Source organism: Sceloporus occidentalis, unplaced genomic scaffold (genome assembly GCF_023333645.1).
Source record: "Sceloporus occidentalis isolate IW3139 unplaced genomic scaffold, rSceOcc1.0.p SCAF_45, whole genome shotgun sequence".
Classification (NCBI taxonomy): Eukaryota; Metazoa; Chordata; class Lepidosauria; order Squamata; family Phrynosomatidae; genus Sceloporus; species Sceloporus occidentalis.
In genome coordinates this window covers 7,666,624-7,738,712 of record NW_028317025.1, presented here as the reverse complement: position 1 = coordinate 7,738,712, position 72,089 = coordinate 7,666,624, and the positions used below count along the sequence as shown (strand labels likewise).

Below are 72,089 nucleotides of genomic sequence, written 5' to 3'. Positions count from 1 at the left end.
CTCAACATGTTCCCTTTCCTAATCTTTTCCTTTGCTTAAGTTTTTGTTTTTAGGCCCTTTAAAAAAATTAAATTAAATTAAAAAAATACTCTGGAAGACTACCTAACAATGCTTCCTTATCACCATCCCCTTCCACTTCACCCTCGTAGCAGTAACAGATTACCTCAAAACCTCCACCTCACCCCTAAGCAGCTCGGGCCTTCCCAACAGCAGTATGCCGGAACGCACTCCCTGCTGTAAAGTGGACATGCTTAGGCATCTCCTCCTCACGGTCCATATAGGCTGCAGCATCCGACCTTCCTACCGACTCCTCTTTCTGGTACCACTCCCAAGTGAGTCCTTATCAGGGGTACTTGCAGGAGCTCATCTACTTGCAGGAGCTCTGTTAGGCACATCCACCTCCCTGCCACATTCCCTGGCACGTCTCTGTTAGGGTCACAGCACCTCCATGCTCCTGCTCTGCACAGTGATGCCACTCCTTGGCAGGCCACTGGAATCAGAGAGTGGGTGCTCCCAGTACCACAACCCTCGCAAGGTCATTCACTGCCCAGGGCAACGCAGAGGCAAGTACACGACACCCAGGCATAAGGGAGAGGAGGAGAGAGAGGGGCGGCAAGTGACTGCTGATGAAAAAGTTTTCAGCAAACGCTCAGCTCCCCTCTGTCTCCTCTGCTCCTTGCGGTCATCCGCCTCGACTTTGCCCTGACTGCTGTGGTTGGAGCGTGAGGCCTCAGTCTCTGTGGTGATGGAGCAGCGAGACAGAGACCTTGTGCTCCCACCACTAGACTTCAGTAGCGTAAGTGAATTTGAAAAGTGTAGGGGTGAGTAGATAGTGAGAAAGGGTGGGGGGGGTAGAGGAAGTCCTGTGGGTGCAGTCTAGGTGCTTAGTCTGGCCTATGGGGTGTGCGACCTGTGATCTATGCCTGCTATGTGGGTCAATGAATAATGTTAGGGATACTAATGAGATAAAATAGGCAAACCCAATATTGTATCACATACACAAAATGCTGACACTATTAATTATTGTAGGACCACATCCACAATTGTAATATAAAGAGATACCCTATATTTTATCTTTGATCCTAAATCCTTTCAGATCACGCCAAAAATTATAATTCAAAATGAGATACTATACCATCACGATAGTAAGTCAAAATAGTATTTATTAGACTTGGGCACCAGGGGGCTCTTCGTGTTCGTCTTCGTGCTCGTCTTCGGGGGGGAAAAAACCTTCGTATTCCGCGAATATTCGCCCGTTCCTGTCTTCTCTTCGGGCGAATATTCGCGGACACTGTTCGTGCTCGTTTAATCTTCGTTTCCTTCCCGGTTGCCTAGCAGGGGTTAATACGGGGTTAACAACACATCGGAGCAGCAGCAGCTGCCGTGAAGGAACGTGTGTGCAACTCTATTGGTCGTTTCGGCAGGGGGCTGTTCTGGCATCAACGAGTGAATTGCAGAACGCACTTCATTCGTTGATGGCAGGCCAGCCCCCTGCTGAAACGACCAATAGAGTTGCACACACGTACTGAAGTGTACTGTACACAAAATGACCTAGAGACGAATGCTCCAAGGAACTTGGCCTCCGTTTATCATACACAATCACACATCCATAGATGTTTAATAAAAGAATAGGGATTATTTTACATTTTTAAATTGATTTTGGACCACTTGTAATACATGCCTAACATTTGCTACCTATTCACAATGGCATACTTTGCAACAACCCAACTTTTACTGGACAGGACTGGAAAAAAGCAGGACTGTCCACCAAAATCCACCAAAAAATGTTGGACAAGAACTAAAAAATAGCTTAGGGTTAACGTACGGTTATGTTTAAGGTTAGTAGCAGTGCACTGGTTTGGTTAAAGATGTATTATGTCTAAATAATAATTTAATTTTAATTTTAATGGGTTTAAAAAAAAAAATTGGGGGTTTATTTAAATGTATTTTAAAGTTAGATTTATTATTTAGTACTTTATTATATTTATTTAATGTTTATACTAGTGCTACCTACCGAGCTATAACTACCAACGTGTATTTGCATACCTAGATAGCTAAATTAGATGGGACAGGACTGGAAAAAAGCAGGACTGTCCCTGAAAAAGTTGGGTCTGTTGGCAGGTATGTGGATGGAAAAATGTTATAGTATGAAGTGTGAGTTATAGCGTTAATGGTAGTGAGTGTAGAAGTGAAGGCCAGGTCAAATAACAAGAGGAAAGGTCCTTGTGATTTGTGCATTGTACGTGTATGTGTTATGTGTGTTATGTGTGTTGTCACTGTGTGTTATATGTGTTGTGTGTTATGTCACTGTGTTATTTGTTTCATTGCGTGTGTTATGTTTGGTTGGTTGGTTGTGTATCAGAAGGAAAATAATGAAATGGAAAAGGAAATGGAAAAGGCGAATGAATGGGCAATTGGCGACCCACTCACCTGTTTCACCCCAGAGCAAAGCATCCAAACACTGTCAGTCCTAGACGTTTGGCAGCGGACTTCCAGAGCTCAGACACAAGGGCCCTAGCGTAAACTGGCCACTCCGGCGGAGGTAGCAGGCGTTGCCACACCGCAAACAGACGCAGCCAGGGGGGGAGAAACTGCCCTTACCATTAGGGACATTTTGGGCATGACTCTAGCCAGGAAGCGAACTGGCACAGAAGAGATGCTGGCACCACCACCACCACCACCACCACCAGCAGCAGCATTGAAAAATGGGAAAGGCGAATGAGTGGGCAATTGGCGACCCACTCACCTGTTTCACCCCAGGGCAAAGCACCCAAACACTGTCAGTCTTAGACGTTTGGCAGCAGACTTCCAGAGCTCAGACACTAGGCCCTAGCGTAAGCTGGCCACTCCGGCGGAGGTAGCAGGCGTTGCCACACCGCAGACAGAGGCAGCCAGGGGGGAGAAACTACACTTACCATTAGGGACATTTGAGGCATGACACTAGCCAGGAAGCGAACTGGCATTGAAGAGACGCTGGCACCAACAGCAGCAGCAGCAGCAGAATTGGGAAAGGCGAATGAGTGGGCAAATGGTGACCCACTCACCTGTTTCACCCCAGGGCAAAGCACCCAAACACTGTCAGTCTTAGACGTTTGGCAGCAGACTTCCAGAGCTCAGACACAAGGCCCTAGCGTAAGCTGGCTACACCGGCGGAGGTAGCAGGCGTTGCCACACCGCAGCAAGTGCAACCAGGGGGGAGAAACTGCCCTTACCATTAGGGACATTTGAGGCATGACACTAGCCAGGAAGCAAACTGGCATTGAAGAGACGCAGGCACCACCAGCAGCAGCAGCATTGGAAAAGGTGAATGAGTGGGCAATTGACGACCCGCTCACCTGTTTCACCCCAGGGCAAAGCATCCAAAGACTGTCAGTCCTTGGTGTTTGGGAGCGGACTTCCAGAACTCAGACACAAGGCCCTAGCGTAAGCTGGCTACATTGGCGGAGGTAGCAGGCATTGCCACACCGCAGCAATTGCAACCAGGGGGGGAGAAACTACCCTCTCCATTAGGGACATTTGAGGCATGACACTAGCCAGGAAGGGAACTGGCAGAGAAGAGACGCTGGCACCACCAGCAGCAGCATTGGAAAAGGCGAATGAGTGGGGCAATTAACGACCCGCTCACCTGTTTCACCTCAGGGCAAAGCATCCAAACACTGTCAGTCCTTGGCGTTTGGGAGCAGACTTCCAGAACTCAGACACAAGGCCCTAGCGTAAGCTGGCTACATTAGCGGAGGTAGCAGGCATTGCCACACCGCAGCAGGTGCAACCAGGGGGGAGAAACTACCCTCTCCATTAGGGACATTTAAGGCATGACACAAGCCAGGAAGCGAACTGGCAGAGAAGAGACGCTGGCACCACCACCAGCAGCAGCAGCATTGGAACAGGAGAATGAGTGGGCAATTGACGACCCGCTCACCTGTTTCACCCCTGGGCAAAGCATCAGTCCTTGGCGTTTGGGAGCGGACTTCCAGAACTCAGACACTAGGCCCTAGCGTAAATTGGCTACACCGGCGGAGGTAGCAGGCATTGCCACACCGCAGCAAGTGCAACCAGGGGGAGAAACTACCCTCTCCATCAGGGACATTTGAGGCATGACACTAGCCAGGAAGCGAACTGGCAGAGAAGAGACGCTGGCACCACCACCACCAGCAGCAGCAGCAGCAGCATTGGAAAAGGCGAATGAGTGGGCAATTGGCGACCCGCTCACCTGTTTCACCCCAGGGCAAAGCATCCAAAGACTGTCAGTCCTTGGCGTTTGGGAGCAGACTTCCAGAACTCAGACACTAGGCCCTAGCGTAAATTGGCTACACCGGCGGAGGTAGCAGGCATTGCCACACCGCAGCAAGTGCAACCAGGGGGAGAAACTACCCTCTCCATTAGGGACATTTGAGGCATGATTTCAGCCAGGAAGCGAACTGGCAAAAGATGCTGGCACCACCACCAGCAGCAGCGTTGGAAAAGGAAAAAGGTGAATGAGTGGGCAATTGACGACCCGCTCACCTGTTTCACCCCAGGGCAAAGCATGAAAGTCTGTCAGTCCATGGCGTTTGGGAGCGGACTTCCAGAACTCAGACACTAGGCCCTAGCGTAAATTGGCTACACCGGCGGAGGTAGCAGACGTTGCCACACCACATACTGAGGTGGACTCAGTATGTTTCCAGTCATAGAAAACACGCGCTCACTTTGAACAGTGGTTGGCGGACATGATAGTAGCTGCTGCGCAACCCATGAGAGTGCAGGCCACACACTCTTCTTTTCATCCCAGTAGCTAAGAGGATCAACATTAGGCGCAGAAGGAACTTCACAGAGGTAAAGTTTGACCATTTCAGCAGCACTATTCTCCTTTCTGCTGCTAGCTCTGTCAGATGGTCCAACTATACTCCCAAGTGCCTCTTCCCAAAACGCAGCTGCTCCACTCAGCTTTGTTGTGCTGCTTGTGGCACTGCTGCTGATGCTGCTGCTAGGAGTAGCAGACCACATCATCTCTTCCTCCTCCTGCACCTCTCCCTCCTCGGACAGCATTCCCATTTTACGCTGCCAGTCACGCACCTTGTTGACCAATAGCTCCCGGTCGCTACTGAGAACATTACATTTCAAAGCTAGCTTTCCCTTAATTCTTGGATCGCAAAGGCACGCTAGCATCATTTCGGGACTCTCTTCCATTCGTTTGCGAAGGTGTACTTTTAGCAGATCCTTCAGCTTCCTGACTATGGCTGCTACGTCAGGATGTAGAGTGCCACCTTGAACAGCCTCACGGTTTCCAAGGAACACATCCATCTTGCTGCCTAGATGGGAGAACACTGGGATTACCTGGGCCAGACTGGCAGTGTTTGAGCATCCCTGAATGGTTTAAGGACTGCCACTAGCTGGGCGATCACTGTCCAATCCTCCCTATTCAATGGAGAGGTAATCCCAATATTGTGGTCTGAGGCAAGATTATGGATTGCCCTCTGCTTCTCCAAAATCCTCTCCAGCATGTCTAACGTGGAGTTCCACCGTGTACTGACATCCTGACGTAGGCAGTGTACGGGAAGACCTGACCTCTCTTGCTCTTCCCTCAAAAGTTGGCTAGCCTTAACACTATGGTGAAAGTGCCCAGCGATCTTTCTGCAGCGGGACAGAACTACTGCTGCCACATTAGTTCCTTCTGACATTGCTGCCTTCACTACAAGATGGATGATGTGGGCTGCACAGCGCACACCAACAATATGACCATCTCGCAGCCAGTGGCGTCTCCAGCTTTCATATTTAGGGGGGGCACATGGGGGGCCAGGGACCAAAGTAGGGGGGCCAATTATAAAACGGTACATATACACTATATATATATATATATACACACACACGTTAGACGTGCATTTTTAACTACATAATATGCACTTATTTCTTTGAAGTAAAGACTGTGATTAAAATATGATTTCAAAATAACAGCTAAAGTGACAGTTATTTTTCATTCTTTAATATTAGCCCCTGCTGACAATATATATAAATATTAGACCCTGCTGCAGATATATAGAAATATTACACCCTGCTTCCGATATATATTAATATTAACCCCTGCTGCGGATATATATTAATATTAGCCCCTGCTGCGGATACATACTTATATTATACCCTGCTGCCGATATACATAGAAATTATACCTTGCTGCCAACATATATTAATATTAGCCCCTACTGCCGATATATATTATTAGTCCCTGCAGCCAATATATATAAATCTTAGCCCCTGCAGCCAATATTTATTGATAATAGGCCCTGCAGCCAATATATATTAATATTAGCCCCTGCTGCCGATATATATAAATATTAGTCCCAGCTTCCGATATATATTAATATTAGCCCCTGCAGCCAATATATATTAATATTAGACCCTGCTGCCAATATATTTGCCACACTGACTGCAGATCACGGGAAGACAGTGAGAGTCAGTGCAGTGTTCCCTCCTTCTGACTGCACCGTGACATTGAGAGGTCATCTCCCCTGTAATCATCCCCAGGGTCCCTTTGTCCCCTCATTCACTAAACCATACCGCTCTTTTACTTACACCCTGTAGTTCAGGTATAGATCAAATAAACAACACATGGAAACAGCACACGCAACTGAATGAGATAAAAAAAAAAACCTGTATTTGCAGGTATACATAAATAATGTATGGAAACATAGCAGATACAGATCAACAGAATTTGACACACTATTTGACATCCAAACAACTATAAATCATTCTTTTTTATCACATTATTAAAATCCCAGAAATCAAAAAAGTTAAAAGGCCCAAATAAATTAAGGAGATTAGACATAATGGAAACTTCAACAAAACTTTTAGCCATTAATGCATCACAACCATCTTAGCGCTGCGTCACCAAATGAACACCTCATCACAGATAACACAATGCATACAGCTGCATATAACTAAGCTGAGTACCACTTGGTCTGTGAAGGCCTGTGAAACCAAAGGGGAATAGCGTCCTGTATACTGTAATCAAGAATTGAGTTTCACAAACTCTGAACCAACATCTAACTTTTAATAATATATTCAGATTGAAATAACACAAAACATTTACTTTTCCTCTGATTTCTAGGCCTAGAAAGTTTTGTCCTCTGAAGTGACCACAAAATCTGGATAAATAAAAATTACAAAGTTCTATTTAACCCTCTACAGCAAGTAAAGTGCCAGGAAACTGACACCCAAACACATACACCAGGACAGGCTCTGCTGCCACATGGACCCCCACATCAGGATGGGATAACCATATAAAATGCCTTCCACATTGCTTTGCTGTTTGTGTGTATTGACCCTTGTGTATTTGTGCCCCCCCCAGCCACCCCCCTTTGTGCATTTTTGCAATACACCCTTGTGTGTTGATTTATTTGATGCCCCCAGCCAGCCCCCCCTCCCTTGTGTTTTGATTTATTTGATGCCCCCAGCCAGCCCCCCCTGCCTTGTGTATTGATTTATTTGATGCCCCCAGTCAGCCCCCTCCCTTGTGTATTGATTTATTTGATGCCCCCAGCCAGCCCCCCTCCCTTGTGTATTGATGCACCAACCCCTTGTACTGGTTAATATAATGGCCCCCATACCCATGTGTATTAACCCCCCCCCCATTTGTGTATTGATATATGTGACATCCTTCTAACCACCCTGATGTGTAATTATGTCCCCAGCCACCATCTTTTTGTATTATTTAATTTTTCCAATGCAGCCCCCCCTTGTTAATGTCCCTCCTTCTGTCACCTCCACTATTTATTTAAAATAAAATACTTTTTTTGCTGGCCTTCATTCTTCCACTGTAACACAGCAGACTGCTCTTCTCCCTCATGCTCTTCTCCCTGTCAGGCAGTGACAAGCAACTGTTCCGTAAGAGCCCGCCCCCTTCAAAGGGGCGGGACGAAGAGCCTCAGTCAGTGATTGGCATGCCGGCAATCCATTAAGCAGCCAGCGGAGGCGGTTTTACAGCCGCTTTGAAACTGCCAGCCGCATCGGCTGCAATTGGAGCTTACTGTTCCGGCACACCGGATTCAGTATATGATTTATTCAATCAGATTCAGTATATGATTTATTAATTAATATTAAGTTATATAATATTAATAGATTAGAAATAATTTACTTATATATTATGTATTATAGATAGAAGAATATAGATTATGAATTAGAATTAGAATTACTTATATTATAGATTATGAATTAGAATTTATATTGTTGTATATTATTTATAATATATTATAGATTAAGATTAAAGATTAGAATTATTTTAGTACTACAGCTAGTAGTTTGAAGCTTTGCTTAGTACAGCTCGTCACAGTCAATTTTTCTTGAAAAGAATTAGAAATAAAATAAAATGTCACAGCAAAACAGTTAGCTTCACTGCTTGCTGAACAAAAACACACAGCACTTATGCGGCTGCACTCACTAGCCCAACAAGTTCACTTCACTGATGGACTGAGGTGAGCAAAACAAATGAAATAAAATGAAAGATTATTAATTAAGAAAAATTGACTTGGTCTCTTGCTGTTGCTAAAACAAAGCACAAACTATAGAGCTGCAGCACCAGTACTAATAAGATTAGCTGAACTATACGCTAGTAGTAATTAATTAATATTATTACTTTTATTTATAGCTAATTTAATTAACTATTAAGATAAGAAAGAATTATAGAATTATTGATATTACTGATTTTAGATTAGACACTAGTAGATGTCTTGAATGTCTACAGTACACTCTACACTAGTATACTATTACTAACTATAACTGACAAATATATATATAATTTTATAATGAATTCAATTATTAATTATATTAATTAATATTACTGATTTTAAATTAGACACTAGTAGATGAATGTCTACAGTACACTCTACACTAGTATACTATAGTATATATATATATGACTGACAAATATATATATATATAATATTATAATGAACTATTAAATTATAGATTCTATTAAATTATTATTTATAAATTCTATTTAATTTATTTAAGCAGGACAGGCAGTAGGCTCTAGTGCCAGCCCAGGGCAAGGGCACCCCAGTGCCACTGAGACACTGGGTGCACTGTCAACTCAACAGCACTTACACTACAGTTGATGACAAATTAAATAAAAAAATAAATAAATTAATCAAATTATTATTATTAATTATATTAAGTAGCACTGAAGTGAGGATGAAGTACACTGTGAGAAATGGCAGGCTTAGGCTTTCCAGTCTCACACAGAACAGAACAATCTCTCTGTAACGCTCGGATGCAGCACAGCAGTGTTGCCAAAGCAGTCACAGCGAAAAATGAATGGATCTCTCAGGCAAGCTCTGGTCTTATAAAGGCGCCTTCAGAATTCAAAAAACAGCAGCACAGGCATTGGACGAGACCCTTAGCGTGACGTCACAAGAGTGAGCTGATTGGACAGACGAGATCAGCTCACTCCTGTTTGAAATTTTGGCGGCTGCGCGGCAAAAACAAAGACGATCACGAAGAATCTTCGATTCTTCGTGGTTGGGAGTCTTCGTCTTCTCCTACGTTTTGCCGGCACTGTATTCTCTTCGGCGTGTCTTCGGAACGAACAAAAAAACGGCCTCTTCGTCCTCGTTTTCATGTTCGCCCGAAGACGAATGCGCAAGTCTAGTATTTATTGTAAAAACACAACCTACAAATCTCTATATTACCCGTGCAGTGATGAAGAAAAAAAAGCACAAAATGTATCTAAACCATGTCAAAATGAGTCAAGTCAAAAATACAGTGTATTATTGATTAGTTATCAAATATGAATCATTCCCTCTAGACTGTAAGCTCGTTTGAGCAGGGCCCTCTGTTAGTCAATTTGTTATGTTACATACTATTTTTTATGTCCTGTCTACCCATTGTACAGCGCTAAGGAATTTGACGGTGCTATATAAAACAATAAATAATAATAATAATTGTCTTATGAGTCCAACACATACTAAAATGCAACAGGTGAACAAGCACATTGCATAAACATTTCAGCTTGATCAATTGATATCACCTTATATAAACGGCATTTGTTAACATCCAATTAATTTCCAATCCACTCAGCAACCAAAAATAAAACCCAAAAATAATAATAATCAGGGTGGTAACAAAAAGATCGCTTTTTCTCTGTATTAGTCTGTATAAGTGTTACTAATATGACAATTAAAAATAAATTAAGAATTAAGAGTATTAGTAAAATATTTAATATATGCAAATAATTTCAAACTTCAGTTACAGGTAAAAATACCTTTTTCATCATTGTCATTATTACGGGTTATAAACTGCAGTCTCACAAGCCGTCATATACAATAATGTCGTATACTATTTCCCCGAAGAAGGGAATAAATTCTTCTATGTTGAAGTAGACAAAATGTACCTCTATTCAGGATAATAAAACCATAATAATAAAAGCTCGTTGCTGTGGTCCAACTGGTCCTTGTAGATATCAATCCAGGTTCAGTGGGAAAAAAAATAAGTGGAAAGAAAAATAACTTTCTCAAATTGTCCTCCTCTTTTGTCTAAAACATTAACTTTTAAAGACAAGGTTAATTACCATACTCTCCACATATTGATTGAAATTCTCCAATCATAATTGTGGATTTTACTCATTATAATGAGGACTTCTTAGCATATTTGCACCATTGTATTTACATCATTTACTTCTAAGAGACGCTCTGGTCTAATAAATAACTTTAAGACAAATAGGTTACCTCCTAGGTAGTAAATCAGTTTTGGTGGTCTTGCAATGTATCCCCCATTCCAATTTACAGTCCTAGAGATAAGTAGCTTCTAAGGTGCATATGCCCCACCATGTACCCTTTCATGGTTCTCAGCTTTCAACAAGAAACACTATCAGACGAGAGTTGTGGCGCAAGAAGACTCTTTATTTATTATACACATAAAACAAGGAGTCCCCGTATAATGCGACATTCCCTCTCCCAGAGGAAAGCTGCTGAGTCACTGTGCACTCAGCCTCCAGTCAGCGTCCAGATCAACCTGCATCTGACGTGACACGTGGGTCCGAGGGACAAGCTAGGAGCTCCACCAGCCGTACACTCCTCCCACTCCACCCAGCTGCTATCACGGAGGAACCACGGGACATTGTCAGAATGGCCCTCCCCATCCGCACCCTGGCGTGCCTCTGGCAAAAGCCCCGTTTAGCCCTGAGATATAAGCCTGACCACAAAGTCAGTGCTTGCCCTTGACCGCCTGACCACAAAGTCAGTGCTTGTCATTGACCGATACCGTCAGCGGAGGGGTATGCCTGCACCCAGCCATATGCCATTGCCAGGCCCGACCACAAAGTCAGTTCCCGGTGCTGGCCCGAATCGCAACCATAGAGGGTGTTTGCTGGCGACCTTGGGAGGAGGGAAGGCCGCATTACTGCCACCAAAAGAGGGGACTCTAACCGTTAACCCCTCTTGCTGCCATTAATGTTGACTTCAGCCACAACTCCATAAAGTTCTGTAAATCGTTATTAAAGAAGACTATGTCAGATAAATGCACCCTATCCTGCCTGTAAAGGGCACTGCAATTAGGATGTAGGTAGGGCGAGGCAAATGGAAACCACCACGGGAGCACACAAACAATCTCATAGCTCTGTTAACCCTCTTTCGCACTCTTTCTATAGCCTTTATGGGGTAGGATCCTCGCCACACCTTTCTGGGGATAATGTCTGACCAGACCAGAGTAACCTTAGGCCACCTCACCAGTAGTTTCTTGGCCTCGCTTTGTAAATTTAAGAGCAAATCGTCTGACTTGGTTGATGTCAAATCATTACCCCCGGTGTGTATTATAATGAGGACCTTCTTACCCCAGTTCCTTTCCGCTCTAACATGCTCCTTTAACGCCATTCCTTTCTTCGTGAGCCAGTAAATATTAATGTGCTCCCGCGGCATCCCCAGTTGGCACCCGTAAGGTCTGACCGCTGCCCTCACATTGGCCCAGTGGATAAATGAGTGTCCGATGATCAGGACTTCTTTCTTTGGAAAGACTTGAAAAAGCCAAAAAGTTAGCACAATTATCTTGACACCAGAGTAACAACAACATATCGAGATAGCCCATTATTACCTGATTGGTCTTATGTCTCTCAAGTAAGCGGTGGAGCGCCATTTGCCCAATTCTTGTATGAATTCTGCAGACCTACCTTCCACGGCTGCTGATGTCACTGCGCCTATTCCAAACGAATGGACTGACTTTAATTGGAAGGGGGAGGACCATTGCTATGTACTAGAAGCAGGTCTCCCCCTCTTGGCCGCACTTCTAGAAGTGCCGCCGACGCCATTATTGAAGCTGGCATCCGAGCCATTATGAAGGCTACTAGATAGATCGGTTGGCCCTTTTTCCGACCTTGCAGCCTCCCGATGGAAGGGGATATTTGGGCCGCCGCAGTAGCGGTATTGGCCCGGGTAGCGGGGCGGGAAAGAGGCCGGGTGGCAGGGCGGTTGTGAAGCCGGGTGGCGGGTCGTTTGGAAGTGAGACTGGGTAGCGGGGCGGGGGTGAGACCGGGTAGGGGGGCGGGAGTGAGATCGGGTAGCGGAGAGGGAGGAGGTGGTAGGATCAGATGGGTTGGGGAAGTAAAGGGATAGCAGTGATGGTGGAACGGATACAAATGAGGGAGGTAGAGGATGTAGGGCAGGATGGACGCCGATGCGGCCTGGAAACCCGGGCCGTCTCACCAGCCGCCAGGGCTGATCTCCTGTTCCAGATTGGTCGAGCAGGTAGAGGGCCTTGGCTTCCATACTTGTCTACAATGGGTCCAACAACAGGATCTGGAAACAAAGAGGGTCCTGTAATAGGATCTGGAAAACAAAGCAGAGAACGTGAGTAATGCAGCGTTAAGTACCTATCTCATTTGCATAACCCCCTTTGTTCCCGCCCCCATACTTTCCCACCGTTGGAAATGGCCCAGCATGCTGCTCTTTGTTCCCTGTAAAGAAAGATTGCATGCTGGGCCAGCTAATTCACCATTTTAGTTGTACCTGGGGGCAAAGCACCTTAATGGCACGCTCTCCCAGGCAGTCCCTCGCTATTTTCTACTCCTTAAATTTTCCCATAGAAACCACACTAATTAGGAAATATTTGCTGAAGCAGCTATATTCATAAAAGCTTCTTTGTTCTCAATTATAGAGAGAATAAGGGGGAAAAAAACATTCATATGGTTGTAGAAAACAAAATGGCTCTGACTCCATTTTATGTTCATGTATAATACTGAAAATATCTGACAACATCAATGTACATTTTCACTTGATCACACTTTGGTAGCTTTCTGGTTTGATTCTAACTTTAACACCATCAAAATGTAACTTGTTTATGTTTGATGAATCAATGTTAATATTCTTAATTGTGCATCCTGATGGGTTAACCATTCATAGTTTCTTCTAGCTCGCTCATTGAACGTTTTTGGTCCCGAGTGCCCAATTTTCTGCATGAAACCAGGTTGCTGACCTTAAGTCATATCATAGGACAGAGTGGCATATAGGGGGGTATAATGCATTTCTGGAGGCAGAGTGGCATATATGGGGTTAAAAGGTATTTCTGGAGGCAGAGTGGCATAAAGGGGGTTAAAAGGCATATCATGGGGCACTCTGCCTCCAGAAAAGCCTAATGCCCCCTATATAACACTTCCCCCGACTTACCAGTGCTGCTGACTCCCTGGTGTCTAGTGGGGGCAGCAGGTGGAGGCCTGCGTTAGTTCAGCTGGGGCTTCTATGAATGAGCAACGGAAGGTCATGTGATGCCAGTGCTCCGTCATAGAGGCCTCGCCAGAAGTGCCAGCAGCAGCAGGGGTTGTCTGCGTCCATCGCACAGACGTTCGCCGGCTGCCAGAGAAGAGAATTTCCCGCAGAACTGCAGGGAATTCTCCTCTCTGGCAGCCAGGGATGTGCGTAGACAACCTCCGCTGCTGCCGGCACTTTCGCCAGCGCTCGGTGATAGAAGCCCCGGTGGAAGTGCCAGCAGCAGCAGAGGTTACCAGACAGGAGGATCCAGGTCCCCTGCAGCGCTGTGGGGGATCTGGATCTTAGTCTCATAGTCAGACCTCTATTTGAGGTCTGATTATAAGACAAGCTCGATTATAAGACAAGGAATATTTTTCAGAGCATTTGCTCTGAAAAACCCTTGTCTTATAATGGAGCAAATATGGTATATAGAATTTCCATACTTTCCCAGCACTTATAGGGAACATAGTATAAGGTGTACCTTATTTTTTACAAAGCCGTGGAATTTTTACATTAGGTATGATGGGATTGCAACTCTAATTTTAAACAAATAAACCAAAAATACCCACAAAAGTCTATATTTCTGTAAAGCAGACAACCCTGACTATCCAATCAGGGGCATTTGGGCACTCTTCATGCAGTTGTTTGGCCACCAATCACTGCCAAAGTTGCCTGTAGCAATCATTTCCTGCTCTTTTTCAGCAACACTTCTGTGTTGCTTAGATTTTTTTGCACTGGATATGTGTTACAGCAGAGAATCCTAGGCCAGCCCTTGTCAGTCCGCAACCTGGCCACAACTGAAGGCTTTGCGTGCTTGTTGTGGCACACGTACCATAGGTTCGCCATCGCTGTTCTAGCTAGTCCTTTTATATACTTAAACTGGTCCTTCATAATTTTTGAACATATGTTTACCTACAGCTAATTGGTGTAAAAACTAGGAACGCTTGCACCAATGGCCCTGCACATGTCTGAGTCTGGTTCAGTATATAGTGATGGGAGTTAGGGTGTATCAACGTCAATATCTGCAGTAGTGATGGGAGATATGTTGTACCACTGTCTGTGTCAATCTTCCTATAATGATAACAGATACACTGTACCACCTTTAGTGTCTGGATCACTATATAATGCTAGGAGTTATACTATTGTGGTGATGGAAGTTGTGGTAAACCACTGTTACGCTCAGTATATATTAATGGAAGTTGTGCTATACCACCCTCAGTGTCAAAATGTGAATAAATCCCTGGGTTTGGCGAAACTGGTTTTACTATTAACTGATGGAGGGGCAGCAGCAACACTAGGGCACTGGACATGCTCTGGCAGATGCTCAGACACATCCAGCCTCATAGAATGGCACTGAATTTTTATATGAAGTGATCCCTCAGAGACTAAAGAAGGTGATAGAACAATACCAGCAGTAGGGCACTGGCAGACAGGCACATGAAACCCTATTGTACGGGACTGAATTTCAGGTCACATCCTTGAACGGCTTCAGGATCACCACTACCTGCTACATTAATTCCCATTTCCCTCTGGCAAATTGGCAGAACACCCCAATGTTCTGCTCTGAACAGCAATACAAAACCGACTTCTTTGATTGCCACAGAAGGTGTGCAATGGCAGAGATGACACACATCAGTACAGCTGAGGGACACGCAGCTAGAGATGGGAAGGTCTGGAAAAAAAACAGAAAAATTGGGAACAAACTGTTTTTTTTTCAAAGCCATTTTTAGTTTTTTTCCAGAAAAATTTAAAAAATGGAGTGTGGAATATCTTCCTTTACAATGATAAATAATATGTTTATGACATTTGAACTATATTACATGAAGAACTTTATGAAAGATGCAATGTGTCCACATCCGACTAGCACAAATAATGCCAGTTACTTAACTTTTTCATTTGCAATTGGTGCTAAGGTGCTCTCGCTGTCCAATTCATGTAGGAGGATTAGAGGATTTGTTTCTTTTGCTTTGATGGTTTCTTCAATAATTTTGTTGCATTTGAGGGAAAGAGGACATTACCTGTTCTCATCTATAGTTGAAATGTTCTTAACATATACAGACCTTGTTTATTTACTGAATAAGCTCTACTTTTATTTCAAGCATGATACTTTTATATACACTGCATTTCATGTTTCTAGTGTAACAAAATCATTTAACTACTCCACTCTGCATTTCTTTTCCAGAAAAAAAGGGTTTTTATCCATGGCTTTAAAATTTCACATCTCTACACTTAGCACATGTAAAACCCCATGCTTTGGCTTGCCTACTATTATTAATTAAGGGCACTCATATATAATTTATCATATATAATTTATCTAATGCATATATCATAGGGAACTATAAGAGTTACAATATTTTAATAGAAGATAGGAAGACATCTTGGTTTTCTTTTTTTGAGTTACCTAGTTTGGGGGATAGGATAAAGGGAAGTTTGTAAACGTGTATCTTTCCACTGTTCATTGGTTCAGACAGCCTTTGTATGAGTGAGTGAGGAGAAGGATGGAGATAGGAAATTGAATAATGCTGGCTTAGTCACAAGCTACTGTGACAAACAAAAGCACAATCTATCGAAAGTTTTAATAAAATAATCTGTTATGATTAAAGCTGCAACAGTTTTCTTTTAAGATCTAGCCAACATAATACAATAACTCCAAAAGGTGCGCTCAGTGCAATCTAATAATAACAAACAAAAACCTGATATAGTGGTATACACAGTATCTTGCAATTCTTGAAGAAATATCTTAAAAAATAACACAAAGATAAATAGTACAATACTGTACACCAAACATTTGCAAACCGGATATACAAAATTAAAATGTAAGCATAAAATGAAATAAAATACACCTCAGTCCAAATTACGCAACGCGTTTCACCCGTTTAGGGCTTTGACTAGACTTCACTTAATGACTAGCCAATATAATGTCTGCATTGCGAGGTACCATTTTATTTAAACATATAGCCAGCATGTCCACTAGATGTTACAGCAACAACAAGAATGTTGTTGCAAATAGAAAATGAAACATATATTATGTAAATAAGCACTAGGTGGCACTCTAAAGTAAGCATAAAAGGGAACTTGCAATACTTTAGTAGAACAGTCGACGGAGAAACAGAAAGTAGTGATAATGATAGTTATGATAGTATTGTAGATTAGATACAAAGAAAATTAGTAAAAAGAAAATTAGGCAAATTATGTATTTCAAACAATAATCAAAAAGATATAAAGAAAAATATATCTGTGTGAAAGAATAATTTGATGAGTAACAATTCATCAAAACTAGTGCATTTGGATTTGCTGAATTGTAAATTCATACGAATTTTATTTTTTTTATATGAACCCCCAAGGAAACAACCATTTTCATTTTGCAGTTTTTTCCCTCTCTCTCACATTCTTTCTCACATTTCTTTTTTGCTTCTCCCTGGTATCAGCCCATTTAACCAGGCTTCCTGGAGCACTTCCACAAAAGGATGGTGCCTCCATTCACACACACTCCCCTGAAAAGAGGACCACAAAAGAGACTGTCGCTGTGGTTGTGCCCTTTTGTGGAAGTACTCCAAGAGACCAGAATAATGCAGATTGATTCAGAGAGAAAGAGATGCAGAAATGCTTCTCTTTCTCGGCATCCGTATTATTCTGCAGACATTCCAACTCTCCCGGAAGTTTATTAACGGTTCCCTGATGCCCACAAACTGTAACAGACATCCCAAAATAGAGCAAGCGTGAGAGAGAGTTCAGATACTCGTATTTCAGATACTGGGGACCTAAGGATTACTGGTTTTGACCCTTGGCTACCCTTTGGATCACTTTTTGCCTTTTTGAACCTTTGCTGCCAGCCTTGACCCTTAAACTGTTTTTGACAACCCTGTGGATTTTCCTCTTGCTTTTTTTTTTCTTTTCTTATTAACCCCTTCGTAACAATGGCTGATTTTATTTTTTGTACTCTTCGTGACAATGTCTCTTTTAACATTTCTGCAGTGCTCGTGCTTAGCTGTAATTTCCTTCTTTTCGGTTTACTGAACCCACACAAGTTATATATTGGGGTTTTTTCAGGACAAGAAGGACTTTCTTATGATACAATCAAAATATAATCATTTACTATAAAAAAAAGTATAAAATATATATAAAAAAGGACTGTTTCTGACTTTTACATGAAAAATCTTTTACTAGACTTTGGCACCGGTCAACTGTTCGCGTTCGTCTTCGTGGGGGAAAAAAATATTCGTATTTCGCAAATAATCGCCCGTTACTGTGTTCGGTTTGAGCGAATATTCGTCGCCTGCAGGGGCCTCCTCTGGCATCAACCAATTGGTGTGAGTAAGAAAATTGAAATAAAGAGTGAGAATGAATAAATGAATGTGTGGATGCATTGTTTGAATGAGTGAGAAAGGGAAAGAATTAATGTGTGAATGCATTGTCTGAATGAGTGAGAAAATGAAAGACTTAATGTGTGGATGAATTGTCTGAATGAGTGAGAATGCATTAATGAATATGTGTAAATGATTGTGTGAATGAATTATGTGAATGAATTTGTGTGAATTTGTGAGTGACTGTAAAAATGTTTGTGTGTATCATGGGTGTTTATGGGACAAAGATGGCACAGGCCGGGCTGTTTGGGGACGAAGTTGACTCATGCTGGGCTGTTTGGGGACAAAGATGGCAAGTCCTATGCGTGTAATTTGGATGCTGGTCAGGTTCTATGTGGGCCATGTGCATGCCAGGGCTGGCTTTGGGGTGTGCGACCTGTGATCCATGCCTGTAATTTAGGGGGTTTTATCTATACCTTTAATGCTGAATTTTTTATGTGAATTCCAATTGATCTATACCTGCAAAGCTGGGTTTTTGTGTTATTCTGTTGATCCATATCTGCTATGCTATGTTTCCATATATTATTTATGTATACCTGCAAATACAGGGTGTGTAAGTCTTATTCAGTTGATCAATACCAGCAGTGCTGTTTCCATGTGTTTCCATGTGTTGTTTATTTGATCTATACCCTCAATGCTACGTTTACATGTGATTTCCAATTGATCTATACCTGCAATGCTATGTTTCGATGCATTATTATTGTATACCTGCAAATACAGGATTTGTGTGTCTAATTCTGATTCAGTGTGGCAAATTTTGTTTTGGTGCGGGAGCGAAGGGAGTGATTGCATGCTAGGGAGCGTGGAGCAGGGCCCAATTCTTTCAATAGAAATATATCAGCAGGGTCTAATATTAATATATATTAGCAGCAGGGGCTAATATTTATATATATATATATATATATATATATTGACAGCAGGGTCTAATATTTATAGATATATATATATAAAGAGACCCTCTTGGTAACTTTGGAAACTCGTCATCTTGAGGTGGTAAAATCTCTCGCAGTGGCGATTGTGAACGCTCTCTAGGTGACTCTATTGGTCATTGCTAGGGGCCTTCTCTGGCATCAACCAATGAACATTATGCTTTGGGGGTGTTTTTCTGCCAAGGAGACAGGATAACTTCACCGCATCAAAGAGACGATGGATGGGGCCATGTACTGTCAAATCTTGAGAACCTCCTTCCATCAGCCATGGCATCGGGTTGTGGATGGGTATTCCAGCATGACAAAGACACGGCCAAGGCAACAAAGGAGTGGCTCAAGAAGAAGCACATTGAGGTCCTGGAGTGGCCTAGCCAGTCTCCAGACCTTAATCCCATAGAAAATCTGTGGAGGGAGCTGACCTCTGTGATTGCCAACAAGGGTTTTGCCACCAAGTCATGTTTTGAAAAGGAGTCAAATATGTATTTCACTGAGTAAAATGCAAATCAATTTATAGTTTATTTAGAAATGCGTTATTCTGGATTTTTTGGTTGTTATTCTGTCTCTCACTGTTCAATCATAGACTTTGTCTTTGTCAGTGGGCAAAGGTACAAAATCAGCAGGGGATCAAATAATTATTTGTTCCTTCACTGTAAATAGCAAGCACCTGCTCTTGTCTACATAGGCAGAAATAGCGTTTGACAGTTCAGTGGTATGTCCTCATAAATCCCTGTTAAACCTAGTTTTTGGCCCAAAAATGCTGAAGTACCAGAAGTCTAACAGGATTGTGTTATCGTCATACATGTTTGCCCCTAGCATTAAAACTGTGGCTGTCTTTCAGCTTAATATATGTTAATATTTGCATATACATACTGTATGATCATTGATTGTCCTTTTAAAAGTAGCGGCACAGTGTATTCTTAAATCTAGGAGGATATCTCTCACCATGGCTTACTTCTTATTATTTGTTTTTATGTGCATTACAGGTTTGTGATTTTGGGTCTAAAACTGACATGGCTACAGAGATGACAATTTATGAATATACATTTCATATTCTTGTTTCCTTCTAGATGTGTCTTGTCAAATTCCACAGTTGACACCATCCATTCAGATTGCTGGTGCCGGACAAAGTATAACATTTAATTGTGCTACGGGAGTAAAAGACTCACACGCTACAGGATTTTACAGGCAGACTCCGGGAGAAGTCCCTAAGTTGGTTTTGTATAATTACCACGGTTACTCAGACCCTAAGTATGAACCAGGTTTTTCATCAGACCGTTTTTCATCTACAATAAACAATGCTGGGACTGAATACCAGCTGACAGTGAAAAGCCTTCAAGTGGCATTAGTGTATTACTGTGGTAAATGGTATACATCAAGGAGCATATATCACTGTGAAATAAGTCATGACAAAAATGCCCTATAACTTGCAAAAAAAGTTAAACAAAATTGGGTATTTCAAAACTCAGGACATATAGTAGGATCTATTTAGCAGGTTTTTCCATTAGCTTTTGTGGATGAATAAAATAAAAATTTCAACTAAAAAGTAAGAACAAAATGCTTTTTTTTTCTTCTTCTTCAATTTTTCTATAATTTTTTAATGGTAAATTAGATAATATGATCAAAATAATGGTATCTAAAGAAAGCCCTTCTTGTCCTAAAACAAAACAACATATTATTTGTGTGGGTTCATGTGATGGCTGCTGGCATCAAGGCAGAGCGCTGCTGGCCTTGGTCCCAAGCCTGACCGCAGCAACCAAGGAGGGTCCGGTGGTGCCCCTGGATTTTACAAATGCAGCTGAAGCGCTGCCCTCGGGGAGAGTGCCGCTGTCCTCTGCCCACTCCTTTCTGTGACCCCAGCTCCATTGGTTTCACCCCCCCCAATGTTACCCAGAGACGGTGATTTCTATGGATCCTGTAACCCCAGCAGAAGTGTTGGCAGATTGACATCTCTCCCCAGCAGAAGGGGATGCATGTGGCTTCCCTCCACTCACAGTGGATCATACAAACATAGCACCTGGGGACCCTTGTACCATGCAGGTGGATTGGACTATGGTCGCCAAAAACTCTCTCTTTCCTTAGCCTCCCTTTCTCTCTCTCTTTCCGCAGCCTCCCTTTTTTCTCTCTCTTACCACAGCCTGTCTCTCAGCAGCCTCCTTTTCTCTCTCAGCAGCCTTGTAATGTAGAATCAGTTCGAGCCTTATCTGAGGATCCACATCCCCAAGAGTTTTAGTTCCACTTGTAACTCAGAGTCCGTTGCACTCAAGGGGTTAACTTTATCAGGAAAACATCCTTGATCCACAGGCTCCTCTAAAGTCACACCTGCTCCAATGGCCTGCTCTGCACTGAGTTTATCATGTTCCAGGAGATCCAAAATCAGCTGCTCTTTGCTTTTGCCAAAAATTGGTATATTTCTTTCTTGGCAAACCAGTTCCAGAACTTCATTTGGCTTTCGTCGATATTCCTCCATAATGATAGAGAGAGAAAAACACAAAGGAGCTGAACAAACTGTTTTACACTGTATGTCTGTAATTAGGCACTGAGTAATGTCTTTGGGAAATTACACAAAACAAATGTAATTTTTTTTTAGTACTAAAATTACTTAACCGGGCAATACAAATAGCACAAAAAAAATTGATATCCCACCTAGCTGCCACAAAGTTTGTCACGGTCAGGACTACTTGCCAAACCGTGAAGGTGTGGAGGGCGTGGGCACCATAGTAATAGCACCAGGCCTCTGGATTTACTGACTTCACCCCTTAACAAGGCACAAGTTATACCAAATCAACCCCCAAATCCTGCCTGTATCAGGTAGTCTGCCACCACTCACGATTTTGATACCAGATTTGTGAGATATGCAAATTAAAATAAATATATATATATAATTTTTATATATATATATGTATTTTTATATATATGTATTTTTAAGAGAATTTGTATATGTATACAGGACACATACATAGGGGTTAAATTAAACAAATCATAGTGAATTATTGGTATCAGCTGTTTAAACCTCCCCCGGGTTAGCCCCCCCCATATTAAGAATTTTAACAAAAGATCATTGCATTTGTTAGATCTTTGTTAGATCAGGTTTGATCAACTGTTTTTCGTTAGATCTACTCTAAAATAAGCAATATGAACAATCTTTTTCAGGGGGGCTAACCCGTAGCCAGCCCCACCATAACAAAAATTTCAACAAAATATTACTGATTATGATAGCTCCACGTTAGATCAGGTTTGATCAGACAAAATTTTTGTTAGATCTAGTCTAATTACTGAGATATTGCATATTTAATGAGGGGGGTTGGCCCCCCCTCAACTGAAGTTTTTTTTTTTTAATGGGATTTTGGTATATATATTCATTAGACCCAGTTAGATCAAAAGTTTTTTCGTTAGATCTATCACGCAGGAGGCGGTAATCACAATCTTATTTTGTGTGCAGGGGATGGGAATACCTACGGGTTGCCCCCCCTCAACTGAAATTTGGAACTTTTTAATGGATTTTGGTAGATATTCATTAGATCTGGTAAGATCAACATTTTTTTTCTATCACGCAAGAGGCGGTATTCACCATTCAATTTTGTATGTGGGGGATGGGTATACTTGCAGGTTAGTCCCCCACAACTGAAATTTTGCATTTTGTTTTATGGATTTTGGTAGATATTCGTTAGATCCGGTTAGATCAACTGTTTTTTTTGTTAGATCTATCATGCAGGAGGCGGTATTCACAATTCTATTTTGTGTGTGGGGGATGGGAATACATATGGGCTGGCCCCCCCTCAACTGAAATTTGGAAATTTTTGAATGGATTTTGGTAGATATTCATTAGATCCGGTAAGATCAATTGTTTTTTTTCGTTAGATCTATCACGCAGGAGGCGGTATTTACAATCCTATTTTTTGTGCTGGGGATGGCAATACATACGGGTTGGCTCCCCCTCAACTGAAATTTGGATATTTTTTAATGGATTTTGGTAGATATTTGTCAATCTGATCAACTGTTTTTTTCATTAGATCTATCACGCAGGAAGCGGTATTCACAATCCTATTTTGTATGCAGGAGGATGGGAATACATACGAGCTGGCCCCTCCAACTGAAAAGACAACAATAATAGTATAGACTAGACTTGTGCATTCATCTTCGGGCGAACATGAAAACGAACACGAAGAGTGCGTTTTCGTGTTCGTTCCGAAGACATGAAGAAGAGAAGGTAGCGGCGGTAAAACATAGACGAAGACACACAACGCGAAGAATCTCCCTGGTCCCTTCCCCATCTAGCCTACATTATCTTCGCGGCATCGCAGTAGTTGACGGAAGCGGAAATCCGTAGGTTCGCCGTCAGGGGTAAAAGGGCAGTGCGAGTGAGCCTATTGGTCAGCCTGCAGGGATTGGTTGATGCCAGAGGAAGACCCTGCGATGCTACGTTAGATAACGGGAGCGAAAATCAGTAGGTTAAAGGGCTGTGCAAGCGACCAATAGGCTCACTCGCACGGCCCCTTAACTCCTTAAGGTGCAACCTGACCACTGGTCTCCCTGCTGCAACAGTTAAAAGTCCGTACTAACGAGTCTCTGTCGGACAAGTTGCTGCATTAGGATTTTAAAAGTCTGTACAAGTCTATTGGTCGCTCGTACAGACTTTTAAAATCCTGGTGCCGAGACAGACCACTGGTCTCCCTGCTGCAACAGGTAAAAGTCCGTAAGAACGACCAATAAAGTCGCAGAGCTGCTGCGTAGTCCGTACCGTGTTAACCCCGTAATAACCCCTTATACAAAACCGGAGAAAACGAACACGAAGAATGTCCACGAATATTCACCCGAAGAGAACACACGAATATTCGCTGAATACGAAGATTTTTTTTCATGAAGACGAGCATGAAGATGAACACGAAGACCTCCCTGGTGACCAATTAATCTATATTTCAATCATTGCACTAAAAATTCAGGCTTTTCTCTGTATCTGTGTCAGAAAGCACCCAGATCCCCACCAACACGTGTACAGTGTTATAAATATATAATACTTCCCAGTGTCTGCGACTGCCCAAATATCACTCAGAGTGCAACAATATGAATAGATCAAAAGTTGGGGAGCAATGACACAAAATAGTGTAATGTAGTTAAGTAAAACAATGAATATGTAGAGGTGTAAGTACCACTCACAAATAAAGTAGAAATATCAAGCCCATCTGATGATTCTTTGGGAAAATCTCTTTAATATCTTCTTACAACTCTAAAAATTGATAAAACGGACCACAATAGTGATAGTAACTCTGATCATGGAATATATAGGAAGTTGAATTGCACTTACAATTGGGTTAAGCGCAAATGGCAATAACCGTATATAGTAGATTTAATGTCCCTTGATCCTCTCAGAGTCCACAGCACAGTCCGGTAACAATTTTTTAAAAAATGTCTTTTAAAACTGCTCTTGGCTTCCTCAGGCATACAGAAACTTTCTGAGGAAGCCAAGAGCGAACGCGTCGAGAGAGCAGTTTTAAAAGACATCATCAGATGGGCTTGATATTTCTACTTTATTTGTGAGTGATACTTACACCTCTACATATTCATTGTTTTACTTAACTATATTATACTATTTAAATGTTTTTCCCTTCCATGTCATTGCACCCCAACTTTGGATCTATTCATATTTTTCTCTGTATCTCTGAATCTGGATGAAGGAAAACAGAAGAGACCGAAAACAAATGGTGCAGTATATTCTTACAATGTATGATAGAAAATAATAATATTGCACAATGTGCCAATGCGCCTTGAGTTGGAGTGAGGAGACCAGCAATTTCCAAGATGTCCAGTTTTTATTTTAATATTATCGGGAACTTATATTTCCAATTGCCAGAAATAGGGATCCGTCTTCGTGGGATATCCACCCACAGGCATGTGTCGAAGAAGAGCAATTGCTAAGGGATATACTCTTAATAAAGTGCCAGTGCTATAAAAATATTAAATAGAATTTATTATGGGACCAGCCCTTGATGAAGTCCTAATATCATAAATAATTCTATTTAATATTTTTATAGCACTGGCACTTTATTAAGGGCATATCCCTTAGCAATTGCTCTTTTTCGACACTTACCTGTGGGTGGATATCCCACGAAGATGGATCCCTATTTCTGGCAATTGGAAAGTTCCCGATACTACTAAAATAAAAACTGGGAAGACTGGAAGAATACCTGGACATCTTGGAAATTGCTGGTCTCCTCACTCCAACTCAAGGCGCATTGGCAAACTGGTATTATTTATCATACATTGTAAGAATATACTGCACCATTTGTTTTCGGTCCCTTCTGTTTTCCTTCACCCAGATTCATAAAGATACCAAGAAAAGCCTGAATTACACAATACTATTGTGAGTGCAATGATTGAAATATAGATTAATTGAATAGTCATTACAGTCTATACTATTATTGTTGTCTTTTCTTCTTCCCCTTGATCTTACATGATGGAAGTTACTTTGTGTCAACTTATTTGACAGCTGCTTTGACATGCCCCTTGAATGGAAAGCCCCAAAGTTTTCTAGGGTAGGCTGGTGCAGGATGTCTGTACCCTACCTGTCTCTGTTATTTAGTCACATTCCTTAAGAAAGCTGAGGCCTCACCATGCCCTTTGTTCTGGCAGCTGCTTGTGGCTGCTGTTGTGGGTTTGCTGTTGTTGCCAATGCCTTCAGTTTTCCCTAGAAGCAAAGCTGTACTGTGGTGTACATAATTGTTGATTAATTCCATAATTGGTTAAATGTCTTTTCATCTTACACCTGCTTACTACCTTACAACACAACTTGCAACGTGCACTGAACCCATTTTCCACAGTCTCAAAATGCTTCCAGACTTTTTTACGACCACCAGATGAGGTAGCAGTGGTATTAGTTTTTACATTGTATTCACGATGGTTGTGATGATGGTGGTAATGGTAGTTCTGCCAGTGCATGAAGCTGAACCTGTGGCATAGGTATGCTACTGCCGCTGCTTCAGCACAGTGGAAGGAGGAACACAGTCAACAGAGAAACTGGAAGATGTGTCACTTGAATCCTTCACACAGTCAAATGCCAGATTTTGTCACCAATGTTTATTATTCAGCAATGAGTTGAAGATAAAAAAAATAACAGTAACAAGAACAGGTTTTCAATTATAAACAACTGAAAGACAGTCACACTGCGTGTAAGCCTAGTAGAATGCCTGGTTTTGTCACCAATATTTATTTATCAATGAAGAATAATAATAGATGATACGATAGAAAGATAATTAAAAAAATAATGGGGAAAAAAACAAAAAACAACAATTTAACCCCTTAAGGACAATAGGGGTTTTTACTCGTAGTATATTGTGGGACAATGGCTCTTTTAACATTTTTCAGTGTTGCAGTTTAGCTGTGATTTTCTTCTTTCTCATTTCATGCTCCCACACATATTATATATTGTTTTTTCAGGGCAAACAGTGCTTTCTTTCCATTAATTTTATCATATCACCTAATTTACTATAAAAACAATTGATAAAATATGGGTAATTTTTGTTAAAAAATTGCTTTTTCTCACTTTTTAAACAATAAACTTTTACTCATCTGCAAAAACTAATGAAAAAACCTGCTAAAAACATTCTACTATTTGTCCTGAGTTGAGAAATACCCAATGTTTTTATGGGTTTTTTTCTGCACATTATGGGGCAATTAGTACAGGTAGCGTTTTGCTATTTCAAAACCATTTTTCCAAATCTGGTCATTCTTTCCCCCCCATGTACCATTTCGGGTATCTTTGAAGCCGGCCAATGCAATTTACCCCATCAAATCATATATTTTTAAAACTAGACACCCCAAGGTATCTGAAATGCTGGTATTTTAACCCTTTCCATGCACTGATTTTACCACCAGCCTTTGTGAAACTTTATGGTAGTAAAATTGTTTTGTATTTTGTTCACACACGTTGTACTGCACTAATAAATGTATCGCTCCTGGTATATGTCCGTGTCGAACAACACCCCGATATGTGTTCAGTAACATCTCCTGAGTGCAGTGATACCCCACATGTATGGGTTTGTTGGGTTATTTGGGAGGTAAAAGGCCGCCTTTGTGAGGTGTACATTTTTTTGCCATTTAGACATCTGACCCTACTGCCCCCATGTCCCATATTTGGGACATCTTTGATCCCGGCCAATGCAATTTTCCCCATCAAATCATATATTTTTAAAAACTAGACACCCCAAGGTATTTGAAATGCTGGTATTTTAACCCTTTCCATGCACTGATTTTACCACCAGCCTTTGTGAAACTTTATGGTAGTAAACATTTTTTGTATTTTTTTCACACACGTTGTACTTCAGGTACAAATGTATCGCTCCTGGTGTATGTCCGTGTCGAACAACACCCCAATATGTGTTCAGTAACATCTCCTGAGTGCAGTGATACCCCACATGCATGGGTTTGTTGGGTTATTTGGGAGGTAAAAGACCGCCTTTGTGAGGTGTATATTTTTGTGCCATTTAGGGCCATCTTTAATATTTGCTTGGGCCCCCACTCCTGCCACAACCCTCCACCCCACACCCCCTGGCATACAATCACACTCTTTACTCCAACAACAACAACAAAATACCCACAAAATACCTCAAAAAGTACTTTTTGCCCCCATCATTACCCCCCGAGTCCCTTTATCCTTTACTGTGCTACTCCTCTCTTTTTCCTCTTTCATGTAGTTCGGGTATAGATCAAATAAACAAAACTTGAAAACACAGCATTGCAGGTATAGATCAACTGAGCAAAATATATAAACCCTGTGTTTTCATATATTAAATAACACATCAAACTCAGCATTGAAGGTACAGAGCAGCTAAATAACCCACAAATCCAGCCTTGCAGGTATAGGAAAACTGAATAATCACAAGTAACCTCAGCATTGAAGGTATAGATCAAATAAATAATACAAGTACCTGCAGCAGCGGAGTTTCACCGGCTGCCAGAGAGGAGAATCCAGGTCCCTCTTTCCTGTCTTCCAATGTAAGTTTGGGCAACAAATACATTCCCACCTCCTCATCATCCTGGCTGGCTGCATATAGTTTTGAGGAGTATGAATGAATGGTATAATTAGTATTGTTAGGATCTGTGATGATGGAATTATCTGGCCATTGAATATGTTATAGTATGTCCTTAAGCCTGGTGGTTTTTAAGCCTGGTGAGCTTACTGGATTTATTACCAAATTGATAGAAGTAATGTTTGGTTTAATTGAATTAATGAGTAATGTGCCTAGTAAATGTTTTTTACTGTAAGTATTGGCTTTTCCACACATTTGCAGTATTAGGCTGAAAGGGATTGATTTTCAAATTAGTTAACCATTCTTTATGCTGTCTGCACATGTATGAAATAATATGGCCTCTTTCAACCACACTTGCTATTTGCCAGAACAAGGCATGATCATCAGCATGCTTAACACTGTATAAAAATCCCCCAGCTCCTTTCTGAACACTGTTGGAAATTGTCCATGAGAAGTAATTAAGTGTTGAGTTCCTGGTCTACCTTAACTCCCCACTGGCCATTCTCAACTAAAGATAACTCAGTGGAGACATGGTTGGTTAAGACTATGTTGTGGATTATGATTCTATCTGTGGATGTAACATACTTACACATATATTACATATATTTTCATAACCTTAGAGAGCATTATAAAGATCTTAATATATTGTGACAGATGATGTTGAGGCCTACCTTATGGCATTTGAGCAAACAGCTGTGGCTGAATGGGCAAGCTTAATAGCGCCAAGTGGAGAACCCCAAAAGGCATACTACGATCTAGAACTGGACCAAGCAAGGGACTACAACAAGCTAAAATTGGAGATCCTGGCACGTCTGGGAGTTGCAGTCGCTATCCGCACGCAGAGATTTCATGCCTGGATGTACAGCCCAGGAAAAGCTGTTCGGTCACAGATGTTTGACTCGATACATCTCGCCAGGAAGTGGTTGCTGCCGGAGATTAGCTCATCAACCTACATAGTGGAGCAACTGGTGATGGACCGATTTCTGAGAGGTTTACCTGTTACTCTCCGCCGGTGGGTCAGTCAGAGCAACCCCTAGACAGCTGACCACTTGGCTGCATTAGTGGAGCGGTACATTGCAGCAGAAGAAGTAATTCAACATCATGCAACGGAGCGACCTTGAAACCAAAAAAAACCCCAGCAAATATGGCAAGACTGTTCCTAGGAAAGGAGGGACTTCTGAAGAGCAGGTAGGCTGTTATAATTCCAGGGACATAACGGCAAGAGGTTTTGTCGTGGAGGAAGAACCTACAAGGGACCCTAGAATGGGGACAAGCTACTTGATAAAATGTTTTAAGTGTTGGGCATTTGGACACATAGCAAAAGACTGCCCTGATAATATTGAATCAATGGAATGTAACTTGGGTAATAACAGGGATGTTTATCCATTATATTCCTGATCTGTGTGTTCTGCCAAACAAAAATGGATGTGTCAAAAATCATCCATGCTGTTCTGTGAATGTGGAAGGGAAAGCAGTACAGGCCTTACTAGAAGTATGGTGACCCAGCTTGACAAGTCTTTGGTACCTGACATTGGTAATGATAACTGTAATAAGGTGGATATTGCATGTATACATGGGGACGTACACAGTTATCCTACTACAATGGTATGGGTTTAGACGCATTGTGGCACAGTCTTCCAGGTTGCAGAGACAGCTCAGACACAAGGAGGGTTAAATAAATGGCTGGTGCCTGTTTTTATTTTTTAAGACAGACGCAATAGAACAAAACAAGCCAAAATCCTTGCTCTTATGAGCGCTAACTAAACAAAGTTTTCCAACCTAACTGCGGTTGGACAGCTTATACGTTACCAACGAAACCAGGCTACATGTAATAGTAGCAATCAATAATATAGCAGCTCCCTCTCCCCCTCCCTCCCCCTCTCCCTCCCCCTCTCCCTCTCCCCCTCTCCCTCTCCCCCTCTTTTCCAAGGAGCCAAATCTCCCTCTGCTGAGACCAGGAGGCTATTTAACTGCCTCTCCCATGAATTAGTGAATGCAGGTAAGTACTAATGAGAGTGTGCTGGAATCCCCGGACTGGATTCCCACCTGCTGTTCCACTGCTGCTCATAAACTGTGGAGTGGAGTACTCCACCCCAGACACCCAAACATACACTATTTATCATGGAAACACAATTTCAAACCTCTCCCTAAAATGAATTGACCTCACTAAAGAACATTTGGTCTGTTGATTCAATACAAGATTTACCACGCTCACAGGAAGGACATGGAGAGACAGTTATTTAACTACAACTAGAGTCTCTTGAATCTCACATCAAAAGGCAAATGTACAATGGCGAATGTTTTTTATTGGTATAAATAAACAAACTTCTGTGTGTCTATGAAAGCAGTATTTCCTGTTTGTAAATAATGTCACAGGCTTCATAACAATATTAATGTCTTAATTAAAGAAACATTTTCTTGTTTTTATAATGAAAATTGGCTGTTTCATACGAATCTCCGAAAATGAGGGTGATCCCCCGACTAAACATCTGCTATAGATGAGTTATCTTTCCCTCTCACATGTTTTTTGGGGATGGTTGCCAGTAATTACTAGATGTTGCATTATCTGAGGTCATTCAGGCTTAAATAAGCTATGATCATTTCTGCCAACAATCGCAGAAAATGTGGTTAAGGTACAACGTGGGTACTTGTGTTAAGCGTTCAGAGCCCAATACATGGTACTGCTTGCTTATGAAGTATTAGCAAATGAAAACTCAACAGGAAACAATCAAGGACAGGTTGCAAAATGTTACATACAGCAAAAGAAAAAAAAAAGGGTATAGTTAACCACTGAAATGCCAGATATAGCTATACTGTAAAATTAAACCTGATAATATATTTATAAATCTCAACCAAAGTACCAACTTATACTAGAGAGTTGCAAAGATGAAGAAAAGAAAAATAAAGATCTCTCAGGTTCTGTGGCCCTTATGTTACTTTTACTGGGAGGTTATTCCATATTTCCAAGACCTCTACAGTAAAGTAAATACATTAAGTAAGACTGTATTACATTAAATAAAAGTAGTAATCTTAGGGGTCCTGTGGACCTCAAGGTTCTTCTGCTGGGAGGCTATTCTACATCACCACCACTCTCTTATCAAGTAAGTCTTCCTTACAAAACCTTATTACATTAAATAAAAGTAAAAATCTCAAGAGGAGCATAATAAATATGGAAATGATAATTAACCATTTCAGTGTCTGTAAGAAAAGCTGTGCAATAATCAGAGGCGTATCTACTGAAAATAGTGCCTATGGCAAGCACTGAAATTGCGCCCCTGTCCAAATATCTAAAACCCATTTATTAGCCCCTGTTGCCCATATATATATATATATATATATATATATATAATAAATTAGTCCCTGCTGGCAATATATATATATATATATATATATATATATATATACCGTATTGGCTCGGATATAGGCCACCCCCGTATATAGGCCGCACCCTAAAAGTTTGGTGCTTTTTTAAAGAAAAAGTCCCCGCGATTCGCGTAGAGCGCTACACGCTGCCCGGACTAAGCACCGGGGAATCAGATGCATGGGACCTGGATCCTTCTGTGTTATGCCCCCCCCCAACTTACCGGTGCTTAGTCCGGGCAGCGTGTAGAGCTCTACGCGATTCACGTAGACAACTTCCGCTCAAGTCTTTTTTTTTATGCGGGGGAGAACGACCCTCTCTCTCCTCTGCATAAAAAAAAAAAGTGTTTAAAAGCTGCTCGCTGGTGCCCGCTGCTTCACTGCTGAGCGCCGAAATATGACATCACATTACATTGCTCAGCATGAAATGCTCAGCTCACTGGTACCCCCTTTCAAATGGCGCCTATGGTACGAGCCATAGGTGCCATACCCTAGATACGCCTCTGGCAATAATTCACCTGGCTTGCTCCACAGGCAAGCAAGAATTTTAATTTAGAGCAGCTTCTATCACAGGCACTTCCCTACACACCCCTCCCCTTTTCTATGAAGCAGAAGACTGTCTCACTTACTGACTACCCCCTGCTCCCCACTCCCTGTCTGCATGGTCTCTGCATCTGCCAAGAAATCAGTGAATATAAGAAAACAGCTGAGCAGTTGGGAGGGCAGATGCAAGGCAAGGGGCAGATGCAAGGCGCAGACAGGACTGGGGGGCAGAGAGTGAGACTTTTATGGCCCCGTAAATTTAATTTCCAATTTTTTTAAAAAAAATACTCCGAATTTTGAAAGGCAGGAAATTAAATTTATTTCCAAAAAAGACCAAAACCAAAAATTTGTCCGAAATTATTTTTGACCTGTTGTTCTGCATTTGTTCAGATTCTGGAGAGGTTATGTTCTCACTATGTACATATGTTCTGTGGCAGTAGTTTGTTGGAGAAAAAAAATCTTAAAGAGACAATAACTAATTATTAAAAGAAACAATATGTATGCCTTGTTCTAAAGAAAATATGTTGGGCCTTAAAAAATACAAATCCTTTAACATATCATGTACTGCAAGACTGCATTTGACATGCCATATGGTGGCTGATACTGTTAAATATATTTAATATTATTTGAATATAGATTTACATTTACATTTTCATTTTTGTTAGGTCAGCTATGAAAATGTATACAGTATATATACTGCATGAGAGATTTGCATAAGCAAAAGAGACTTTGTAGTTGTGTTATTAATAATACTTCTCACTAAACAGGCATTACTATTGTGCAGAAGTCGGCAAAGAATCATCATCATGGATCTAGCATTTACATATTTCTTGATGTTATTACTTTGGATTCCTTGTGAGTATTGTGTAATACATGCAATTCATGTTTAAATGATGTTATGAATATAAGTAAGTGATATGATCTTTATTTCTTTTTCTATCCAGATGTTATGTCCCAGACACCAGTTCTAACACCTGCTTTTCAGTCTGTGAATAAGGAGCAAGTCGCAAGAATTACCTGTAATGTTGGCATAAAAGAAGGCTATGCCATATTTTTCTTGAGGCAATTGCCTGGTGGAATTCCGCAAATGATTCTGTATCATCATCACTCGTACTCATCTCCAAAATATGGACCTGGTATTTCATCCACCCATTATACTTCAACAGTAAACAGTGCTGGAACTGAATATGAATTCATTATTAATAATGCGCAGTCCACAGATACATGTCTGTATTATTGTACAAAATGGTACACAAGCATTAATGAATATCACAGTAATTTGGAGTACAACAAAAACCTTTAAGCTGAGACATTGGAAAAAACTAAATCAGAACATGCACGATTTTAAAAATGCTTGTGAAGCAAGTTTAAAGGTGAGCCTCCATAAAAAATATTAGTATCATAGCAAATGTTTTCATAATCTTAAAACAATTTTAGTTTTACATAATGTTTCCTTAATTGCCCAGAGGGACACTCTGAAGTCTATGTAGTAAATAACTTAATTAGGACTTGATCAGCAATGCACTTAAAGAATAGGCTCAGTGTAGGTAAAGTCACCTATTATGATATACGACTGCCTACAATGGCAAGCCACAGGTCTGCAAAATAAAATAAAAAAAACTTTCTTCACTTTTATTTATGCATTGCTTTCTACAGCATCTTATTTAATAGACTTCGGAGGCCTTTTTTGATTAGGAACGACATTCAATGAAATTATCAAAGGAGGAGATCCTCCAAAGTTACGGTCAAGCAGTAGTAGTAGGGCCAGGGCCGGCCTTGGGGGTGTGCGAGCTGTGCGGAAAGCGTGAGCTAATAAATGAATTAATGTGTGGAGGAATTCCATGAGTGAGCGTATAAATTAATGTGTTAATAAATTGTGTGAATGAGAGAGAATTAATAAATTAATGTGTGGATGAATTGTGTGACTGAATTAGAGAATTAATGAATTAATGTGTGGACGAATGGTGAGAATGCATTAATGAATATGTGTAAATCATTTGTGTGAATGAGTGAGAGAATGAATAATTGTGTGAAGGAATTGTGTAAATGACAGATTGAAGGAGTGACTGTATAAGGCTAGGTTTCCACTTGGGTTTTTTTTGCTAAAAACGCCCATAAAAACGCCAATAGCGCCACCTGGCGTTTTTTTTGTGAAAAAATGCTGCAGCCAGATGTTAGCTGTTCTTCAATAGGAAATCGCAGAATGCCATATCCACTTGGCGTTTTTTTGTTTGGCGTTTTTTCAGTCCTCTTTGCCGTTTTTCTGCTTTTTTGGGCTCTGTGGCAGTTTTTCAAAATCGCAGCATGTTGACACTCTGGCGTTTTTTGCAAGGAAATCTTGCCGTTTTTTATGGCGTTTTTTTCCACAGTTACAATGCAGAGGATGGACCCAGTATCTGTTTGTCCTATGAGAAATAGGCTGGAAACAAACAGTTTCACACAAAACAAAGTTCATATTGAATTTTACACCATTTGGAACAAACATGCCATTACAAACAAACAAACCGACTGGATCCTGCGCGCCAAAAGCAACAGCAAACAATTTGCACCATCATTTGGGGCCAATCTTCCTAGAGGAGCAGACATTCGGAATAAAGCATGCCTTACAAACCACAGAAAAGAGACAAAAGGGTCCGCCGGGGTGTTTAAGTAGAACTCTACCAAGGAAATGGCATCAGGAGGGGGCAGATACTTGCCATTTATCCTAATCCCTTTTAGCTGGGTGAAACTTCTAACTTGTAAAGGCTGGAAAAACTGCCTAAGGTAAAAAAAAGCAATTTCCACAGAAAGGCTAAAACGCCAGAAAAAAACTCCAGAAAAAACGCCAAAACGCAGGTAAATGCAGTGGCAGTTTTCTTGGCGTTTTTCCTTGCGTTTTTCATCAAGAAAAAAACGCAGGACAAAAACCCAAGTGGAAACCTAGCCTCAGTGTTTTGTGTGTATGATAGATGTATAAGTGATTTGGGGAAAGGCAAAGATGGCACAGGCAGGGTGTTAATGAGACAAATATGGCACAAGCAGGGTGTTTGAGCTTTGGGGACCAGATGGCACAGACAGGGTGTTCATGGGACAAAGATGGCACAGGCAGGGTGTTTTGGGACAAAGATGGCTCACTCTGGGCTGTTTGGGGACAAAGATAGCTCACGCTGGGCTGTTTGGGGACAAAGATGGCGCAGGCTGGGCTGTAATTTGTGTGTGTAATCTGGGTGCTGGTCAAGCTCTATGTGGACACCAGGGATGGCTTTGGGGTGTGCAACCTGTGATCTATGCCTGTAAATACCAGGCAGTGTCCGTGACAAGGCTTGTTGGGGCATTTAGTTTAGTTTTTTTTTTAATCTATACCATTAATGCTGAGTTTAAATGTGAATTCCAATTGATCTATACCCGCAAAACCGGATTTGTTGATCTATATCTGCTATGCTATGTTTCCATATATTATTTATGTTTACCTGCAAATACAGGGTTTGTAGATCTTATTTAGTTGATCTATACAATGCATTGCTGATTTAGTTGATCTATAGATGCAGTGCTGTTCCCATCTGTTTATTTGATCTATGCTTTCAGTGCTGAGTTTGCATATGATCCCCAGTTGATCTATACCTGCAAAGCTGGGTTTGTGTGTTAATCTGTTGGACTATACCTGCAATGCTATACACGCAAGTGTTGTTTACATGTGGTGTTTATTTGATCTATACCTGAAATACAGGGAGGAAGGAAAAGAGAGGTGTGGTTTAGTGAATGACAGGACAAAGGGACTCTGTGGATGATTATGGGGGAGAGGACCTTTCAAAGTCACAGTAGAGTCAGGAGAAGGAGACTGCACTAACTCATGGAAAGGCATTGGCAGATCATAGGCACATGTGTCAGTGTTAAGATTTGTCAAGGTCCGTGGAACATCATTTAATTCTCCACCACAGACTCCAGTAAATGTCCACCATGAGCAATGTTGGTACCTAACCAATGCACAACCGCTGGTGCTACTCCATCACCCTACTTAAGCTGAGGGATCAGTTCAGTCTAGTTTTTTAAGAAATTCAGTCCCATAACATGTTGCTGTATGTGTCTATACAATGGTGTAGTGCTGCTGTTGCTGGTGAACTGAAATATAATCTGAATCGTATTCTATACCTTGAGATGCTACTGCTGTGAATGAAAGGTGAGTCCAGAAGATGTCAGGGAGCTACCTTTTTCAAAATACCCATCCAAATTTAATTTTGAAATCGACTAAAACACATGACTGAATTTTCACAAAAAATATAAAAATTTTAAAGAATTGATCACCCAGAGTAAGGAAGGTGATAGAGCAGCAACACTAGAACCTTACTCACTTAAAATATTTTGTGCTTGATAACCTAATTTGGGTTGAAAAGAAAGCTACTCCACCAGGTGCGGGGAGAGGTGTGTTCTCTGAGGATTGAGGATTTTGTTTGTTACAGCTAAAACCTTCTCGCTTTGCACACTAGTGGGTGAAGCACTAAAGAAAGTCCTGGCAAGGTAACAGCTTTCTGGTTCCAATAACTTTGGGACCAATGACTGAAGAGTCAGTAGTAGTAGGAGGAGGTTCTTCCAGGTAACATTTGGCCCTTTTTAGAGACTCTGAAACTCTGCTCTAACTTTGGGAAGTTCGGGTGGTACTCATCAAAGAATCAAGGGTCGCACCCACGCAGAGCAGCAGCACTAGATCCATTTGGTTGCTGTTCTTGTGGATCTAGTGCTGCTGCTCTGCGTGGGTGCGAGGGATTGTGAATTTGACAGGTGGGTAGCACTACTGCTGGGAGATTCCATTTTCAACTCCTGTGTCTCTCTTTCGCTTTGCATGCCTCCTTTGTGCTGCATCTCATGCTCCCTATGGACAAATGTCTCTCCAAGTTTAAAACATTTTTTAAAGTCCAATTTGCCCTCGACACTATGGCCAGCACCCCAGACACTATGGGGTGTCTATAGTTGTTTGCATGTGACCTGTCAGCTCCTCTATCAGCGGTTCAGGGGGCCAGTTTCAATTTATTCAAACGTTAGTGATGGTGGTGACAGTGGTGGTGGTGGTGGCAGCAGTAAAATTTCCAAAAAATTAGATTTTTTTTCTGGTTGATTAGAAAGTATGTTGAAGGCCAATAACAATAACACCACATAAGTCCTTAAATATGGGGCTCATTTGCAGCAGAGCTATACCAGGGTGACAAGCCTACATAGCTCTACACACAGAAGTAAGAATGTAACAAACTGATAGGCTATTGAATGTAAAAGGAATTTACTGGTTGAATTGATTACATTTTAATATACAAGTGTTTGGCCTGGAGTTTTGTATATGTGTAGATAAAGTAAACTAGAAAGGTTTTATTGAAAAATTGACTGTTTGTATTGTTTAACAGAGTATTTAAATGACAAATAATGATGGCATACCATTAAAATGATATCAAATATGACAAATAGAGCTTATAGCTCAAAATGTTCTGGATGAAAAATGTTTTGTCCAGTAGATAAATATTAAAATATGCTTTAATACTATATAAATCTAGAGTTTCATGTTTCAATTAAAAAGGAGGTCAGAATGATCAATGACCTGTTATAACTTTTTATTATTAATCATTTTAAGTTATCTTTAATGGTTTGTTTCAAGTCAGTTTCAGAAAAATATGTTTTTGTCTTAGTTGGTATATGTATTTACTGTCTGTGTTGGTCTTCAGCCAGAGCAGTAAACTCGTTGTTACAGGTAAGACATTAAATTAACTACTCAGAACACAATTATTTATGTATAATGTGTTTAGTAATCTATAATTTGTTTTAATGGTAATTACATATCGACCGTAATTGTTTAAGTTATATTCAATATATACCATAAAATAGACAATCTACTTTGATGTAAAACACAAGAAAATCCCTGGTGTTCAGTCAGAGAAGCTAACTATTTGTTACAGGTAGGTACAGAGTTATAAAAAAAATGTCTTTCGAGAGCAAAACCACTATATTAACATTGCTTGTTAGATATGTGCCCAGACAAATATTCAGTATGTCAGGTGGTGATTTTTACTAAACGTAATGGATATACTTTTGTTCAGGCTGTCTAGACTTAATTATTGTATGGGGAGAACTATGGATTATGTGTGGGTTTTCAGCCAAAGCAGTAAACTCGTTGTCACAGGTAAGAAATTGTTTACAAGTAAAATTAGAAAATTACAAACTAATATTTTAATAATAATAATGTCATGTAAAATGTCAATGTATCTATTTGAAAGTAGGACTAAAATAATGCATATAAATAAAAGCAGTCTAAAAGGTAGTTAGTGAAAATGTTATGTGGTAGATTTCATATAAATGCCAAGGTATCACTAATAGGCAAGGTGCTACATGTTAAATTCTAGATAAAAACAATAACAAGTTCATTGCTTTTCTAGACCTAGGTTAACATATAATTGTACCTTTACATACTTAAGAAATACTTCAATAGGTCTGACAACTTAGATAAACTAAGATGCATTATCAGTATTTGCTGCTTTGGTAACTAATACTGACTAGCATTGACTTTGTATATAGGCAATGATTCAGCAATGTTTATACTAAAACAACAACATTACAAGTCTTTCATTTTATTAATTATAAACGTAAGCATACATGACATATAGCATTTCAGACAAAGTAAACTGATTGTTACAAGTTGACACCATGTTACATTGTTCAGATTAAGTTTAATTACATGCAATTTGCGTCATTGGTATCTACCATAAACTGACTTAGTTTTTTTAAGGCTCGTAAACAAAATATTTTTTTTTACCTACTACTTTTTAATATACTTTGTTAGATCTTGTTGCTATGTTAATCTTCTTTATTTCACAAGAGGTAAACAATTATAGCACAAAGGAATACTTTCGATCACACCCAGAGTTGCTTCTTTTTATTAAATTAAATCTCTTATATCAATTCTCTTCTATTTTACTTATTCATAAAATGTTTGCTTACAAACTGATGCTTATCATATGTTCTGAAAACAAAATTCTGCTTCCTTTCTAGTGGATAAGTTTCCTGAGCCTGCTGTAATGGTTTTCAAACCATATACAGAAGAGCTGTCCCTCGAAGAAAAACCAATATTGACCTGCCATATCAGTAAACTGTCTGTCAGTTTGGCTAATGTGAAATGGTTAGTAGATGGCACCACAGTACAAGATGGAGTCAGCACAAGTCTGCCAATAAAGGAGTCAGATAATACCTATAGCATGAGCAGCTACTTGACCATTCCTTCATCTGATGTCAATAAGGACAAGATATATTCCTGCTGGATACAACAAGAAGGATCTTCTGCCTTCACATCACAAGGAATAAAATTATCCCAGTGTAAATTCACTGCTTCCTGTTAATCAGCAGTTGAAGTTAAAAGCATCGTGTTTCTTGCTCAATGGGCTAATCAAGCTTTTCTTTCACCACTCTCTAATGTAGTTTTAAAAAAGATAATTAAACTGAAGTTTCATGCAGTCAATGAATCCTACATTCTTGTTAATATGAATCCATTTGTAATCAAGTTTATGTCACCGTCCATTATAAAAAAATGTGATACAACTTTCAGTGATGTTCATGGGATTCATTTTCTTATTTGCTCATTTTCCCCTTTTTAATAATAAAGTTGTTTATACTTATGCCAACACAATAAAGACTGCTTAGTGAGTGATCTGTTCTCTACATCCTACATTGTCTAGATTATTTCTGTGCTATATGCTTTTAAATGTTACCTAAAAAGTTACTAAACTTGTGCTAAACCAACATGCATTATAAATGTGTATTCTTGTATGATATGACAATGATAATATATGCATTTGAACAGTAGTAAAGCATGTGAAGTCAAATTATTTTGCTATCTGTTCTTTTAGTACATAAAGTCAATTTTATCTACAATCTGAGAGGTACTGCTTTATTCGAAGTTATAATTAAATTTAAACACTAATTTTAAGTAGCAACTATTACTTCATCTGCTGATTCTAGGATACTAGGTGTTATGTATCCCTTTAATTTGCTATCTGCAGTTGTTCACTGTGCCGGGTGGCCATCTTAGTTGGCCGATTATTTTTTCGTTTCATCGATTAATCGGATAAAAAAACAATATGCACATTTTTTTGTTTATTTAAGATAATGAAATGAACAAACTGGGTGTTAAAAACAAACATCAGAATAAAAAAACGTAAAATTTACATTAACGTGTCATTAACCCTTTTATCTCTATGACAATGGCATTTCCCTAATTCCCTTCTTATTTTACTGACATAATAATAAAAGCCATATTTTAAAGGTAAAAGAACGCATTTCTTGTTTTTATTTCCTTTTATTTGCCAACCTGCCCCCCAGTTATGCACATCTGACCCCAGGCTTGCCACTCTGCCCCCAGATATGCCTTATATCTCCTATATGCCACTCTGCCCCAATATGTCTAATAGCTCCTGATATGCCTTATACCCCCTATATGCCACAGTGCCCCCCTCATATGCCTTATATCCCCCTATATGCCACTCTGCCCCCAGATATGCCTTATACCTTCCTACATGCCACTCTGCCCCCCCAGATATGCCTTATACCTTCCTATATGCCACTCTACCCCCCAGATATGCCTTATATCTTCCTATATGCCACTCTGTCCCCCAGATATGCCAATCTTCCCCCACGGATATGCCTTATACATTCCTATATGCCACTCTGTCCCCCAGATATGCCTTATACCTTCCTATATGTCACTCTGCCCCCAGATATGCCTTATACCTTCTTATATGTCACTCTACCCCATTATTATTATTATCTTTTATTTATATAGCGCCAACAGTTTACGCAGCGCTTAATACAATACATATATTCAACGGGTATGACAAGACAAGAATTGACAGACTATGACAAACCAATACATTAGGTGGAGAGAGCCCTGCTCGCAAGCTTACAATCTTGAGGGAATGGCGTGACAAACATAAGGCACAGAGAAAGGGTGAGAGGTAGTGTGGTGGTTGTATCAATGACAAGGAAGTTCTAGCAGCTAAAATGGTATGCTTCTCTGAAGAAGTGAGTTTTGAGATGTTTCTTGAATGTTGGGAGGGAGGGTGAATGCTGAAGGTTTGTTGGTAGTAGATTCCAGAGATATGGGGCAGCCTGAGTGAAATCTTGTAGACGGGGAAAAAAAGGAGGTGACAAGTGAGGAGGAGAGCCTTAGCCCATGGGAAGAACGTAGGGATCGAGTAGGAGAATATTTGCTTATGAGGGCAGAAATGTATGGAGGAACAGTATTATGGACGGCCTTATATGTTAGTACCAGGATTTTAAATTTAATTCTAAAGGAAATTATATGCCACTCTGCCCCCAGATATTCCTTATACCTCCCTATATGCCACTCTTCCCCCCAGATATGCCTTATACCTCCCAATATGCCACTCTGCCCCACTAATATATCTTATACCGATTTGCCTTATATCCCTATATGCCAATGTGCCCCCTGATATGCCAGTCCACCCCCCAGATATGCCTATACCTTCCTATATGCCACTCTGCCCCCTGATATGCCATACTGCCCCTAGATATTCCTTATACCTCCCTATAAGCCAGTATGCCCCCTAATATGTGTTACACCCCCTGATATTCCTTATGCAGCTGGTGGACGTCTGCGTGATGCACACAATCTAAGTTATTTAAATGTAAAAGTTATATTGTAGATGTTTTTCAAATAAATAGATAATTGGACATATTTACTAGATTTCCAGTGCTGTGATACTTTTAGTGGTTTATTTGCATTACTGATAACATCAAATTTGATTCCCGGAGCTGCACCTGACACCTGTTATAACATGCACCATGGAGGGCATGAAACAACTGCATCATGAGTGAAACACAGCAGACTCTGACAAAGATACGGAACATTGCCCCAGTGGTGCCTTGTCTCCAAAACCAAGTTACATGTATCATAATTTGGAATATTTTATTAATTTTTAAAATATATTGCCAGTGTGTTGCTTATACTTACTATTGCCAGTAACAAAAAAGGAGGGGAGTTCAACTTGTGCTCAGTGTATAAAAAGAGAATATTGGGTGGAATACAACGTGATACAGTATCTCACAAAAGTGAGTACACCCCTCACATTTTTGTAAATATTTTATTATATCTTTTCATGTGACAACACTGAAGATATGGCACTCTGCTACAATGTAAAGTAGTGAGTGTACAGCCTGTATAACAGTGTAAATTTGATGTCCCCTCAAAATAACTCAACACACAGCCATAAATGTCTAAACCTTTGCGACAAAAGTGAGTACACCCCTAAGTGGAAATGTCCAAATTGGGCCAAATAAGCCATTTCCCCTCCCCGGTGTCATGTGACTCGTTAATGTTACAAGGTCTGAGGTGTGAATGGGGAGCAGGTGTGTTAACTTTGGTGTTATCGCTCTCACACTCTCTCATACTGATCACTGGAAGTTCAACATGGCACCTCATGGCAATGAACTCTCTGAGGATCTGAAAAAAAGAATTGTTGCTCTACATAAAGATGGCCTAGGTTATAAGAAGATTGCCAAGACCCTGAAACTGACCATACAGTGGTCTCACAGGACAGGTTCCACTCAGAACAGGCACGTGCTCAGCGTCATATCCAGAGGTTGTCTTTGGCAAATAGACGTATGAGTGCTGCCTGCATTGCTGCAGAGGTTGAAGGGGTGGGGGTCAGCCTGTCAGTGTCCAGACCATAAGCCGCACACTGCATCAAATTGGTCTGCATGGCTGTCGTCCCAGAAGGAAGCCTCTTCTAAAGATGATGCACAAGAAAGCCTGCAAACAATTTGCTGATGACAAGCAGACTAAGGACATGGATTACTGGAACCATGTCCTGTGGGCCGGTGAGACTAAGATAAACTTATTTATTTCAGATGGTATAGCGTGTGTGGCAGCAACCAGGTGAGGAGTACAAAGACAAGTGTGTCTTGCCTACAGTCAAGCATGGTGGTGGGAGTGTAATGGTCTGGGCCTGCATGAGTGCCGCCGGCACTGGGAAGCTACAGTTCAGTGAGGGAACCATGAATGCCAATATGTACTGTGACATAGTGAAGCAGAGCATGATCCCTTCCCATCGGAGACTGGGCCACAGGGCAGTACCCCAACATAATAATGATCCCAAACCCTCCTCCAAGCCGGCCACTGCCTAGCTAAAGAAGCTGAGGGTAAAGGTGATGGACTGGTCAAGCATGTCTCCAGACCTAAACCTTATTGAGCATCTGTGGGGCATCCTCAAACGGAAGGTGGGGAAGCGCAAGGTCTCTAACATCCACCAGCTCCGTCATGTCATCATGGAGGGGTGGAAGAGGACTCCAGTGGCAACCTGTGAAGCTCTGGTGAACTACCTTCCCAAGAGGGTTAAGGCAGTGCTGGAAAATAATAGTGGCCACACAAAATGTTGGCCCAGTTTGGAAATTTTCACTTTTGGAACTCACTTTTGTTGCCAAGGTTTAGACATTAATGGCTGTGTGTTGAGTTATTTTGAGGGGACAGTGAATTTACACTATTCTACAGGCTGAACACTCACTACATTGTAGCAGAGTATCATTTCTTCTGTGTTGTCACATAAAAAGATATAATAAAATATTTACAAAAATGGGGGTGTACTCACTTTGTATATACTGTATTTGTTATCCACTTTTCAGGTTCCTAGTTGTTTAATGCTTAATCAGATATATCATAAATAAAAAGAGAAAACTGGTGTGTATATAAGGCTTCAAACTATGTTTCCCTTCAGTGGTTTAATCATTTATTTCATATATCATAAATAAAGAGAGAGAAAAAATCATAGTGTAGCTTATTTATGTAACAATATTTGATAAAAAATTTTGTAAGTTGCACTCACAAAATTGGTGGGTGTGACGGCCCCGGGTTAATCTGTGCCGTCTGTAGTAGTTATGACCATCCGGGGTTAATAAGGGCCGCTTATATCCCTTAATGTTTGATTTGTGTATTTCCTTTATATATTTGTGGTGTGTATTGTCTGTGCTTTGTTCTCCGGCACATTCCTGGCAGATTCCTTGCTGGGACTGCTGGGACTGCCAGGAGAATGGAGATCAGGGTCCGTCCCGGGGAAACTTTGAACTGCTATCCATTGGTACCCCGGGATCGCCGCCGCTCCTTCGGGATCACCCTGAGAACGACGGCTAAAGTTATATGGACATTGCGGGTCTCGGTGGCCTAAGTGTGGTGCCGGACTGTCTGGGCAGGGCGGGAAGATGTGGACATGATTTATGGTCTTTTTATCACCTAACCTGTATATAAGCATGTGTGCTTTCCCAATAAATTGTCCTTCTTTCCCTGGACATTAGTGTTGTCTAATGCTTCAGGGACCCACTATATCACCTATTCTCTTTCTGAAGACAATCTCTGCACTGCCTGTAGCTGCACCTTGGCAAGCTGTGGGGCTACGATCGGAGGGACACCGGGCCAGTTCCTGAATGCTGCCTCACTAGTATCGTCTAGCGCTGGCAGCGGTTTTAACCCTTTTGGTCCCGGCCGGAAGCATCGCAGAACCAACGGGCGTATCCAGCCAGGGTACAAGTTGTTCCCGTCACAGTGGGTATATAAGGCTCTTCAAACAATATTTCTGTTACAGTACAAATACAAATTTCTGACAAGCAGTTTTATGTCCTTGGAAATGTGAACACATTACCTATTGTACTTCTGCTAAACCTCTTTTTCATACGGAGTTCTGTCCAAAATATTTTTTCCCTATATGGATCTGCATCCCATTTCGAAGAGTGGTATGTATTATACCAAATATTCACTTTTTATAGACTTAGCGCATGTTGAACTCCCATCCTTTTTTTCATATTATTTAGTATTTTTGGTGGGATTTGGAAAATTTGCATTTCTTTGCACTTTTCTACACTCACGCTCTCTCTCTTGTACTTTCTCAGAGATCTCCCTTATAAATGGCCCATTTGACCCTGTGGACCTCAGTGCCTCTCCAGCACAGCCTCCATAGCATTCTTCCCCATGGTGGTGTTCCTTCTACTCTGTTGAACTTTACACATGTAGAACAAAATAGTACTGTTGAGTGTCCAAATATCTCCCAGAAACAAATTTTCATTTTATGGTGAACACTTGACTCATGTCACACAGGGCCGGCCCAAGACAAAATGCCTGCCCCCCCCATTATCTACCCTTCCTCTCCCTGCCACCCCCCATTATCTACCCTTCCCCCCCCCTTACTTACCTTTCAGCAGTCCTGCGGTGAGTCTCCCTGCTCGGTCTCGGTGCTGGTTTTTAATGCTGAGCGCCGGAAATGACGTTATCTTCCGGCGCTCAACATTACAAGCCGGCATGAGATGCCCTCCAGATATGCTTTATGCCCCCTAGAAATGCCCCTCTGCCTCTCTGATATGCTACTCTGTTCCCTAGAAATGCCACTCCCCCTTCCCCAGACTTACCAATGAACCCTTCGACTCCCCGCTGCTAGCACTTCCGCCGTGCCTTCTATGACGCAGAAGTGCCGGCAGCGGAGGTTGTCTACACGCATCACTGCAGCTGGTGAACGTCTGCGCGATGCGGGTAGACAACCTCCGCTGCCGGCACTTCCGCCGGGGCTTCTATGGTGGAGCACCGGAAGGTTATGTCACGCTGGTGCTCCACCATTGAAGCCCCGGCGGAAGCCCAACAGCAGAGATTGTCTACGCGCATCGCGCAGAGGACCACCTGCTGCTGGAGAGGAGAATCCAGGTCCCCTGAAAAAAAAAACACCCGACAGGCGTCCCATGCGTCGGGCAATACGAATTGCGCATCCCTGCGCTAAACCCCGGTCATAGGCTGCACCCCCACTCAGTAGCGTACCTAGCAGGGGGCGGGGGGGAGGTCCGCCCTGGGCGCCGCTCATCACGGGGGTGTCACGGCTAGGGTGACCACATGTCCCAGATTGCCCAGGTCCCAGGCAGCCTCATCCCTTTTTTTTTTCCACAGAGGAGAGAGAGGGGCGCCTAGCAACCACTTGGCACCCCTCAGTCTCCTCCGCAAGGCCTCTAACTCCATTGCTGTGCCGGCGTAGAATGCTGAGCACCGGTATATGACGTCATACTCCGGCACTCAGCAGTGAAGCAGCGCGCAGCAGAGCAGGGAGACGGAGGTGTTGCGCTCCCACTGCAGGATGGTAAGTACAAAACCTGTTTGCGTTTAACTACAAAGGGGGAGAGGGTAGATAGCAAAAAACGAGGGAGAGGGGAGAGACAAAGTTGACTCATGCTGGGCTGTCCTATGTGTTTAATTTGGGTGCTGGTCGGGCTCTATGTGGGCAGTGTGGATACCAGGGCTGTCATCTATGCCTGTAATTTAGGGGGGTTTATCTATACCTTCCTTGCTGAGTTTTTATGTGATTTCCAGTTGATCTATACCTGCAATGCTATGTTTCCATACATTTTTATTGTATACCAGCAAATATGGGATTTGTATGTCTGATTCTATGCCTTCAGTGCTGAGTTCACATGTGAATAATAATAATAATAATATTAATATATATATATATATATATATATATATATATAATTGCTAACAGCAATCATACTCCTATCATGGTCAGGCAACCAGTAAATGCTAGAACCTGGGTATGCCTGGGCATGATAAGAGTGTGATTGCTGTTAACAGTGATAATATATAAATATTGTTATTGATTTTTTGTCCAATTTTGGTGTGTTACTTACTTTTAATAAAAGTGTGAGATTTTTTTTATGGGGGTCATTTTCGGCCAAGTAAATGCTGAATTTTCGGTTTTGGTCCAGAATTTTCATTTCGATGCATCCCTACTAAGCTAGACACTGAAGTGGTAGGCCTACACCATATCAATGTTTGGCTTAGTATATAGTGATAGGGGTTATGCTGCACTATTGTCGATGTCTGGCTCAATGTATAGTGATAGGGATTACGCTGTACCGCCGTCAATGTCTGCCTCAGTATATAGTGATAGGTGTTATGCTGTACCCCCGTCAATGTCTGCCTCAGTTTATAGTGATAGGTATAATGCTGTACCACCGTCATTGTCTGCCTCAGTATATAGTGATAGGTGTTATGCCTTACCCCCCGTCAGTGTCTGCCTCAGTATATAGTGATAGGTGTTATGCTGTACCACCATCAATTTCTGCCTCAGTATATAATGATAACGGTAATGCTGTACCACCTTTAATGTCTGTGCCAGTATATAACGATAGAAGCTATGCAGTTTTAAAGTGTGTGTGTGGGGGGGTGCCACATACAGGATCCGCCCCAGGTGCCAAATACTTTAGGTACGGCCTATATTCGGGCAAATACGGTATATATATATATATATATATATATATATATATATATATATATATATATATATAGACACACACATACGCTGAAGGGGACATTTTGATCAATGTTATGCCATTCCAGCACGACTGTGCCCCAGTGTACAATGCAATGTACATAAAGACATGGTTTGATGAGTTTGGTGGCACTTCATCGAACATCTTTGGGATGAACTAGAATGGAGATTGTGAGCCAGGCCTTTTCATTTAACATCAGTACCAGACCTCACAAATGCTGTACTGGATGAATGGGCAAAAGTTCCCAGAGAAACACTCCAAAACTGTGTGGAAATCCTTCCCAAAAGAGTGGAAGCTGTTTTTTACATAGCTGCAAAAGAGGGACCAACTACATATTAATGTATATGCATTTAGAATGCAATGCCGTAAACGTCCCTGTTGATGTCAGATGGCCCAATACTTTTGTCCATATAGTGTATATAAAATCAAAAATTTGACGTATTTTAATGGGTCATGTTACAGACTTTATGTAGCTGGTTACAATGTTACAGTTTGTCAAAAATGGCTAAAATTTCCTAATTTCCCTTCAAGTCATGGGATACCTCAAAATAAAGCATACATTTAAAAAAATGATTGTAGATGGTAGGGAATGGTTGCTGTGATTCTTTTTAAACACAATGGTGGTAATTGGAGTACTACACTAGAATTTATAGTTGTACTTAGAAAAACACATAAAGTTCTATATTACTAAATATATATAAAAAAGAAACAAAAGAAAAACCAAATCAAGTTGCAAGGGTTTGAACTGTGTAGGGTAAAACATTTTTAGTTTTACCATGAAATGTGAAATCTGCCAAATACAAAATCCTCTAAAATAAAGCTTTTGATCAGCTTAATTCTTTTTTCTTCCTTGATGTTTTTAAACCTTGCTCCCAACTAAAGCTGCATCAGACTAGTCATGGCAGATTAGGTGGGGACTTGGAGGGTTTGATGGCAACATGTTTTCTGTTTATGCCATGTGAGCTAAGAGAAATTTTAAAAAAGCAGATGAACTTAATATAGTCTTTCACAAGAGAACTGTGCAGTCAGACAATGACAACTTATATAGCATCCACCATCAAGGTTTACAGGACATTTTCAAATTACCAGTAATACACTTAAAATTGGTTTTAACACTTTTATAGGTTGTATTAAATGCCTTGTGATGTAAATAAATGAATAAGTAAAAACAACTTCTCCACTAAGTCATTTTTACTTACATCATATGGGGAAAAATATAATTTGAAGTTGATATAACCCCTTAAGGACAATGGGCGTTCCCTAAACCCATTGAAAACAATGCATTTTGTCATTAAGGGGTTAAATTTATGTCTGCAATTGGAAATGTCTTTACTAAGTTAAGAACTAGTGAGCCTCTAACAACCGGAATGGTAATAATCCATGCATAGTCCATTTCTGTTCACCATTTAAAATATTTTGAAACTTGGGGAGTTTAAAAATGAGCAAAACAAAAAATAAAAGCATAGAAGATTTCAATTTTGTGGATACATTTTCCAAACTGGCCATATTTATTTAGGAAGTCTACAAAAAAGGATAAGATAGACAAGTAAACCTGAGGTCAGCAAAGATGAGTTTCTGTATACTTCTTCACATAAACAAAACTGACAAGCTGTAAGCATTAATGTTACAGCTAAAAATATTGTAAACATAACAAACTGGTGTTATTTATGTGTAAATAATATTTAATGCAGTAAAAACAGTTAACTACCAAAGACTAAGTACGTTGGTAAAATAAATAAAAATTATCCCCAGGTATTAAGAAATCAATATTACCCATATTTGCAAGCCAATGTAAATACAATAGGTTGACTCAAATGTGGATTTAATACACAATACTCGGTGACAGGCCAAACTGAGTTATCCAGTTGCCTCCAGTCCAGTTTTAGAAAATCATTCCTATATCCAGACCTCCCACCTTAGGGCTTTCTAACAATATGTAATACATCTAAAAGTGTATTGTAACACTGTTCTGGATGAAGAAAAACAAACATGTTATTGTGACCATAACTGACCAAACAACTTAGTGATATTTAACTAGTTGGACATTAGATTGGGTTCTTTTTCCAATGGATAGCGGTACCATAAAACACATATGATCCCAAACCTCTGATAATTTACAAAACAATATCTTGCAGTGGTGAGTTTCTAGTGAAAAATCAGATTATTTTAGCTCTCTCATTCAGTAATTTATGGACCTCTGTTCTTCAGTTTATGTATTATATAATAAAATATACATAAATTACACTAATGTACGGGGAGGGCTGGTAGATTCTGGCCCCTAAATCCATGTCTCCACCAAGTAACTAACTTACACACTAGCGCACTTACACACACTCACTATAACACAAACATATACACACACTTACACTTTTACTTACTCACTCCTTCATATCCCAATCATACCTTACAGTACACCATCAGAACTCAAATTCTTAACATTGCCTGGACTGAAGCTCTTTCAGTTGTTTTTTAATTGTCTAAATGTCAAAAATTAGGTCATAATTAAATGCTAGTTAGTCAGAGGCTTAGATGTTAGGAGGTTAGGAGGGTGGTGGATAAGAGAAACACCCTCCCAGATAAAGTGATAGGGATTAATATAGTGAAGGAATTTAAACATTGATAACATAGTCATAAGGTAAACATAAGGTAAGACCAAGAACGTATACAAGTTTGAGTCTTTACATCAGAAAAAATAGGCAGACCGGATGGGACAAACGGTTCTTATTTGTCGTCAAATTCTATTTTTTATTTGTTTCAACTTTTCTTCCTGCAGACCTGAAATCAGCACTGAAATACAAAAACTATCTTAGATGTAAAGCTTTAACTGGTAAGCTAATCCATTGTAAACTAAGGTTTTTTTTGGTTTTTTTTAGCTTTATAGCGCCCTCTCCTGTACACTATGTTGAACCTGTGTGTCAAAATGTTTTTGTAATGATCTAAAACAAAGCTATTATTTAACTAAGATAATTTGTTTATATATGCTGAAAAACGATTGACAATTATTTACATGCCAATAAGTATTTTAAGGAATAAGTACCATTAATTTGTTAAGGAGCATGACCTCTAAAATAATTTTCTCTTCCCAGATGCAGTTTTCCGTATTCTCCTGTCAATCTAACATTAACAGCAAATGAAGAAACAAAAGACGGCTAATGCATACAAAGTATTTGTATTTTTTTTTATTATACTTTGTTTAGACATATTGTTCAGTTACTAAATGAAGCATACTAGCATATGTCTGCCTAGAAAATGTACTTATACATAGTTTTTTGGAAGAGAGTGAAGTAACACCAATAATATTGGTCCTAGACCAAATGACACTCCAGGCAAGAACTTTCTTTTGGTGCCTCTTATTTTTTTTTTTCCATTTAGGCAGTTTTATGTTTTGACATTATTTTGTGTTTACACAATTTCATATATAAACTAATTATCTATGTGAGGGGAGGCCCTGTACCCCAACTGGGTATTCCCACCAAAATATGCTTCCTCTTGTCGGGACACCAGGGGTTAACCCCTTCAGCGTTAAACAGAAGCAGCGTTGCTGCTGCACCGGAGCTGCGTCGGCGCTGTAGCTGTTACTCAGTGAATGTACTGTCCTGAAAAGGACAGTGAGTTATTACAGCAGCCCACCCCAAGCATCAGACAACACCAATGTTGATGTGAAAACAGGACTCAGTTTTATTGTAAACACACCAGTATTTAAACAGTACAAGGGGATAATTTACATACAATAGACACAGCAAACCACACATAGTTCTCCATCAGGACTCCTTTGCACACGGCTCAGTATTTGCACTCAGCCTTCCTGAGCCCATTAGGGGGTCGCTATTGTAGTCTGTGGGGAGGTTGGTAAACACGGGAAGTTCCCTGATTTCTGGCTGGAACCTGGTGGATATCAGATCTTAGTGCAATACTAGCCATTGAGCTCTCTGTCCTGTAAGTCCTGACCCAATTGAGAGTAAAACAGGACACATAAACCCTCTCCCAAAATGCAGGAACCCCAAATCTGTGTCCAAGCTCCACAGTCTTTAGAGTTTCTGGTAATTGGGGAAATGTGGCACTCTGTACCAGGGGGAAGAAGTAGTCCCAATGGATCCCCTGTACCCACCTCCCCAAAAACAGAACCCTTTCCAAGGCCAGGGCCCATAGTCTTTTATTTAAACATTGTACATTAAACATTATACTAATGGTGCAACACTATGATAAACTCATACCCGCTAAACATCAGGAGATAGAGGGGTAGTGCAACCTGCCCCTAGTATAGTAGCCCAGATGCTGCCCCACTTGTAATAATACACCACTGCCTGGTGCTACCTACATTTGCTGTCTGAGACGCCTGGTGCTATGACCAGCCCTTGGTAGGCCAAAACCACATTTTACTTTTAGTAAAGTTTGCAGCCATGTCGTTACACAATGTAGTTGAGCATGTCTATAATACATAGGTTTCTTTTTTTAGAGTATTTACATTTAATAGAAATTAGATGCAAACATTAGTTACAAAGCTTATATTACATTAAAAGATAATAGATAATTAAATGGAAAGAGCAAACCAGGAAAAAATGAGGCACTAGAACCTCCCATACTATTACACAAGATATTTTCATAAGTAAATATGGACATTGTTACAGATATTAATGTGCAGTAACGTATATCCGAGTTCCTTCCTTCATGCTTACTTTTTACTTATACCAGGTCCCTGGGTCTAATGTCACTGACCTACAGCATGTCCTGCCTACACAAGATTGATATCAACGACCCATTTGTGTACCACCGTCCTCTTAACAATGGACTATGAGACTTACTGAAACACACATGTTAAACATGTAGTTAATTCTATATACTAACTGTGGTTCCATAGCTGAATGGCATTTGTTAATAAATGTGATGGCTGAGCCCAACTGTACAGACACTCTGAGAACAGTTTCTCCTTTTAAAATATCCCCAAACTCCCAAGTGGCTTGGCTAAAATGGCCACACATAATTATAAATTTCAAGGACACGTTATATAGTTTATTTTGAATTATCAGAAATTTAGATGTAATGTACTTTACTGAGAAGAAGCTAGCAGGGGCAGGCAGGCAGGCCCACCCATTGGTAAGCCAGTCCAGGTTCTCCATTACGTGATGACATATTAATAATATGTACATTTCTGTAATGCCATGCACGTTGTGATCTTAATCATTTATACGAGCTTCTACACTTTGGTTGTGATAATCATCTAACATGTCAATAGAAGTATTGTTATTTATATACCTAGGATTATTTTTTTCACAATGCTATACAATAAGATATTTCAAAGGGGTTGAAATGTTAGGACAAGTGGTCGCTGTCTAAAACCAGAGTGACTGTAGTGAAATCCTTCTTCAATGTTGTTAACAGTGAAGCTTTTTATGAGTTTAGGGCAGTTTGGAAGTTAATCATTGTCTCTTCTTTTCCCTCTGGAAGAATGAGATATTCCCTGGCTCTTGGAATCCTGCCTAAACATCTAGAGGTCACATGCATTGAAATGCATTGCACTCTCTTCTATGGAGATGTCTTTCTTAGCTTGCCTCACTGCAAGACCCCACTCCAATGAGTCCTCCAGCATAACTACATATAAAAGGAATATATTTTTTCTTTTGTCAATAAACCAACTTTCCAGAAACAGAACAATATTTATACTGTCTACTTTGAAAAACCTTACTATCCAAGTGCTAGCAAAAAGTTGTAACATCTTTCTGTAGCAACATTTGCATGTTTTTCACAAAGGACCAGATCTAATTTCTGGCAAAAGTGTTATCCAATTAGTAGGGTTTTCTACAAGGCTCTGATTCATAATACATTAATTAATATGAGAGAACATGTCCCAGATGCACAAACGTGAATTGGTTACCAGACAAGCATAGAAAATGCTGATGCAACAGTATAGCGCCTAATAAATCAAGTTCTGCATTTAAACTCCTCAGACCTATGATGTATCACCCCATCTGCTGGATGTGCCTGTGCATGCACCAGATAGAGAAGAGAGTTGCTGGCTTGGCATCACAGTCTTTTATGGGTCTTTTTCATAACATCCTTGGAGATGAGCAATATTAGTGCAATATACTCTCTCTATTCCTTTTTCTCCCCTTTACTCTTTATGTTTTTCCATCTCTATCTCTTTTTTATCTCTATCCCTTCCTCCCCCTCCTTTCTTCTCCGTGTTTCATTTTCCTTTTTCCTTTCCCTCTATGCTTATCTTTCTTTTTCTCCACCATTCTATCTCCTTTTCTGTCTCATTCCCACTAACCTTAATTCTCTCTCTCCAACAACTCAGCCGCAAACTAGTACACCACACACACCCACTGAGCAGGGTTGTCAAGTGCTAAAGCATGTTATTATTATTATTATTTATTGTTTTATATAGCGACATCAAATTCCGTAGCGCTGTACAATGGGTAGACAGGACATAACAAGTAGCATGTAACATAACAAATTGACTAACATAGACAACATGTGAGGAGAGCCCTGCTAAAACAATGTTATAGTTGCAAGGTGGGTGGCAACTCCTTATAAATACTTATGCTTATGAAGTGTGATGTCCAACAAGCTCATATATAGGTGATGGTCAAGGCATCCACATACTTTTGGTCATATAGTATACTTGCTATTCATATGTATCCTACATCTTTCAGCTGTCAATATGCTCTATATTTTTATTTATACTACAAAATATGTCAATTGAAAACATATTTAGTGCCTACACTTTCCAATCACAATAACTACAGTTTTTTTCATAATGTTCATTTTTCTTCTGGATTAAATGTTTCAAATGTTTATCTAATGCAACATCCACAGTGATAAGATGCAGAAATTGTTTCTGTAGGATTACTTTTGCTGTCCACAAAGTTCCTGAAAAAAAGGGTCCCACATACAGAAAGCAATTAATTATTAATCCCATGGCTCACTGAACAACAGGAAGTTACCTTTTCCAGGATCCTTTCTTTAAATTTGATGTCGTCCCCAAGCTTTAAGGTACTTGTAGATTCATGAGCTTTCAGTTTTGCATAAAAATCAGAGAACCTGTTATATAATATTGAAATTGGCATGCCATTGAGGATAATGCCAAAAGATATGCACAGAAAAGCCACAATTCTCCCTAAAACAGTGCCAGGAACCGTATCACCATATCCTACAGTGGATATACTGACCTGAAACAAAAAGTACAGTTATTAGAGACATTGTTTCTAAACTCCAATGGCAGTAAACATACTGTATTCTCTTTAGCTTTGAGTGAATCACTTTCATGGTGAAAATAGTATTTTTATTCTACTTTCTTAAAATATATTGCTTTCATAGGCACTTTGTCATTTATAGACATTTTATGATCTACAAAAATGAAGATATCATATAAACAAGCATGTTAATGAAAGATCAGTAAGTTGGAAGGAGGTGAAATAAGCTTGGCTGTGTAGTGTTTGACAGAGAGCATGTTTATGGGATGAAATTAAGTAGAGGTGCAGAAGATAATAAAACAAACTATTTTGTAAAGAATTTAGTTAAAGGAGCACACCCTATTTTCATGTTAAATAAATATAGGAGTCCATTTTGCATAGACGTCATACATTAGTTATTGTAGCTTCTGTCTCATTTTTCTCCTCCCATTGGCTGCCTCTACTGAAAGTAAGGAGCGTACTTCAGTATGTGTCTTGCATGTGCTCGGTAGAACTCCCATTGTAGGGCATGGGAACTGATAGCCTTTTGAAATGAATGAGTAGCAGCAGCCAATCACAAGAACAGTGGCAGAACTACCGGGGTTGCAGGGGTCGCGACTGCAACCGGGCCCTGGAGTACTGCCAGTCAGGGGGGCCCAAGGGGTGCCAAGCGGTCGTTTTCAGCAACCGCTCAGCGCCCTTCTGTTTCCTTTGCTCCCTGACGCCTGCCTCAGCACTGCCCCGACTGCAGTGGTGGAAGCGTGAGGCGTCTGTCTCAGGGGGGTAGATAATGAGAAGGGGGGTAGGGAGATGGTAGATAGTGAGAAGGGGGGTAGGGAGAGGGTAGATAGTGAGAAGGGGAGAGGGTAGATAGTGAGAAGGGGGTAGGAAGAGGGTAGATAGTGAGAAGGGAGTAGGAAGAGGGTAGATAGTGAGAGGGGGGTAGGGAGAGGGTAGATAGTGAGAAGGGGGTTAGGGAGAGGGTAGATAGTGAGAAGGGGGTAGGGAGAGGACAGATAGTGAGAAGGGGGTAGGGAGAGGGTAGATAGTGAGAAGGGGGTAGCGAGAGGGTAGATAGTGAGAAGGGGGTTAGGGAGAGGGTAGCTAGAAAGAATGGAGGGGTAGGGAGAGGGAATAGATAGTGTGAGAGGGGGGTAGGGAGGGGGTAGATAGTGAGAAGGGGATAGGGAGGGGATAGCTAGTGAGAAGGGCTAGGGAGAGGGTAGATCGTGAGAATGGGGGGGTAGGGAGAGGGTAGATAGTGAGAAGGGAGGGAGAGGGGGTAGATAGTCTGAGAAAGGGGGTAGATGTTGTGAGAGGGGGGTAGATGATGTGAGAAGGGGGTAGATTGGGTTGGGGGTGGGGGGCCCATAACAGATTCTCGCACCAGGGCCCTGAGGCTTCTAGTTACGTCTGTGCACAAGAATGCTATATGACATTGTTGCTTTGCTAGCATACATGCAATTGCCTGCTGCTTCTGTGACTTCAATGAGAGTGCTACTAAGCAATCTACTGAAACTGCTCTAAAAAAGTCTCCAATGACTTGCTCTCTCCCAAAGTTCCCTTCCCCATTCTAATATTCTTGGATTCTCTGCTGCTTTTGATACTGTTGATCTTTTTCAACAAGATAAGGACAGCTTTGCAACATATTAAAGGTCCTAAATTTGGTGCAGGGGGCAAAAGGGGGGTGATGCCTATGAGTCTAAGTAAAGGTTAGCCTAACTTGGGGCACAGCTGATCCCTCTTGGGGACTTTTATAGGTTTTAAGTACTAACATGGGAGAGTATTAATAATAAAAAAAATTATATTTTATTTATATAGTGTCAACAGTTTACGCAACACTTCTTATATTACATATTTTCAAAGGGTATGACAAAACTAGAATTGACAGGCTAAGACAAACCAATACATTAGATAAAATCGACCTTGCTTACAAATTTACAATCTAGTGTTATTTTTTTTAAATATTCCAGGCATGGGACTGACAACATTGGGGCAAATGGTTCTTATCTGTCATCAAATTCTATTTTTATGTCAAAAAAACAAAAAACTTGGATATGATGTAAATAATTAGATTATATTACCCCTTAATTTTAGGTGGAGGGGTTTTTCCATCAACTTTACCCCCACCATAACATAGTTACATAGTTCATAAGGTTGAAAAAAGACCTAAGTCCATCAAGTTCAACCCTTCTACCTAACCTTCCTATTCTTGATCCAAAAGAAGGCAAAAAACCCCTAATTAAGCTACTTCCAATTCTGCCATCAGGGGGAAAAAATTCCTTCTTGACTCCAAGAGACAATCGGGTTTCTCCTTGGATCAAGAAGCTCTAAAATATTAATGTTATTCTATTTATATCCCTGTATATCATGCCTTTCTAAGGAAATATCGAGGCCCCTTTTGAAGGTATCTAATGTATTGGATAACACTACCTCCCTTGGAAGTGAATTCCATACCTTAATTGTCCTCACTGTGAAGAATCCCTTCCTTTGCCATATATTGTGTGTGCTCTTTGTACTGATCCAAGCCTCATGCAGCTGATAAATTCATATTACGAATGAAACGGCTGTCCATGAGAGATTATCTGACTTCTGCACCTCTTTCCAGGGCCTTGTTCAAAGACTGTCTAGTGCAGCAGACATTTGCTCCAATGGTTCCATATAGGATTTCTCGCCGGTGAGTATAGCTTACTCTTTAGTAATTATTCTGCTACCAACATTCAAACTACACAAATATATTCTTAAAAAGTTATTTTTGTTTGTTAGCCTTTTAAGGTGATGCCTTTTATTGGGCCCACAAAGAAGAAGAGACCTTGGAGGTCTTATATATAATGTCCTATAGTCGATGACTATGATCCAAGTTGGAATTTAGTTCATGTAAAAATGATAACATACACACAATACACTAATACAATATTTATCCTAAAACAACCCAAAGCTTACCGCTGCCCACCACCAGGCATCAGGGATACTGGTGAAATTGGTACCAGGTACATCATGTTCTACCGAATGCATGAGTGCAGAAAATGTGAACACACCCATAGCAATAAATAGGAACAAGCAGCAAACTTGCTGATAGCATTTGCGGATAGTAAAGCCAAAAGCTCTTAGACCTGTGGAATGCCGAGCCAGTTTTAAGATCCGAAATATCCGCATCAGTCTTATAATTTTCAGGACTTTTCCCAGCTGTCCCACTCTTTCCATTTTCTCAATATCATGATGGTGCAAATACAACTCTGTCTCTTCAGAGAACCTCTCAAATATGATCTGAATGTAAAATGGTAGGATGGCTATAAGGTCAACTATATTCAGTACTGTTTTTAGGAATCTTTTTACATCTGCAGTTGAAAACAATCGCATAAAATACTCAGTGGTGAAAAATATGACACAAGCAATTTCCACTTGATCCATGTATGACTTTCCATTTAAACTCATGTGCTGGAGTTCTTCTACAGTGCTCAGACACATGACTACAGCGGAAATCAACACAAAAAAACTTGACAAGATAGCTATAATCTTAGCTGGAATAGAAGAGTATGGATTTTCCACCAAATTCCAAATCTTCTTTCTTAAATCACTCATCCATTTTCCTTCAAAGTGCTTCTCATGGTCATGTCGGTCAGCTTCTGCTTGAAGTTCCCTCTGTATTTTAATATGTTCCTTGAGCTCATCGTAATGTTCTTCGAAGAGGATACGGCAACATCTTTGGATATAGTTTAAATTGATACCCCAGTATTCTATTTCTTCAATAAAGTTGGCTGGACACAGTTCATCCATAATCCACAGAATACCACTACGATAAAAATGAAATATGTAGTAAAAAACAACAGGGTCACGATCAAAAAAGTATTCGTTCGTCTGCACTAAAAAGTCATCACATAGATTCAGTCTTTTTACCAGATCAACGCATGTTGCCATTTTCCCAATTCTAGTGCCTGGATACTGGGCTGCCACACTGTAATCTATCTGGAATCTTTTCCCTCCAACATTGAGGTTGAGTAAGAACAAATTCATTTTTGTAGAAGCTTGCACACAATTGACAGCTTTCTGATGATTTATATCTTCCATAGAGCTCCACTTTTTTATTAAGTTCATCTGTGGAAGAGGAAAACTGTTTCTCCTGTAAGAATGAGAATCCTTGTAGTCTCCAAATTTCAGGTTAGCTGACAGACTTGTCCTTCTGATACCTAGCTGTTTCATCTTCGAGGTTTTTTACAAGATAGTATAAAATCTCTGAATGTTGGGGGGGGGGTCGCAAAATTGTATCCCCTGAAGTTACTTCCATTAAAGTTCAAAACGCAAATATTATTGCACTACATGATCATTCTTTGTTCATTTAACTTGCAATCCTATTGCTTTGTCTTGTGAAATCTTGATCCTTTTGTTGGATAAAAGAGGATTGATTGGAATGATTTAGTAACTGCTGTTGTGGTGGCTAAAAACAGCTTTTACGTTAAGACAGTAATAGGATTTAGTAAGTGCCACATTAGGTCTTCAAGATTAAAACAGATGTATAGAATCATGTTGACCCAAACAATGCCAAAGTAGTGGCTAACCTACTGGTTTACTGGTATTAATATCTCATCACCTCCTCTAAATAAATTATGAGATATTATTACACAGTAACACAATACATTTTGTCACAATGTTTTGCTATATTATTTAATGAGATTCACATAACTTTTACAACATAAAACAATCATAGCTAGACCTTAGTTTACAGAATTTCACGGTAATGTACATAACACAGTAAATAAAAAAAAATAAAGCCCTGACCGTCATTTTTATGACATTTACCGGTTTCTGAACTTATTTCTTGTAAAATGGAAAACAATATATATTTGGGAAATAAAAATTAAACATTTGTTTAGGATGCCATCTAGTGGATACAACAAACCAAAAATTATTTTTGTATTCAGTGAACCAATGGTGTGATCAACCTGTGCAGAATTTTCATTTTGCAATTTGTTTGTTTACAATAAATTTCAGTATTCCAGGTGAATTTACTTACTTATTACTTATTACTTACTTACTAAGTTACTTATTTAAACATAAGACCAGTAGAATAACTTATCGTACATAGGTAATATAAAAATAATATATTTAAAAACCTTAATGGTAACACTATTTTTATACCTATTAGACTTGTGCATTTGTTTTCGTAAAACCTTTATTTTTAACAAAAATTCCTTGTTTCATACGAATCAATGAAAACAAGGGCAATCTCCGCCGAAGAAACAAAAGAGAATGGCAAAAGTGCTGAAAATGTATTTGGATTCGTTGCCACATGTAGCTACCATTACAAGCCATTTTGAAGCCATTACAAGCCGTCTTGTCACTCCTTGATGAGGTAGAGTTACAGATTCATGGGAGTTTGAGACAGTTAGTTTAGCAGAGGCTGAGATTGATGAGTTTATTTTAATGCAGAAAGAAAATGTACTGTTGTTGGGTGGATTGGAGAAGCTGTATTGACTACTGAAGAGTATTACAAGGATTGCAGCAGAAATTTTTTCCCCTGTTCCTAAGTAGAGTTTAGTTGGCCATTTTTGGTACCAGCCACTTGTGGACAAGTCAATTTTTTTTTATTATCTTTCTATCCTATCATCTATTATGTTTCATTGATCAATAAATATTGGTGACAAAACCAGTCATTAAAATATATAATACTGGGGAAAACTAGTTCTGCTCCACGGGGCTACATGTGCCTATGATGTGCCATTGTCTGCCTGCACAGGCCCAGTGTTCTACTACTATTGCTGCTGCTGTCCTAACTCTGGAGGAACCTATTTTTTTTTTAGATTTCTATAATATTGGAGAAATCCAGTCCTGCTCCATGGGACTGCATGTGCCTATGATGTGCCATCGTCTGCCTGCCCAGTGCTCTACTACTACTGCTGCTGGTGCACCTCTTTGACCGCCTTACGCCGGGGGAACCTGTGACGGGAATGACCCATACCACGACTGGGTACACCCGCCAGACGTTGCTTCCTTCTGCCCCTAGTCACCGGACATACAAGACTTGGATCATCAGGTTGAAATATTGCCGATGACAGCAGGAAATACAGCCTCTCAGGAACCTCGGCGGCACTGTAGTATACGGAAGTATAGCAATACCTCAATAACAAGGTAGGACTCGTAGAGAGGTAAAATAGGAACTACTTTATTTGAACCAAACACAAGAACTATATATACACAAGTAAGAAAGGGGAAGACAAATGTCACAGGATCTAATTACCATGTCAGGAAGGAAGTAATTAGATCTCATCCTGCAACACAATATCTGGGGGAAGGACAGAATTACATGAGACATAAATAATTACATTAATTGGGGAGGTAGACCAATAGGATGATGACAGACATATAATTGAATTGAAATAAACAATGGCTATGACATAGCGCCAACAGGGGCTAACAGGATTAACAGCTACTGGCTGTGTATTTAGTTATATACACAGCAGTAGGGGGTACACAAAAGACAGTGAATGGCAGTACTAATACCTAGCACCTAACACATTAATACATTTCTTCACAACCCAGATGGCAGGGGGCTCTTCTGCCATCAACCAATGAGGTGCACCAGCACTTCATTGGTTGATGGCAGACGAGCCCCCTGCTGGCGACCAATAGAGTCGCTCCAGCAGCAAGGAATAGAGGTGAGAAAGTAAGTGGGCTGGTTCCTTATCTAAGATACATAGTTTTTCAAGGTTACTTAACTCCCTCGTAATCTGGGGATCTGGTAGTAGGGAAGATGCATAGTGCTTAATTTGGTGGTGTACAAACAGTAGACGGAAGGACGGGGGAGTCTGCCGTGTAAGATCGCGGATCGGTCAAAAGGTGGTGCCCCTCAGGATCTGGTGGATCCTTACTGGTCCAGAATGTGGTGGTGGGAACAGATCACGCAATCCCCTGCGGGTAGTGGGATCGAGTTCAGGGTTATATGTAAGGGGAAACAGAGGGCCCGGGACGGATGTCAGGAGTCGGTGAGAGGCTACTCACTTCAGAACCCTAGAGTAGCAGTGATTATGGGGTGATTAGAAACCGACAGCGCCCTAAAGCGGTCCGGTAACCATGGGGCGACCGCGATATGATGTATAAAGAAGGAGTTCTCTAGGGGGATCCAGAGCTTGGGCGCACCAACTGACCATTTAACCAGTCGGCATAGATGAGACGCCATCCAATACCATTCTATGTTGGGGACCCCTAGTCCACCCTTGTGTTTGGGCCTGGTCAAGTGGGAGAGGGAGAGTCTGGGGTTCCGATCAGCCCAAATATAATTCCAAAAAAATCTTATGACGCTTTTGAAAATACGCTTTGGGAAGAAAAATTGGTAGGCACTGTAATACGTATAGGAACCTAGGGAGGATGTTCATCTTGAGGACCCCAATGCGGCTGAACCAGGAGATAGGAGATGGGACAGTCCATTTGAGGCGGTCCGGAAAGTAGCAAATCAAAATTTAGAGACTGAAGTCGGAAAAGATCCAAAGGGATCCATAGTCCCAGGTACTTAATCGCGGAGTCTGCCCATTTAAAGGGAAAAGAGTGGGCTATATCGGCTTTAATCTGGTCTGGAACGTTGAGCTCCAGAATTTCCGACTTTTGTAAATTAATTTTATAGTTGGAGAGGGGAATGTGTGGGAGCGAAATGTTCGGCTGGGTGACCATGCAAAGCATGTCATCTGCGTATCTACTACTTCATTCTAATGGCCTGCGCCAGGGGTTCCATTACCAATATGAATAGGAGTGGGGAAAGGGGGCAACCCTGTCTCGTGCCGTTCCAAATGTCGAGACCATCAGAGAGGATGCCATTTACTTTGACCCGTGCCGAGAGGTTGGCGTACAAGGCTCTGACTAGATTTAGGAAGTGATTCGGCAGGCCGATAGAGTCCAATACCTGGAACAGGAAAGGCCGATAGAGTCCAATACCTGGAACAGGAAAGGAAACGCCTTTTTGGCATCCATAGATTTCAGGGCATATGGTATCCTGAGCTCTCGAGCATGGGTCAACAGGTTTAGAACCCTGATGGTGTTATCTCTGGCCTCCCTCCCGTGTACAAAGCCTTCCTGGTCTTTGTGTATCAATGATGGGATATAAGATTGAAGGCGTAGGGCCATAACTTTCGCTAAGAGTTTGAGGTCTGTTTTAATGAGGGAGATGGGGCGATAATTGGCACAGCATTCGGCGTCCCTACCCGGATTAGGAATTATTGCGATGTGTGCTAAGTTGGTATGGGGGTCCGGGACAGCACCGTCAGCTAGAGAGTTTAAAAGGGTGGGTAAGTGGTTAACGGTCGTAATAGTGGCTGGTGAGGCCGTCTGGACCTGGGGTCTTGCCCTTAGGGGTCAATTTGAGTGCAGCCTTCACCTTGTCACACGACACAGGGGTGTTCAAAGCCTCTCTAGCACCTTCAGTCAGGCATCGGGGCAGATACTTCGCTAAGTACATTGTTAGGAATTCGGCATAGTGTGGGTGTCGGTCAGTCAGGGAATGATAGTACTCCAGAAAACACTGAGCGATCTCAGAGGATTCATATAACAGAGTACCTGAATGGTTTCTAATTTTTGGGATAAACGCGGCGGCCCGTTTGGACCTCAGAGCCCTAGCCAGGAGTGTAATGGTAGGACCCCAGATGGCAGAGTGGGCCAGGCCAAACAGGAACCAGAAAGTCAGAGAACCAACCGGGTCAGACAGGTAATCAGGATAAGCCAAATCAGAATCCAGAGACGAGGTCAACAAGCCGAATCAATACGAGATGAGCAGGAATCAGGAGACGAATCAGGAGACAGGAACGAGGTCCATAAGCCAAGTCAAACCAGAGCAGTCAGTAACAATCTAATGTGCAAGCAAATAGCAAAAATACACCAACCAAGGATGATCCAGAAGAGGAATTCCGGGTTTAAATAGGCAGAGGAGGAGGCGTGTCCTGCATGAAGAGGTCACCCGAGGTTATAAAGGCATGTTACAAATGTAACGTGCAATATTAACGTGCAAGTTTTGACCACACGGTGGCGCTGTGGTACCTGTATGCCGCGTGGTCGGCCATGTGGTGAAGACGCAGACCGGGTAGCGGTGGTACTCGCTGCCCGGGAAGCCGCCTGAGGAGGAAGCGTCGCGGGAGCAGCCATGGAGCGGGACCGGAGAGGCAGCTAAGTCCTTACAAGGAGCTTGCCCGGTCTGTCACCCAGTTCATAGAAAGATTTCCATGCCAGGAGGAAAGATCGCTTTGTCCTGGTATCTAGGAGGGAGGCCAGTTGCGTCTGCAGGGTGTGCAGGCGGGACATGATAGTCAGGTCTAAGGAAGCTTTATGGGACTGTTCCAGAAGCGACAGCACAGCGGCCGATTTAGCTTTTTCTGTACGGAGCCTAATTTGATGAGATGCCCTCTAATTACGGCCTTATGGGCTTCCCAGACTGTGGGAAAAGGGACCTCACCCGTGTTGTTGTCCAGAAAATCATTCTTAAAATGTTCCGAAAGATCGGAGAGAGAGGTGGGATTATCAAGGAGATTTTCATTGAGTCTCCAGCTCCAGATCTTACTTCTGGACGGGGACAGTCGCAACGAAAGGTGGACTGGGGCGTGGTCGCTGAACACACGTATGCCTATATCTGAAGAGTGTAACTGTAGCAAGTGGTGGTGGGATAAGAATAGTATATCAATCCGGAAGTACCGGTTGTGTGGATGAGAAAAGAAGGCGTAATCCTTCATGTCAGGGTTCTGTGATCTCCACACGTCCACCAACTGATTAAGGTGTATGGCCCTCCGTACCTTTCCAATGTGACGGTATGGTATATGGGAGAATTGGGAGGAGGAGTCCTTAAGAGGATCCAGTTATATTCAGGTCCCCCCCAAAGATAGCCAGACCCTCCTGGAATTCCCCACACGGGACTAAACATGAGACAGATTGACCGCGTATACATTTCCCAAAGAGACCACTTGATTGCCTAGGTAACCTTTGAGTAAGAAAACCGAGAACAACAAAAACTATAGTCAGATGTGCGTGCAAAAGACACAGCAAGAGACCTAACGGTAGGTCATGAACCAATGCTTTGGCTCTGGAAAGAGTCGAAGCGGGCCGGCTCTGGGGGAGTGTGTGTGAGGTAAGAGTAATGAGCAAAAGGCGTAGGGAAAAGTAGGGGAAAGTGTTACCCCCTAAAAAAGGAGACCAAGGGTGGTTCAGAGAGGGAGCCGTCTGTAGATTCCTGGCTGACGGGACTTCCAGGAGTGCGGAGGTCAGGGGGCGCACTTACAAAACGCATGCCCGGCTATCTCCGCCCTGGGGAAACTTAGAACTGCTGCCACTCGGGGTCCCAACATCGGATCGTGTTGCATTTTGGACTCAATATTCTAGGGACCCCGAGCTATCCATCGGTACCCCTGGGATCGCCGCTGACCCCTCGGAATCACCCCGAAAAGAGCAGTTTGGGGTTATATGGACAATGCAGGGCTTGGTGTCCTGAGTATGGCGCCGGGCTGTCTGGGCAGGGCGGGGATATGTTAATGTGATTTATGACCCTTTCATTGTTGAACTGTATATAAGGCTGCGTGTTTCCCCAATAAATTGGAGTTGTTGTTGTTCACCTGGACATTAGTCTTGTCTAATGCTTCAGGGGCTCGCTATATCACTCATTGTCCTTTTCAGGACAATAACAGCACTGTTATGGCTACGTCTCGGTGGGCTACGGTGCTACCCTGTTTCCCTGAAAATAAGACATACCCATAAAATAAGCCGTAACAGGATTTCTAAGCATTTGCGCAATATAAACCATACCCCGTAAATAAGACATAGTGATAGGCGTGCCCAATCTATCAGATTGCTATATCATTCATCCGTGTCACAAATAGAGTTAAAAAATATAAACATTTATTTTTCAACAGGAAATGGAAAATATATAAAAAAGTTTTATGAGAAATCAGTGCAGTTTCACGGGCTTCTACCAGGTGTCCACTGCACTTTCCAATGGTCTTCTTTATAACTCTTATCATGTATGCACTTCCTGGTTCTTTGTAGCACCGAAAGTCCTGCATGTAGCTCTTGCATCCAATTCAACACACAACGGTTTAGATCATGCAAGTATAAATAATATGTATGATTGATACAATCAATTTTTGACAAAGCCATAAAGACTATATGTTGGAAATATATGCATGTCTGTAAATGTGGGGGAATGTAAGAAGAACAAAAAAAACAACAACCCACATTCCACATATATGCATCTTTCTCCAAACCACAAAAAGTTAAACAAATCAAAGTCTGCATTTAACCCCTTTGGTTGTAGGGTTTCTAATTCAAAAACCCACTTCATTTTTCTTTAAGCATTTCCCAATCTTTCAAATTGTGTTCTCTTTGCCAATTTTTCTCTACTCTCTCAATGGCATAAAAATTTGTTTTATGGATTTTTTCCATGACATTCTAAAAAACGTTTGGATAATGAGTGTTGGGTAAACCCTAATTTGTTCATATAACCTTTGTTTTAAAGTTCTTGAGGTGCATCCCACATGTGGATATCCACATGGGCCTTCTAACATATAAATGACATTGGTCGTATTACATGTCATAAATTGTTTTATTTTAAAGTGTTTGCCATTTGCAAATAAAAATTTCTGTAATAGGGTTTTTTTTAACTGCCATATTGAACACATTTTACATCCATAGATCTATGGTTCAGATTCTTGTTATCCTTTTCTACCTTAGTATAACATTTGGTTAATTTTTGTTTAAGATTAGGTGCTCCTCTAAATACAACTAACGGGTTGTCAGGTAGGAAGGACCTTAGGATATTGTCTTTTAATAATAGGATTTCAGTGTTTTTTTTAACTACTTTAATTTAATTTTCCTTGATTGATTATTGTAGTAAAAAATCATTGAAATCATATATGCTTGACTTTGTGTTTTGTCTTTGTATTCCAGTAAAGTGTCTCTTAACTTAAGTGTACAAATGTGTAAAGTAGATTTAGTCCACAAGGGGTTAAAGTTTCAGGTCATGACTCCTGCGCAGTTAATATATTTCCAGTATAAAAATCTTCAGAAAATGGGGGGGGGGAGCCACACACATTCAAAATGTTTTTATTGACAATATATTCAATTTAAATTATTCAAGCTATCATAATAATTTTGGAAGCTTATAGCAAAACCAAGCTACATTTGTAGCTAAGTTGAGAAACAAATGCCCATGACGCATTTTATATTACATACATACCCAAACACACAGTTAAATTAAATTTGAAACCTTTAGATCTTTCAAGTTATCACTAGACAATTTTGCAAAAAGAAAAAAAAAAGTCTCAATTTAAATCTGTTGTATTACCCGAATCTGCTCACATAAAATATGCATTGATGCAACATTATAAAAACATTATTTACACTGCATTTCTCACATCAACACAAAACTACACAATCTTTCTCAATAAATATTTCCAATCAGGAACAGTTAAAGGGGTCTGTGGCTGGATTATTAGTGTTTACATTGGTTTAAATGGAATCTTACCTGCATTATGAACCTTCTGAATAGGATAAACTGGATTGCGTACTGTGAATATTTCCCCACAAATAAAACTATGAAATGATTCTAAAAAGTATGTAATGATAATGCTTGTATAATGAATGTATACAGAAAACATTTTGCAAAACTGTGTCAGCACAGCAATGCCATTCAGGTATGTTTATTATTAAAATCTACAAATATTAAGTCCATCACAATTTTGTGGGTACATTGCCACCACTTGCTACAGCGTTAGCATTCTTGAGGATTGATATCACTAAAAATAGTTTAAAACAGAATATTTGAATTTGCTGGTACCCTATGGAAGGACTACTCTATCTATGCCCATATAATTATACCAAGATCAAACTGTCATGTAACTGGACAAAATAAAACGGCTTGAAAATATGCATTTGTTTATATGTCTCTATATTTATCAGGGGCCATTTACTGGTGAAAATACCATGACATAAAATGTGCTTTATATATATAAAGAATGGGTAATTTATAGAATTTAGTATCTCCAACCAGATGGTTATCTAGTGCACATTTTAAGTTGGTAGTTCAACATGGTCTGAAAACAAAAATGTGTAAAGGGTAAAAACACAGACTTTGCTGTGCATTACAAATTGTTAACTCGGATCACCTTACATCTAAGCTATGTAAGCTCGCTTCGTAACCAAGTCAATGAGATATCATTCACTTAAGTGGTGCAGTGAATGAATACTTATAAACGTAACCTGTACTGTAGAAGACCTTTTAAAGTACTATCAGCTGAAAAAAAGAAAACAATAGCAGGGCATTTGGTATAAAACTGCTTGTTTTCAGTATTGGAAAAGTAATTCATAAAGACTAGTCACATCAAGTTAGTGAAATGTATTAAATGGAATAATCCAATTTCCAAGTATTCAGTAACAGACTGGAATATATTAAAAAAAAAAAAAAAAAAAAAAAAAAAAAATAAAAGGAAGTACCTGAAAATCTACTGATGAACTATGTTGAAGTCTGCAAAATGCTTAATTTTATTTCAAGACACGGAGGCTCATATTGTGCAATTAACCCTTTCTTTACTCCAAACAGCAGCAAAGAAAAAAGACATTGATGAAAGCAAAAACCAATAAACATGGAGAAGTACAAACCCCTCCCATATATTAATCATAATAGTAACAATATAAAGGACTAGCACAGCCCCAAATCTTCCTCTTTCTTTGCTGCTCCTGACAGCAGATAAGTATATTTTTCACTGATATTTCATTCATATTCTCATTGAGCTTTATGGTGCTTTTCTACTGATTTTATATCGTTGTTTTTTCTTTAGCTAATTTTGTGTGGTGTGTGTTGTTCCTCCCCTTCGGGGGGGGGATTTTAAAATTTCATTATTTCTCTGCCTATGTTTATTTTAAGTTGATTATTCTTCTGCCTCTGTTTATTTTATTTCATTGCTATCCCGGTATAGAGTTTCGGTACGTTGTCGGTTTCTTCGGCTCTCGCCTCTAGTCCTCTCTACCTCCCGTCCCTGTTTACCTCCCCTGACCCGGCTCCCGCGTTTATTGTCGGCGATCGCGGGAGTTTCGCGTTCCTTTTACTTTTTTCTCTCTTCGCGGCTTGTGCCGCGACTTACCTTACCTCCTTGTTGTTTCCCTTGCCTTTTTTCGGCTCCGGTTTTCGCGGCCACGGGTTTATCTTCTTCTGCCGCGACTTCTCCTCTCTTCCAGACGGACGTGGATGTTCGCGGGCTTTTCTCTTCTCCGGCTCCTCCCCCTCACATTGCGGGACGCCATTCTGTCCCTGTGGTGCGAGTGGAGTAGAGCCTTGTGAGTTACAGGTGCCGTTCAGTGCGTTTTTAGTGCCTTTTTTCGGTGCCAATTGTCTCCGGTTCCCTTTATCTTTAACCTTTCCGGTTTTCAGTTGTTCTTTTTCCTTTCCTTTTGATTTCTTTTTTAATATTTCAATTTCTTGGCGTGTGTGTATTAGGGGCATATCCCTATCCATTCATTTATGTCCAGGTCTGATCCTCAGTCTCCCCCTATGGATCTTTCGGATCAGGAACCCTCAGTTAGAGGGGATAAAAGAACCCATTTTCAGGATGTTGACCCTCTTAAGGAATTAAATAATTCTGTCACTCAGGCTATTGCTTCAGCCATGAGTTCCATGACATCTGCATTATCAGTGTCACTGGCCCAGGCCCTCAATAAATCTGTCCCTACTGCTGTGCCTGTTCATGACAACCCTTCTGGCTCTGTCCCTAAGACATTCGGGGGTAAAAAAGCCACCTGTAAAACGCGTCATACGCGCTTACCAGCCTCCAGAACCAGTAAGATTGATGGTGATTTTCCCATCCATGATAGCGTGAAATTGAAGCGCAAAAGAGCCCTTACTCGCCGGGCAGAACGGGCGAAGAGATGGAAATCAGCCAGAACGCAATCGTCCAGTGCGTCTGAGTCTGAAGTGGGGTCCCCAGAGGAGGCTTGGGATTCGTCTGTTTCGAACTCCCCTTTGTCAGAGCAGTCTGTCGACGATTCGGCTCACCCACCTGAGACCTCGGCACATGCGGAGGGCTCTCAGGCTGTTCCACCATCTAAGACCTCAGAACCTTTGGTCCTCGACCAATTTGGGGAGCCTTTCTTCGACCCTGAGGGGCTTCATCACCCCCGGTCGGCTGAGTGGCTGCCTTCTGACCCTGTGGCTCGATATCTGCAAGCTAGGGTACGTAAACCCCTTAGTAAGAGCTCACGCAGCAAGCTGCGCGCGGAATGTCCCCGGCCCATTGTCCCGGGTAAGGTGTGCGAAACACCAACTGTGGATCCTAAAGTGATTCAATTCCTTTCCAAATCAGGATGGAACCCCCGCAAAGGTCTAGAATCCGCTTTGCGGGCTACCCAGGATAAGCATCTGGACATCTTTGGTCCCTTGACCAAAATGTTTCAGTTAATAGAGGATTGGGTGGAATCGGGTTCTCCACCAGACCCTATGGTTCTCCGAGGATGGATGCAGAGAGCCATCTGCATTGCAGGGAATACCAATACGTCCCTTTCCATAGAACGCCGCAAGGCTATTCTCTTTAAAATTGAGCCCAAATTGGCTAATCTCGCACTAACGGAGATGGGAAGCGACGCCCAGGGTCTTCTGTTTGGAGACTCTTTTATTAAAGATTTAGGCCGTTACGTTGGGGCGTTTACCGCTCTTGACAAAGCGCAGACTTCCATGCGCAAAGTGCGGGTCTCTCCCAGGGCCGGCAGATTCAGGGGTCGCCTGTCCGGCCGTTCCTCCCAAGGCTCCTCCCGCACAAACAGAGGTTCTTTTTCCTATTATTCCTCTCCACGCCCTACATACCAGGACTCGTACGCTTTCCTTTCTTCCCCCAACGCGGACGTCCCTGGAGAGCTAGAGCCCTACGCGGATCGCAGTTCACCCGCAGACCTACAGGTAAGCCTATTTTATGTTCCCCCTTCTTCCCCATGTCCTGTAGGGGGCAGACTCACCCGTTTTTTACAGGTTTGGCAGTCCATAACCTCAGACGGTTGGATTCTTCAGACGGTTCAGGGCTTCATCATAGAATTGATTGGGCGGCCTCCTCTAAACTCTCCCCCGACACCATTCCGTTTCTCTCTACAGGACGTAGGCCTTGTAGATCAAGAGATCTCCGATTTGCTGGAGAAAAGAGCCACGCACTCCCGGTTTCGTGAGCAATATTTTTCTAGTGCGCAAAAAGGGAGGCGGTCTCCGCCCTGTTATCAACCTTCGCCTTCTCAATTATCATGTGCGTTACCGGGATTTCAAGATGGAGGGCATCCATCTCCTCAGAGACCTCCTTTTATTGGGCGATTGGTTAATCAAGATAGACCTAAAGGATGCCTATCTCACGGTCCCGGTAGCAGAGGAATCCAGAAACCTGCTTCATTTCCGCTGGCGCGACGTGACCTGGCGATTTATTTGTCTACCTTTCGGTCTTTCCTCGGCTCCTTGGTGTTTCACCAAGTTGCTCAAACCGGTTGTTGCCCTTCTTCGTGCCCGCGGCGTTCGTCTGATAATTTACCTGGACGACATGCTGATCATGGCTCCAGACAGGGGTTTATTGAGGCTTCACATGCAGTGGACATTGGCTCTTCTTCAAAATCTCGGTTTTCTGATCAACCAGGAGAAATCCCATCTCATCCCGACCAGACGATTGGAGTTCCTGGGATTTGTCATAGATTCATCGAAGGGTGTCCTCAGTCTACCGTCATCCAAGCTCCATTCCATCAAGGAGATTCGTCGAGTCCTCCGCTTGCGTACGATTTCCATTCGTCATCTGGCCAGGATCATTGGCTTGCTGGCGGCTTCCATCCAAGCGATTTTCCCAGCACCGCTACATTACAGGGCTCTTCAACGCCTCAAAATTTATCATCTTCGCCAGGGTGCGTCGTATGCGGATCTTATCGAACTCGATTCGCAGACGTTAGGCGAGCTGCACTGGTGGTTAGCCAACATGATCGCGTGGAACGGCAGAGCTATCTTTGGTCTCCAACCCGAGCTGTCCATCGAGTCAGACGCCAGTTTACATGGTTGGGGCGCCAGGTGCGGAGATACCTCCACGGGGGGTCCTTGGTCACAGACGGAGGCACGCCTTCACATCAACTGCCTGGAGCTTCTCGCGGGTTCGTTTCCAGGACATGCATCAACTCTTGCATTCGTTTACGTATGGACAATGTCTCTGCGGTTCGTTACATCAACCGGTTGGGGGGTACCCAGTCGGCAGTCCTAGCGGATCTGGCCAGGGAACTCTGGTCGTTTTGCTTAGACCGCAACATCATGGTCCAGGCAGAATACATTCCTGGTCTCTCCAACACGGTGGCGGATTGGAATTCACGTTATCTGTCGGATGCCAGCGATTGGACGTTGGCGACTTTGGGGTCCGCTCCACATCGACTTGTTCGCCTCTCGTCTCAATTCCCGTCTCCCTATCTTTTACAGTTGGAGACCGGATCCAGGCGCTCTCGCGGTGGACGCTTTTCTCCAAGATTGGTTCGACGGCCGCCATTACGCGTTTCCTCCCTTCGCTATGATTTCCAGGACGCTCCTTCAGATTCGTCGGCAGTGTGCGACAGTAGTGCTTGTGGTGCCCTTCTGGCCGTCCCAGCCGTGGTTTCCCAGTCTTCTGGATCTTATCGTGGAAATCCCTCGGTTGCTCCACTCTTACTCTCCTCTGCTTCTGGA

The 72,089-nt window shown here is 41.2% G+C and overlaps 1 protein-coding gene across 1 annotated transcript; it reads right to left on the bottom strand.

Annotated features, from left to right (window-relative positions):
• Positions 1–12,206: 12,206 nt before the first annotated feature.
• Positions 12,207–58,615, bottom strand: LOC149289543 (potassium voltage-gated channel subfamily V member 2-like). The gene is made up of 3 exons (XM_089490621.1): positions 57,359–58,615; positions 54,170–54,412; positions 12,207–12,731 (listed from the first exon to the last, which is right to left on the bottom strand). Exons 1-3 carry the CDS (start codon positions 58,613–58,615, stop codon positions 12,207–12,209), a joined length of 2,025 nt encoding a protein of 674 aa, XP_089346747.1.
• Between the last annotated feature and the right edge of the window lie 13,474 nt (positions 58,616–72,089).

Coding starts and splice junctions, on each gene's coding strand:
- LOC149289543 (XM_089490621.1), bottom strand. CDS start 58,615: ATGAAACAGCTAGGTATCAGAAGGACAAGTCTGTCAGCTAACCTGAAA. Junction 54,413..57,358: donor ATGCCTGGTGGTGGGCAGCG/GTAAGCTTTGGG, acceptor TTTTTGTTTCAG/GTCAGTATATCCACTGTAGG. Junction 12,732..54,169: donor AGGTAACTTCCTGTTGTTCA/GTGAGCCATGGG, acceptor GACCCATTGTAG/ACAAGTATGGAAGCCAAGGC.